Source organism: Nicotiana sylvestris, chromosome 9, assembly GCF_000393655.2.
Source record: "Nicotiana sylvestris chromosome 9, ASM39365v2, whole genome shotgun sequence".
NCBI lineage: Eukaryota > Viridiplantae > Streptophyta > Magnoliopsida > Solanales > Solanaceae > Nicotiana > Nicotiana sylvestris.
In genome coordinates, this window is record NC_091065.1 from 124468057 (window position 1) to 124540145 (window position 72089).

Genomic DNA, 72089 nt, shown 5'->3' on the forward strand with positions numbered 1-72089 from the left:
ATAACGATAGTATCGTTTCTCTTATTGTAGACTAAGGAGTTTTGACAATTGCATAGCTTGAGATTGGGGCAGTATATACAAGGTATGTGAGGCTATCCCTTTCCTTCTTTTGCACGACTCCGATTGTACATAATGTAATGAACGAGCTTCCAAAGATACTCTACTCTTAGAAGCTAGCAGTACTTACATTGTTTTCCCTCTTATGGAACGATTGATGTTAATGTTGCTTCTCTTATTCTTATGTTATCAATGTTATTGGTACTTCCTGATTCTTATAAGGTTCATAGTGAAGAGTTAGTCCTAATAACGTGTACAGAGGATACCGACCTTACGTCACTCCGAAAGGTTTAGAATGTGATTCCATGAGTCGAGCATGCATTATATATATGTATCTATTTTACTCTACCGAGCCACGCTATAGTTGGCCGGGTACGGCACCTATTGTGCAACCACTGATCAGTTGGGTTTTACCGAGCTCCACGTGGCCGGGTACGATTCTACCGAGCCTATTATGGCCGGGTACGATATGATGATGATGATGCCCACAGAGGCGAATGCTTTAAAGGTTTATGTATTTATACATATGTATCATGCATTTCATGTAAGTAGCCCTCAGAGGTACTAAGATGTTACAGGTTGTATATTCTCTATCCTTGCTTACATTACTGATCGTATTTATGGTTCCTTGCCTTACATACTCAGTACTTTATTCGTACTGACGTCCTTTTATTTGTGGACGCTGCATGTCGTGCTGCAGGTCCTGATAGACAGGCAGGTGCAGCTCCCCCACCACAGTAGACTGTCCAGTTCAGCGGTGATTGGCGAGATCCCTTCTCCGGACTTGCCTTGGTCTTGGTATGCAATTTTTGTTATAGACATTATGGGTATGTCGGGGCCCTGTTCCGGCTATGTTGCAACACTTATGTTCTTTTAGAGGCTCATAGACAAGTGTCGGCTCATGTATAGTTTGGTATGCCTTGTCGGCTAGTTTTTGTTGTATAGTCTTTCATAGTAGCGTGGTAGCTCATACCTTATATGTAGTTTCTTGATTGTCTGGTCATCCCCTGCTATGTATGTTCATGCCGTCATATTTTATTGTTGGTTGTCCATGATCTAGGTCTACCATTTATATTGATCTCTTTAGCCTTAAAAGATAATAATGAAGGTTAGATGAAATGTACGTTGGTGCTCGGCAAGTGTGGTCGGGTGCTAGTCATGGCCCTTCAGTTTGGGTCGTGACAAACTTGGTATCAGAGCAAGTCTGTCCTAGGGGTTGTCTATGAGCCGTGTCTAGTAGAGTCTTGATTATGGATGTGTAGCGCGCCACATTTATAATCAGGAGGCTACATGACATCTAGGGTTGTTACCTTCTTCCTGAATCTAGATCGTGCGTAGAGTTGAGTCGTAAGTGTTTGTCTCTAATATTCACCTTGTTTTTTTTCAGTGATGCCTTCGACTAGGAAGCAAACGATTAGTAGACGGCTTGATACAGCAGCGGGAGAGGGTACCAGTCAGGTGCCCCAAGTCAGAGCAGGACAAAGTGAGGCTCAAAGTGAGATGCCCTCTCATACCTCATCTACTCCATCTCCTCCAGAGGATATTAGAAGGCACCCAGCGCCTCCAGTTCCTCCGTCTGGCACTCCAGACCAGGATATGCAGAGTGCTTTGCAGTTATTGACTAGCTTGGTAGCTGCTCAGGCTCAGAGGCAGAATACAGGTGCTGCTGAGAAACCAGTTAGTACAAGAGTTCGTGATTTTATTAATTTAGACCCTCCAGTGTTTACCGGATCAGACCCCAAGGAGGACCCACAAACTTTTATTGACCAGGTTCATCGTACACTTCGGGTTATGCATGTTAGTGATACAGAGGCAGTAGAGTTGGCTTCTTATCGGCTACGGGATTTAGCAGTTCTCTGGTATGATAGTTGGGAGAGATCCAGGGGTCCGAACCCTCCTCCAGCTGTGTGGAAGGAATTTTCTGAGGCCTTTCTTCGTCACTACTTGCCAGTTGAGATATGACGAGCTAGAGCTGATAAGTTCTTGAACCTTAGACAAGGTAATATGAGTGTGCGAGAGTACAGTATGCAGTTTGATTCTTTGGCAAGGTATGCTCCCCATATGGTGGCCGAGATGAGTGATAGGGTGCATATGTTCGTGAATGGGTTGGGACCACATCTAATAAATGAGTGTACGACAGCCTCCTTGGTGGAGGGCATGGATATTTCCCGTATTCAAGCTTATGCCCAGACCCTAGAGGATCGTAAGCGCCAGCAGAGGGCAGTTAGGGAGCAGGATAGAGGCCAGCATAAGAGGGCGAGATTTGCAGGGTATTCTGATGACTTCAGAGGCCGCATCAGGCCACAGTTTTCGAGGAGTTCGGCGCCACCTGTAGCTAGTGCTCCTCCACAGTTTCAGAGGCCTCGATATGATCGATCCTATTCTGGTCCAGGTCAGAGTTCGCGGGCATCTGGCTCGCAACATCCCAGGGATACTAGTCAGATGAGACCCCCAACACCACATTGTGATCAGTGCGGCAAGGCCCACTTTGGACTGTGTCGTCGAGGTTCTGATGCATGCTATTCGTGCGGGCAGCCTGGCCATATGATGCGGGATTGTCCTAATAGAGGAGGTGATGGTATGGCTCAGCCGACTGGATCTGTGTCTGGTTCTTCCTCATCAGTTCGACCTCCAGCACGGGGTTTTCAGCAGTCGACAGGTCGTGGTAGGGGTAGAGGTGCAGTGCCGAGTTCGAGTGGTGCTCAAAATCGAACCTATGCTCTAGTAGGTCGACAGGATCTCGAGTCGTCTCCAGATGTTGTTACAGGTATTATATCTGTATTTTCTTATGATGTATATGCGCTGATTGATCCGGGATCTACATTATCATATGTTACACCCTTTGTGGCTAATAAGTTTGGCATTGAACCTGAATTGATAAGTAAACCCCTCGCGGTATCTACTCCGATAGGAGATTCTGTGATTGCTAGAAGGGTATATAGAGGTTGCACTGTGATGATTTGTAGTCGTCAAACCTCGGCAAATTTATTTGAGTTAGAAATGGTTGATTTTGATGTGATAATGGGAATGGACTGGTTGGCCTCATGCTATGCAAATGTTGACTGTCGTACGAAGATGGTTAGGTTCCAATTTCCGGGTGAACCCGTCATTGAATGGAAAGGGAACATTGCTACACCGAAAGGTAGGTTTATTTCCTATCTTAAGGCAAGGAAAATGATCTCAAAAGGTTACATTTATCATCTCGTTCGCGTTAGGGATGCGGAGGCGAAACCGCCTACTTTACAATCAATCCCTGTGGTTAACGAATTCCCAGATGTTTTCCCAGATGAACTCCCGGGCCTTCCTCCTGAAAGGGAGATTGAGTTTAGCATTGATGTGTTGCCTGACACTCAACCGATCTCTATTCCTCCATACAGAATGGCCCCGGCAGAGTTGCGAGAGTTGAAGGTGCAGTTGAAGGACTTGCTGGATAAGGGCTTTATTAGGCCTAGCACTTCACCTTGGGGTGCACCAGTCCTATTCGTGCGGAAGAAAGACGGGTCGTTACGGATGTGTATCGACTATCGACAGTTGAATAAGTCTACTATAAAGAACAAGTATCCACTTCCAAGAATTGATGACCTGTTTGACCAACTCCAGGGTGCCAAGTATTTCTCTAAGATTGATTTACGTTCAGGGTATCATCAAGTGAGGGTTAGGGAGAAGGATATTCCAAAGACGGCCTTCCGGACAAGATATGGGCACTTTGAGTTCTTGGTGATGTCGTTCGGGCTAACAAATGCCCCAGCAGCTTTTATGGATCTCATGAATACTATATTCAGGCCCTATCTTGATGTGTTCGTGATTGTATTCATTGATGACATTCTAGTGTATTCTCGTTCGGAGGTGGAACATGCGGGCCACTTGCGGATAGTATTACAGACGCTTCAGGATCGTAAGTTATATGCTAAGCTCTCCAAATGTGAATTCTGGCTGAACTCAGTAGCATTCCTTGGCCATGTGATATCTGATGAGGGTATTAGTGTCGACACTCAGAAGATCGATGCAGTAAAGAATTGGCCGAGACCTACAACACCATCAGAAGTCCGCAGCTTCCTAGGGCTAGCAGGATATTATAGGCGGTTTGTAGAAGGATTTTCCTCTATATCATCACCATTGACTAAGTTAACACAAAAAGCTACCAAATTCCAGTGGTCTGACACTTGTGAACGTAGTTTTCAGGAGCTGAAGAATCGATTGACATCTGCACCAGTGCTCACTCTTCCTGAAGGAACAGAAGGTTATGTGGTATATTGTGATGCCTCAGGTATAGGTTTAGGGTGCGTATTGATGCAGCGTGGGAATGTGATTGCTTATGCATCAAGACAATTGAAGAAGCATGAAAAGAATTATCCAACCCATGATTTGGAATTGGCTGCAGTAATATATGCTTTGAAGATATGGCGGCACTACTTATACGGCGTCCATGTTGACATCTACACAGATCACAAGAGTTTACAATACATCTTCAAGCAGAAAGAGTTGAATTTGAGGCAGCGTAGGTGGCTTGAATTATTGAAAGACTACGACGTTGAGATATTGTATCATCCCGGTAAAGCCAATGTTGTGGCAGATGCTCTCAGCCGTAAATCAATGGGAAGCTTAGTACATATTGAGGCAGGTAGATGGGGGTTGATTAAAGAGCTTCATCAGCTAGCCAATATGAGAATCAGATTGTTAGACTCTGATGACGGAGGTGTTACTGTACAGAATACATCAGAATCATCTTTGGTAGCCGAGGTAAAAGCACGACAATATGAAGATCCTATCTTAGTACGATTAAGAGAAAGCATTCAACAGTGTAAAAGTATGGCTTTTAGGATCGGAAAAGATGGGGCACTGAGATACCAGAGCCGATTGTGTGTGCCTAATGTGGCAGGGTTGCGAGAGAAGATTATGAATGAGATTCATCAATCCCGATATTCCATCCATCCCGGCTCGACAAAGATGTATCATGATGTCAAGGAGCAGTATTGGTGGGATAATATGAAGAAGTCTATTGCTGAATTTGTAGCCCAGTGTCCCAATTGTCAACAAGTAAAGATAGAACATCAGAAACCCGGTGGATTGCTTCAAAATATAGAGATTCCGACCTGGAAGTGGGAGGTGATTAATATGGACTTCATTATTGGATTACCTCGCTCTTATCATAAGTTTGACTCCATCTGGGTGATAATTGATCGACTTACAAAATGTGCCCATTTTCTGCCAGTGAAGACAACTTACACGGCTGAAGATTATGCAAAGTTGTATATCAAGGAGATTGTTAGGCTTCATGGTGTGCCCATATCTATTATATCAGATCGAGGAGCTCAATTTACGGCTAACTTTTGGAGGTCTTTCCAGAAGGGTTTAGGCACACAGGTAAATCTCAGCACTGCATTTCATCCGCAGACTGACGGACAGGCTGAACGTACCATTCAGACACTGGAAGATATGCTACGAGCATGTGTTCTAGATTTTAAGGGGAATTGGGATGATCATCTTCCACTCATAGAATTCGCCTATAACAATAGCTACCATTCCAGTATTAAAATGGCCCCATACGAGGCACTATACGGGAGGAGATGTAGATCACCAGTTGGATGGTTCGAAGTCGGTGAAACAGAATTATATGGGCCAGATTTGATTCACCAAGCTATTGAGAAGGTGAAAGTGATACAGGAGCGATTGAGGACGGCACAAAGCAGGCAAAAATCTTATTCTGATGTCCGACGTCGTGATCTAGAGTTTGAGGTTGGTGATTGGGTTTTCCTGAGGATCTCACCAATGAAGGGTATTATGCGTTTTGGGAAGAAAGGTAAGCTGAGTCCAAGGTATATCGGGCCGTATAAAATTCTTCGACGGATTGGACAGGTTGCTTATGAGTTAGAATTGCCATCCGAATTGGAATTTGTCCACCCGGTATTCCATGTATCTATGTTGAGAAAATGTATTGGAGACCCTTCTCGAGTCGTCCCTATCAAAGATGTACAAGTTACAGAGGACCTATCATATGAAGAAGTGCCAGTGGCGATATTAGATCGGCAAGTCCGCAAGCTGAGAACAAAAGATGTAGCTTCCGTCAAAGTATTGTGGAGGAACAAAAATATGGAAGAAATGACATGGGAAGTAGAAGAGGAGATGAAGTCTAAATACCCTTACTTATTCCAGAATGAAGATAACAAGGATGCTGGTGGAAGACAGGATACATTGGAAGAAGAAACGGCTTTATGAGGTAAGCAATAATTTGAGAATACTCCTCCTTAATACAAAATGGTGATATGTAGATAATGTAAATACGCATAATGCTTTGTGTAGCCTTGTGAAGCCATATGTTGGGCTTAATTACATGCAAGTTTTGCTAGTGACCATTTTATAGGGGAAAATTGATCGGAAATTTCCATTGGAATCCACGGTGATTTAAACTCCCCATAAACCCTTACATTCGAGGACGAATGTTCCTAAGGGGGGGGGTGTTACAACCCATATCCACATGTGTTAGTTCATGCCATATATTAGTTAACATAAATCCAAGAAGGAATTATCTTTGAGATGATAAGAAGTCAATCCTATTGGTCTTAAGTGATACAAGAGTGTATAAGGGTGATTAACCAATATTAGAAGTTAAACGAATCAAGGATGTTGTAACTCGTATTTTCAGGTAATCTAGCGGTGCTTAATACACTCAAGAGGTCATTTATTAAGGTATTTTAATTATATAATATCCGTATCATAAGTCTTGAAGTCAAACGAGTTATGAAACAAAAGTCGACAAAAGTTGTCGCAACTTAGGTTCATAATTTTACTTAAACATTAGGTCAAATGTTTCTAATCTTTTCTCATAATTTACAAGGAATTACGGGGTGATCTACCCACCAAATTAAAGATCTATGAGTCTAGTTTCCAACGCATTAAACCGTTCATCGATACGATCTCGGAGTAGAGAGATATTCGCGTTTTTGCGAGACTGCGCCAAGCACCTCTCTATGGGGCCCACTAAGTCGGTTTAAGATATTTGGACCTATATAGGATGACTACAACCCGTTTTAAGTCATTTCTTTTCACTATTTTCAGACCTTAGAACCCTAGGAACATCCTCCATCCTCTCAAGGTTCTCTCAAGATTCAAGACCCAAAAAAGGGCAAACAACACAAATCAAGTGTCGGGAATTCCGTGGCGCTAGTAAGTCTCTTGTTCTTCTTGTTGTTGCTCATTTTTGTGTCGTTCCAGCTCGTGTGGGAGGTTGTTTTAAAGGGTATATGTTCTGTAAATACTCCCTAATGTTCTTAATATCAATCCTAGGTGATTTCAAGCCTTCTAAAGTGATTCTAGTGCCGAAAAACACTAATTGATCGCTAGTTTCATTTTTTTGTTGTTGTGGCAGCATTGGAGGGATATTTCTTGGAAATTTAAGGTCAAATTGGAGTTGTTCTTTCTGTATAAAGGTAAGGAACCTCTTACTCTATATGTATTTAAGATTATCCAAGTTGCGGCTAAGCCATTGAAGCTAGAACTTGTGAGATATATATCGAAAGGTTTGGTAGTAATGTTATTGTTTTGTGGACTGTTTTGCGTTGTTGTTGGGCTGCGTATTTTACTACTATCTTGTGGAGTTTTGGAGGAGGAAGGGTGTGGGGAAACACCATATATATGTAGGGTTATGGGCTGATAGTTATTCGTAACATTTCCAGATTGTTTGACACGACTATGGTGGTCGTCGTATGTATGGAGTGATTAGGCTGTGTGTGGACTATATTGGGAGGCTCAATATGTTTATTATTGATGTTGTTTGGGCTGTTTGGTGACTATTTTGAATGGTGTGAGGTCATATATATAGGGGAGGTGTTGTCCGTTTCATCGTAAAATAGGTTGTGGTCGATACATAATAGTTATGACGCTTAAATGATAACGATAGTATCGTTTCTCTTATTGTAGACTAAGGAGTTTTGACAATTGCATAGCTTGAGATTGGGGCAGTATATACAAGGTATGTGAGGCTATCCCTTTCCTTCTTTTGCACGACTCCGATTGTACATAATGTAATGAACGAGCTTCCAAAGATACTCTACTCTTAGAAGCTAGCAGTACTTACATTGTTTTCCCTCTTATGGAACGATTGATGTTAATGTTGCTTCTCTTATTCTTATGTTATCAATGTTATTGGTACTTCCTGATTCTTATAAGGTTCATAGTGAAGAGTTAGTCCTAATAACGTGTACAGAGGATACCGACCTTACGTCACTCCGAAAGGTTTAGAATGTGATTCCATGAGTCGAGCATGCATTATATATATGTATCTATTTTACTCTACCGAGCCACGCTATAGTTGGCCGGGTACGGCACCTATTGTGCAACCACTGATCAGTTGGGTTTTACCGAGCTCCACGTGGCCGGGTACGATTCTACCGAGCCTATTATGGCCGGGTACGATATGATGATGATGATGCCCACAGAGGCGAATGCTTTAAAGGTTTATGTATTTATACATATGTATCATGCATTTCATGTAAGTAGCCCTCAGAGGTACTAAGATGTTACAGGTTGTATATTCTCTATCCTTGCTTACATTACTGATCGTATTTATGGTTCCTTGCCTTACATACTCAGTACTTTATTCGTACTGACGTCCTTTTATTTGTGGACGCTGCATGTCGTGCTGCAGGTCCTGATAGACAGACAGGTGCAGCTCCCCCACCACAGTAGACTGTCCAGTTCAGCGGTGATTGGCGAGATCCCTTCTCCGGACTTGCCTTGGTCTTGGTATGCAATTTTTGTTATAGACATTATGGGTATGTCGGGGCCCTGTTCCGGCTATGTTGCAACACTTATGTTCTTTTAGAGGCTCATAGACAAGTGTCGGCTCATGTATAGTTTGGTATGCCTTGTCGGCTAGTTTTTGTTGTATAGTCTTTCATAGTAGCGTGGTAGCTCATACCTTATATGTAGTTTCTTGATTGTCTGGTCATCCCCTGCTATGTATGTTCATGCCGTCATATTTTATTGTTGGTTGTCCATGATCTAGGTCTATCATTTATATTGATCTATTTAGCCTTAAAAGATAATAATGAAGGTTAGATGAAATGTACGTTGGTGCTCGGCAAGTGTGGTCGGGTGCTAGTCATGGCCCTTCAGTTTGGGTCGTGACATGTCCTCTCTTCGTTCACCCCACCGAAAAATTGAGGTGCTCATTACCCCTGGTTTTACCCGTATACAGATAGTCCGCTCTGTCACGACCCAAACCGATGGGCTGCGATGGGCACCCGGTACCTTACTCAACCGAGTATCAACATAACGTATCATACTATCGTAGGTAATTGGGTCGGAAGGCTTCCGTGAGATAAGTAGAATACAACGTGAGATACCAACTTATACATAAGACATACAAGCCTATAAGACCAAATATCCACTCGAATACTGAACATAGGCCAACAATGCCCCACAATCTTTTACGTATATGACATCTGTCTACAAGCCTCTTTATAAAGGTCGGGATAGAGTCCGGTCATAAAACAATACACGTCTAAACCATACTAACCAAACGAGAAATTTCGAAGCAAATGGAGCGCACCCACATCTTCCACTGAGCTGATAGCCTACTTGGAGGACTCTCGACCTGTCTATCGGGACCTGCAAGCATGAAACACAGCGTCCCAAGGCAAAAGGGACATCAGTACGAATAATGTACCGAGTATGTAAGGCATATAAATAAGTATATAAAAGACATGGAAGAAACATGGAGTAAATGACTTAACCTGTAAGTTTGGATAATTCTGTAAATCATGAAATATATACAAAATCATGCATATGCGTATAAATGTCATGTAATGCATAGGTATGTACGTACATAACATCATCAAGCCTCTGAGGGCATCCCATCATATCATCTCGGCCACTGTGGGCAAATCATCAACGTATACCAATTGATCAGGTGGTGGTGCATATATAACGTTGTAACCTTTTTCCATATCCCATATACATATAATATACATATATACACATATATAACGCCATCTGGTCATGGGTCAATGTACATGTATAAATGCATGAAATGCATAAGAAATACGTTAATAAGATTTTCTCGGAATGCTATAAAATCAATATGCCTTTCGGATAAACTTTATCAAATACGTATTTTTCTGAGACCCATGAACAGAAGATATAATAAATTCAATTGGGGAATCAAGAATATAGACACCCCTAGTATTTCTATGAATAGAGTCATTTATGAAAGTTGTGTATTTTGCTCGTTTTATTTGTATCGCATAGATCATGCCAAAAGAAAGAAGGGATAGCCTTAACATACCTGAACCGGTTCTCTTGACAATCCCTCTAACATACGACAATCGCAACAAACACGTGATGGCAAGATCGGAGTGGAGAAAACCCGTATGATATTCTTGGGAAAGAATGTACCATGCTTCCTTAAAATTGTAACATCTCACGTTGTGATACAAAGAGATCTTGTTTGAATTTTTGTTTCAAAAAAATCATGTTACTAAGAAAACTTTTGTCTTCAATTTGCTGAAGTAAATTAGATATATTAAAGAGATATCCACATCTCTTTAAGTGAATTAGAGAAGGGGTTTTAAGGTCTTGGTGGTGTGGCCCACTTTAAAAACTTGGCCGCCAAAATTCATCCCATTTTGCCACCTTGCATTGTGATTTAAAAGTCACCAATATGCTTTGATGTGCTGCTACTTGGGAGATGTAATTCTTATCCAAATATTTGGATTAATTATCCACTAATTACTTGATTAATTTGTTAATTTTTTCATAAACCAATAATCCATATAATTAAGAATTATCTCAAATTACTTAAAATACTACTCGATTTTTAACATACCTTGTATACCTTATTATCATTGTCATGTAGTACCTTGTATGACACTAGTCCATAAATATCAGGTATTAACGCTCGGCCCGTATTTTATCCCAATATGCCAAACTTGGACGAAAAATTTATTTTCTTTGACTTGCTTCCCCTCTCACCTTTATGAATTTACTCATCATTTGTTTAAAATAGCATAATCCTTATAATCTTCAAATAATTTTTCTCCTTGGACTAATGTCAATTACCTTACGACAAGTTCAACGTACAATACTATAGGGTGCAACATCGTCGTAATTTAATACTGTGAAGCGTAACATCATCGTAATATAGTATAGCGGGACGTAATACCCTCGTTTCTCGGAGGGTAGGTTTGCCGAAACGATGAGAAATGACATATGTTTTCCGGTTCCTTCTTTCGTATGTTATAATGGAAACGAAAGAAGCCAAAATGTTCCATTAGTCACGTCGTTCTGACTTTGGACATGTGTCAACCATCGGTTGGTTGCCTTCGAATGCGAAGCGGCGCGAATTTTTTCTATAAAAGATCATATCCTTTGTTCTTTTCCTACTTTCCGACCAAGCTTCTACCTTCGATCTTTCAAGTTATTACCAACTTTCTTCAAATTTTCACATCTTCATCCTTCTTCTTCAAGTTTTCATAGCAATTTCTAGGGTTTTACCCAGATTTTCCCAAGTCATTACACTCAACTCTTTATCTATCCCTTTTTATTCAAATCCTTAAACCTTCCAGATAGAAATGGCAAAAACATCTAAATCAGTTCCTCAACATGCTGCTTCTTCTTCCCAACTGATCGTTGATATCGAGGCAGTCATGCCCGACATAGTTACCCTCGAGACCGCTGCTCCTGATATGGCTATCGACGAACTGGCCCCCGAGCCTCCTCTGAAAATGTTTATTCCCGGGGATGCTCAACTGCAGAAGACTTTAAGGTCGAGAAACCCTCATGCAAACAGGACCAGGGTGAAGAAGCATCAAGGTACATATGCTCCGTGACTGAAGATGTCCTTCTCATAGTCTGAAGGGACTGTAATTAGGAAGGTAAGAAATTAGTAGTACGCGAGCCCGACGATGACATTACTACTCACGTGGAGGGGTACTTAAGTGTTTACACTTACGCCTTCACACTGGGCCTGGTGGACCCTGTTATTTTGGATTTTTGCAAGAGGTACGAAGTGTGCCTCGGACAAATCCATCCATCTTTGTGGAGGATCGTGATCCTCTTTTGTTACTTCGTGTATCGATCATCTACTCCATTTATACAGTCCTCGATTTTCCAAGAGGGACTAATAAAGCTTACTCGCAGGGCTAGCAAGGCCCCATTTTCGAGCATTGATGAAGACCGAGACAGGGACTGGTAGGGACGCTTCGTTCGGGTGAAGACCGAAGACTTGATCCCTCCCGAGTTCATGCAATACCCTGAGAAATGGAATTCATCCCGTAAGTACAGTCTCTTCTTAAGCGCTATTCTTTATTCATTTTCTTTCTTTTCATTTGCACTTATGATTGTGCAGCCGTTGCCCGGGTTCCAAATGTTATCCCCCGATTCAAGGAATGGAACGAGGGTATCTGCATACAGATGACATACCTTTAGCGCACATGGCGCAAGCTCTCGAAGGGCCGATGGGAGGCCCGGTCTCATGGTAAGGTCTCTCTCTGAATAGTTAATACCATGCTCCTAACTTTCGTCATACTGATTTTCCTTCCCCTTTGTTTTTATAGGTTAAGACAATCGAACTTAGGTGTCACGACCCTATTTCTCCCTCCGTAAATCGTCGTTATGGAACCTAGTCTCTACGACTAAGTACGCCTAAACTTTGCGGAAAAAGGAACTAAAACATAAAAGCTATCAACTAATGAGTAAATTTAAACAAGGAAATGAGATGTCGCTCGACATATACAGTAATCACTTCCGAACAGTACATAAGCTCTCCCAAAACCCAAAATGTCATAATCACAAGCTACAGAAAGAAACAGTGTTTCTAAACTCCAGAATCTAACAAAGAAGAAAATACAAGAAGTGTTTAACTTGAGGAAGAGTAGATAGGGACTCCGAGGTCCGTGGACGTGGCCGATATACCTTGAAGTCTCTACAGCCACCTCGTCTTACGGGTATTGCGACTGATGATCGGTACCTGGATCTTTACACAAAAAATATGTGCAGGAAAGGGCATGAGTACACCACAACGGTACAAAATAAGTGTCAAGCCTAACCTCGTTCGAGTAGTGATGAGATCAAGTTAGGACCTACTGGTATATATATATATATATATAATAAAATAAGACAGAATGAAATATCACTGGTAAAGATAAATACAAAAATTTAATGAGAATGAAATCACAGAAAAACAGCAGGTCAGTACACAGAGATAACAACAGGGGATCTCCCATGATACCGTCCCTTAGTCCCAAATGTAAATGTGTAGGTGAACTATCGGAATACCGTTCCGTAGTCCTAAATGTAAATATGCAGAGGGATCTGTCGGAATACCGTTTCGTAGTCCCAAACGTAATGTGCAGGGGGATCTACCAAAATACCGTTCCGTAGTCCCAAAGTAAATATGCAGCTCAACCAATAGAAATAACAGTTACAACAAGAAAACCACAATTTAGGCTAAGCCCGAGTCAAGGAAGAACAGAAAATTTCACTAAACATGCTACACAAATTCAGATAGGTAGTTAAGGCAGTTAAGGCACGTAGGCATGCTTTTCTAAACTAAACAGAATAATTACATAGGATAGTGTATCTCAATTTAAGGAAAACAAATATTTTACTTAATGAAAACGGAGTTTTTTAACAAATAGCTCGTGTACGCACTCGTCACCTCACGTACACGGTGCTCATATATCAAATAGTACCAAATCCTAAGGAGAGTTCCCCCACACAAGGTTAGGCAAGCCACTTACCTCAAACCAAGCTCAATCAATCAGTCATAGAGCTCTTTCCATGAATATCTGACTCCGAATGGCCCAAATCTAGCCAAAATCAATCATATCATATTAACTACAAAAAACTAATCTAGCTAATGAAATCAAAGCTAAAGCAAGAAATTGGAAAATTGCCCTAAAAAGTCTCCCCGGACACATGTCCAGAATCAAGTAAAAGTCACAAAATATGAACACTCATTCACTCACGAGTTCACTCGTACAAGAATAATCCAAATCCGATGTCAAAATCCCAAATCAAAAACCAAATTCTTAGTTGAAGAACTTCTACCATTTTCCCCCAAATTTCTCAACCACATTCCTTAATTAGATGATGAAATCAACCATAGATTAGTGGGATATAACCACAAAGGACTTGAGAATCGTTACCCAAAAGCTTTCTCTGAAATTCCTCAAATAATCGTCCAATCCGAGCTTTTAAAGTCCCAAAATTGAAAATGGGATAAAACCTTCGACTTGGCCCTTTTCTGCCACTTAAAACTCGGTGCATGCTTCTACGATCAAAAGGTCGACCTGTGTGTGCGTACCTACGGGCCAATGTCCGCTTCTGCAATCCTTCACCGCTCTTGCGATCACTCTTGCTCATCCGCGGGGATTATAGATGCGGAATTCACCTCGCACCTGTGACCCCTGACCACTCCTTTCAAATCCTCTTATATGCTTAATCTTCTGCACGTGCGGTCCTGCACCTACAGCCTCCCCACCGTAGGTACGAGAACACCAGAAATCTGAAGACTTCAGCAATAACATAAATTCCAATCTTGATCCGTTAAGCACCCAAAACTCACCCGAGTCCCCCAGGATCTCAACCAAACATATCAACAAGTCCTAAATTACCATACGAACTTTGTCGAGCTCTCAAACCTCATCAAACAACGCTAAAATCACGAATCACCCTCCAATTCAAACTTAAAGAACTTGAAACTTCAAATTTCTACAACTGATGCTGAAACCTATCAAACCACGTCCGATTGACCCCAAATTTTGCATATAAGTCATATTTAACATTACATACCTACCAACTTCCGAAATCGAATTTCGACCCGATATCAAAAAGTCCACTACCAGTCGAGATCTCCAAAAATTCGACTTTCGTCATTTCAAGCCTTAATAAGATACAGACCTCCAAAACACAATCCGGATACACCTCTAAGTTCAAAATCACCCAACGGAGCTAACGAAATTGACGAAACTCTATTCCGAAGTCGTCTTCATAAAGTTCCGACTACATTCCAAATCTTAAGACTTAAGCCTCAGTTTAGGGACTAAGTGTCCCAAAACACTCCAAAAACCAAGACGAAACCTCCCAGCAAGTCACAATAGCAGAAATAGATACGGGGGAAATAGTTAATAGAGGATTGGGGCGCTAATTGTCAAAACGACCGGCCAGGTCGTTACATTACGCCTTTGGAAGGGGACGAGGACATGTCCTTGTCCACTGATCCCTCTGTTACGGGACAGCCCGAGGCTGCCATGGAGGAAAAAAGAAGAAGAAAAGAAAGGCTTCAGTCTCCCCAAGCTCTGTGTTGAAGCCAAAAAAGGGTGGTCCATAAGCCCAAGAAGAGCTCTAGTTCTAGGGTGCTGGATTTCGATTCACTTCTTTGGCTCAGGGACAAGCTTGAAGAAGAAGACATTTTCAATTCTCATGGATCGATCCCTCCTGGGGAGAAGGCACCAGCCGAGGGGGAGATTCGTGAGACCAATCTCCCTCATATGTGAGAGGTTGATGTAGAAACGGGGACTAAGACCCCCCAAGGTGCCGACTTTGCTCCGAAGGAAGCGCGTGGTATAATAGAGATTACAGGGATACCCTCCTATATCGAGTCCATGCTCTAAGAGGCTCAATCAGGAAAGGAGATGTCCAATGAAGGGGTCCATGGTGCGGATGATCCCTTTCATTCCTTTTTTGATGGTGAGGACTCGTCCACTTTAGAAGATTTTTCAGGGCTGGGCGACTTGGAAGTTCTGAAGAAGGACACACCCTTGGAAGTTGGTGGGTCAAGTTCGAGTCCGAAATTGATTAATCAGTTCCTTCTCCGAGTATGGACCCCGATTGCAAGAGATCGGTTATTCTTACCATCCTAGAGGATGCCCTGGTCTCTGTTCGGTCTTGGTTTATGATTGACAACTCTCTTAGACCTGTCATTATTTCTGATGGGATAAACAAACCTGGAGGGGGGCCCCAAGCTGATCGTCCTTGACTCTTATTTTTGATTTGTACCTGTCATGGACATCGGCCCAAGTTACCGCCAGGTATTATATCAAGTTCTATTTCAACTGCTGTGAAACCAATGAGCTTCGGGGGTTGAGTCCTTGGATGAATGCCTGAGTGTCCCAATCGTCGGCAACCGAAGGCAGATTCATTCATTTCATTTGAAACCTCGACACGAATTCCCTGAGTATTTTGTTATCTCTTTATTTTACTTTGAAAAGGTATGATTTTCTGGTTCGACCTTGATGGCCCCGCGATGCACTTTTACAAAGGCATCTGCAAGCATAGCAAATGAATCAATAGACTTAGAGGGGTAAGTTGTGATACCATATCATTGCTCCTTTTGACAGGGTTTCACTTAACTTTCTCAGCAAAACTAACTCGATTTAGTCATCTTCTAAGTCATTTCCCTTTATGGCACAAGTGTAGGAGGTCACGTGTTCGTTTGGATCCGTGGTTCCATTATACTTCGGAATTTCATGCATACAAAACTTCTTCGGGAATGGTTTCGGCACTGCACTCAGGGGGAAAGGTTTTTGGACAAACTTCTTGGAATCCAGACCTTTCAATATCGGGGGCGCTCCTAGGATTTGATAGACTCTATAGTTATAGGTCTCCACCTTTTTGTCGTTGGCATCAATTTTCTTTTCTCCCGATTCCACCTACTTTATCAGTTCCTCAAGCATCTTAATGGTTTCAGGGTTGGTCCTGGGCTCAGCTTCACCCGGCCTCTCCGTGACTTGCTCATTCCTTCGAGTGTTCTCCCGGGATTGTTTTGGCTTAACTCTAATGGGGACGTGGCTTTGGTTCTGTAGGTGTGATATCACCACCTGTTGAGCTTGTAACATTTCGAAGATCACCCGCAGATTAATCCTGTCGCCTTCACCTTCGGGTGTGCCTCGAGTTGCTTGCCGGCCTCCTCCGTAAATGTTGTTCTCAAGGTCGGTCGGTAGGTTGGCGTCAATGTCACATGCGAGGTTGGATCGATGGGTTTTGTGATTGGATCTTTGTTGGGATCAGGAAGAGGCACCTCGTTGCTGGGTGCTATATTGTTGTTTTCACCAGGATGGCCAGACTCAATATCAACGTTGAAGTGAGCAGACTTAGAATTTGACATCCTTAGGTAGATCTGAAATTGAAATCTTAAAGAACAAACTTAAAATATAGTGTGTTATGAAAATTTGTATCAAACTACCACTATTATACTTAGCCTCATGGTGGGTGCCAAACTATTTACCCTTAAAATGGATAACAACTGAATTTGTACGCGGTTTTAAGGATACGTGATTTAATTCGATATAAGTGATTAATAACATTAGATAAGCAGATTTAAGATAGAGTAAATAGTCAAACCAATAATGATAATGAACTCAGGCTCGGTTAAAGGCTTAACAAGAGCTCGCCTTCAGTTCTGAATTAATGTTGATGAAGAATTTATGAACCAAAACAAGAACCTTCAACAACTTTTAGAAATAGAGAAAAATAGATGTATATTGTCTTGGTATGTGTGTTACAAAAGTATTTAATAAATAATCAACTTCCCCTTTATATAGTAGGGGAGTTTTACCCCAAGTACAATTCTAAAAAAGTTAAAAAAATATTTCTTTTTACTAATCATTGATCTACCGCTGATACGGGCCGAAATTCACGCCGTGATATCCGATTGGGCACGAATATCACGACCCTTTGTTAATCATGTGCTCTTGTTTAGCAATGCTTTCCAAGGTATCGTTATTCGAATCAGGTCCGGGGGCATGATCTCGATGGCTCCGGGACAGGTGTTTTGTTCGGGCTTTGATACGGGCGACTCCAGGCTTCATTCTCGATTATATGCAGTTTATGTCCTCTCTTCGTTCGTCCTACCGGGAAATCGAGATGCTCATTAGCCCATGTTTTACCTATTGTGGATGCATCATTTGTCATTTTCAGGTATGTTTCCCTTGAAGTAGCGTTAAGGTAGACACTAGACAAAGCAGCATTTCTTTCTTCAATTTCAACATTCACTTGTAGTTGATCCACTTAAATAGAGGTTCAAAAATGTCAGGATCCAAAATTCCAATCACGGGGTCGTGATGTCACCTAACTTTCGCTTGCTAGGCAAACCAATATTAGTTAACAATTAAGCAGTTTGACAATTTAAAAACATAATAATAATAAGAAATTAAGACTCAAGTATCCTGAAATGTATAGTAATCTGAAATCGTCACTGTCTAGACTAATCCTAGAAACTGGTGTCACAAGTGCATGAACTACTAGAATACTACAAATAAAGTCCGAAATAAAATACAAACAGTCTGATACATATTAAACAGTAATATAGATAGGAAGGAGACTTTAGCATCTGCGGACGCCGTGCAGCACTACCTCAAATCTCCTAGAAGGAAGGGTCCGAGCAACCACTGTTGAACGCCAATGGGACCAATACCGGAATATGCACAAGAAGTGCAAAAGTGTAGTATGAGTACAACTGATCTCATGTACTTCGTAAGTGTTCAGCCTAACATCGACGAAGTAGTGACGAGGCTATGACAAGACAGTCACTATAAACATGTACGAGTAATAAGAAGAAAAACAGTAACGAAATAGAGAAACAACTAACTACATGATAACCGAAATAAGAAATATATGACAGAGGGCCTCTAGAATATTATCACTGATCAGTCTTACAACACAACACGGTAACAAAAATTACAACCAAGAATAACCACAATACAACCTCTCCGTTGTGGCGCACAACCCAATCCACACACAACACACACACACACACACACACACACACACACACACACACATATATATATAAATATATATATATATATATATATATTGTTGCGGTATGCAATTCGATCAACATATATATAATTATATTGTTGCGGCATACAACCCGATCCACATATATATAATAATACTGTTGCGGCATGCAATCCGATCCACATATATAGTGTAATAACAACCAACTATGGTGAATCTCATAACGTAACATAAAAAGGGAACTAAACTGCATAAATTCTCTAAGGCAATTCAATATAACATATTAGAGTAAAATAGAGAGCAAGTAATGGTAATTAAGCAAGTAAAGGCATGAGACATGTAAAAGTGTCTATCTAATAGCATGTAAAAACATATAACAAGTGAAGATGGACAATAAATAAAGGCATGGAAAGATGGAAGAATGTAGCAAATAGGGACATGTAACAAGTGAAAACATGTATTTAACAAGTAAGAACATGTAGCAAATAACGCACGTAACAAGTAAAAATATGGAATACATGAAGTCATGGTATAATTAAAGACATGTAATTAATAGTACACCCTGCATGCTTGAACCCATAACAATGCATATGCACTTGTCTCCTTGCATGTACGTCGTCCCCACACATAAATTGCGTAGCAAATAGACCAATCAAGTCCTAATTCCCTCAAATCAAGGTTAACCACAACACTTACTTCTTTTCGGAACTAAGTCAATAATCCAATATGGCTTTTCCCTGGAACAAGTCTCAAAACCACCCGAATCTAGTCAATTATTGTTCAAACAAATCAAAATAAGCTTTAGAAACTAACTCTGTACAATAAAGGTTTCATCTTTAACACAATTGAAAAAGTCAACAAAAAGTCAACTCGGACCCACGTAGTCGAAATTCGAAATTAAGATAAAATTCCAGTTATCCATTTATTCCCAAGCCCAAATATGTGAGTTGTTTTGTAATCTGATCTCAATTTAACCGCATAATTAATATCTGGCATGTGTGTGACAATTATATCAAGCATCCCGCTAGTCTTTGACATCTTCCTTTGTTGGTAGGAACTTGATCAGGAAGTTCTTCCAAGCCATGATTTTGTTCAATCGGTGTATCGATAGGTTGACAACTTAACATACCAGCTTCTTTTAACAAATCAAGAACATATTTGTGTTGAGATAAGAAATATCCTTGTTTGGATCTAATAACTTCAATGCTCAAGAAATATTTTAATCCGCCCAAATCTTTCATATAGAAGTCCGCACATAAGCAATTCTTGAATTTAGCCATCTCATCAATATAATGGCGGACCCAGGATTTTGTTCAAACAGGTTCAATTGGACAATGCAATATTTTTGTGATAACAGTCGGTAGTAGAGTTTCCATGTATAAAAAAGTGAATTTTCTATGTTGCTCTTTTTTACCATCATGCCCCTGAAAAATGTCATTTTCAGGTGCTTTTTTCCAAAATAAAGAAATGGTTAGACAAGAAATATCCTTTTTTCTTAATGTTCCACTAAATTTTAACCAAGTATAAGAAATTTTCCTTTACAGTCTTTTATTTAAAAACTTATGTTTTAATCTCAATTAATCTTAGCCATTTAAGAAAACATAAACAAAATAAAAGTAAAATAAGCAAATAATTTACTAAAACAATAACTAAGTAAAAATATAAAACTAGCTCACCTTCACGTTACCCCAAAAAGAGAAAAAAGCACAGAACTATTTAAGGTATAAAAGAAGTAAAATAAACATAAAGAGCAAAGTGTAGTCGAAGAGAGAAGTCTGTGTTCCTTGCACTTAAATTGTTCTCATGTACTACCGTGACTTGAAAATATAAAAAATATCCAACTGATACTCGCGAAGCACAGAATCAAACTCATGCCCTGTCGGACTACAATGAACAAGATTGACCACTGAACTATCAATTAAATTATTTCAAGTAGGTTCATTTTATATATATTACTGTTATCACATAAAATTCACATATCGAAATACTAAAAATTTATGATGACTTGCTATGAGGTGGGTCCATCCCTGCACATCATCACCAGTAACAATCATGTCATCAACATAGATGATAAAAACAGTTATCTTACCAGTTTGTCTCTTCAAAAATAAGGTGTGATCTACACTGCTCTGAGTGTAGCCATATTTCTTCATTGCTAGTCGGAATCTTCCAAACCATGCTCAAGGCAATTGTTTCAAACCATACAACACTTTCTTTAACTTGCACACTAAATTTGTATGGTCAAAAATGTGATAATCAAGGGTCATGCTTATATATATTTCTTCAGATAGATCTCCATGTAAAAAGATATTCTTCATATCATATTGCTTCAAAGGCCAACCAAGAATAGCAGCTATAGATAACAAAATACGAATAATATTTAACTTTGCCATAGGCGAAAAAGTCTCCTGATAATCAACACCATAAGTTTGTGTATAGTCACGCGCAACTAAACTTGGTTTGAGCCGATCTATTGAACAATAGGATATTGACTTTCTTTGAATTATCGGGGGAGTATCTCTCGGGTGCTTTACCTCGACTGGTCCGAGGAGGTAACTGATACATGTTACCATCACTAGAAATTACTGGTGTAGTATCATCAACTAAATTACTAGTAGTATTTTCTTCATAATTAATACATACACCAGGAACATCGACAGTAGGAGGATCATTGGTGGGTACTATAGGTACTAGAGCAGGGGCGGACCCACGTTAAAACTAGCGGGTTCAACTAAATCCGCTTTGCGAAAAAATATATTGTTTATGTACATAAATTATATTGGAAAAAGATAATGTTCATGTTATATTGTTGCAAATGAATCCGTTTGACAAACACGAAGGTTGTGGAGTAATGTTCAAGCGGGTTTAACAAGTCCAAAAAGTTCCAACATTGAAGCTCCGTTGGCTCGGCTGTACTCTCTTTTTTAACAAAGTTGTTCTGCAAGGCTGCAACTATCTTATTCCTTATCAAAAATTTCCTTACAGGGGTCTTTGTAAACCAAAGGCTTGAAACTCAACCCATATATTTCATTATTAGTTTATCAAATTTCTTTTCTATATTAATAGTGAGTTTTTTTTAATTCAGTAGTAAAATCCAGAAGAACCCTGTGAAATTTGATTTCTTTTTATTTGAGCTAATAAAAGAAATAAGCCCACGTATGTGGATTACTAATTGGATAATATGATATATATTTCCTAAGAATTTGTTGAATTTGTTTAGCGGCTGAATTTGCTGAAACACATTTTTTATTTTTAGGATAGTTTTAGCTTTCGTTTATATTTAATTTTATTTTTGCTATAGTAAAATTATTTAATTTCTACACAACTTTCTTCCTTCTATTACACTTTTAGTTTTGTTTACGTTATACTTCTCATTTCTTTTTAGTTACTTTATTAGTTCATTATTTATATGTATAAAATTTGCTTTTGTTATTTACTTAAGAAATTATTAGATTTTTAAAGTATGTTAGAGTTTAACAAATTTAACGAAAAAAAATTTAAGAGTGTATGTTTGAATGTAAAATTTATCAAAATATAATTATTTTTGATAAAATTTAAATTTGATAATTTATAATTCTCTTTTCTTAAGCGATGACATTAACATTGATATACCTTTGTCGAAGTGCTTAAAAAAGAAGGGGAAAAGGATTAAAAATGATGCACGATGTCGACTTTACTATGGTTGTACCATGACTTTACAATTATTTTTAACTCTGCTTATGAAAAATTCTGGGTCCGCCACTGTATTAGAGAGGGGCTATTCAATTTCTTGTTGTACTGCTTGAGCAAGAGTACCATGATTTGGAATTGTTGAGACCATCTCTGTATTAGCTGAAATTGTATGATTACTATCAGGCAGTAACACCATCCAATTCCGTTTTTCAGCTATATTTTCCCCCTGAAGAAAAGAATTGAATCTCTCCTGAGAGAAATATATCTCAGTTTCAGAAAAAATAATATCCATAGCCACGTACAATCTTCTGATGGGAGGATGATAACATTTGTAGCCTTTCTTATGAGACAAATATCCAAGAAAGACACACCATAATGCACATGGATCAAGCTTGGTACATTTATCTTTAGGGAGATGAACAAAAACAACAAACCCAAAAACACGGGGTTCCAAGTTTAAATTAGATGTGATGTTAACCAAATTGGAGAGATACATTAAGGGAGTCTTAAAATAGAAAACACTACTAGGCACACAATTTATTAAATAAACAACATACAAAATAGCATCCCCAAGATGCAGGTTGCATATTAGCACCAAGCAAACATGCACAAGTGATTTCTAATATATGCCATTTTTTTCTCTCCGCCACGCCATTTTGCTGAGGTGTAAACGAGCATGTTGTTTCATGAATAATGCCATAATTTTGGAGATAATACTACAAAACCTGATTAACAAATTCTCCACCATTGCCTGACCTAAGAACTTTTATTTTGGATAAAAATTGGGTTTGTATCATCTTATGGAATTAGCAAAAACATTCAAAAATTTATTCTTCATTAGATAAATTCATGTCATCCGACTAGAATCATCAACAAAGATTACAAACTAACCATATTCCGAGGAAGTAGAAACTAGAGAAGGACCCCGTACATCAGAGTGAATCAATGCAAAAGGTTCAGTCACCTTACTAGTACTCAAAGAATTTGAATATTTATTAACTAAGAGCAAAGTAATTAAAATGCAGTATAAAACAGAGCAAATGTTATGGACAAGATTTGAAAAAATTTAGAGTTATGATTTTTCCTATTGTCGGAATCCTCCCCGCTACGTTTCCTATAAATTCGCCTAAGTATTCTCTACCGATCGTGAGTACTTTGGGTGCCGTAATTCTCTTCTGAATAACTACCACAATTTATTAGACGTATTCTTTCGAACTACGCTAGCTAGCACTAATTCACCTCACTAAGATCGCACCAAGGTTTCGTTATTCCTAATCCCACCTTTAAACCCCCCGTATTGATTTCTCACATACGTTAGGAGTGATGTTGTGCAACAATTACCTTAATATATACCCTTTTTCAAGCAATATACTGTAAATAGGCAACATCAATTGAGAGCTCTTCAATCAACCACAATGAAAACGTAGTTGAACAAGTAAAAAAAAATCAAAGGCAAATAGGTTCCATCAAACCCTAGATTAGAAAGTTTAGCTACTCATAAATGTAGCAACAATCATCATGATGTTCAAAGACACTAAACTACAAAGTAAGGAGATAAATGGTGGGAAAACTCATTTTATTCTCGCTCCACAACGCTCCGTAGCCTTTTTCTTCTCCAAAATAGTGTCCCTCCTCCAAAATCCTGTAAAAAATATATTTAGAGTGTATTTATATGAACTAGGTAGTGTGAAGGTTCGTCCAATGCAATCCAAAATCAGATAGGAGAACTGGAGGGCGCGTCAGCGATTCGCGCCTTTGCCATACTTCATTGTTTTGCATCGTTGCTGTCTCATCTGGTGCGTCTGCCCTCGCTCGATGCACGGGCATAGATAAGCTCCCAACTTTGCTCCCTTACTTCTGTTTTGTGATAATTCTTCTTCTTTTACTCTATTTTCATCTGAACTCGTTCCTACACATAGAAACACGTAATGAGCATATTTCACTTTAAAAACCATGTAACTTCCCGCACTCACACAAGAAATAGTATGTAAACATACTCAAATACATGCACTTTCTATCGTTTGTCAGTGAACAATAAGTAAGTAGTACTTCAAGAAACTGAAGATGACAGACTTGCTCTGATTTTGATGATCATTTTAGCAAAAGTGGGTTTTGGAAATGGAGAAGGAGATTACTGAAAGGAGTTTGAGGGTTTGATCCATTTAATTTCCTGACTCTACCATGGATTTTGACCATTTCTTGACTCTGCCATGGATTTTGATAAAAATTCAATTTCTTGACACTGCCATGGATCTGGATCGCCACTATGCTGACTCCATTGAAGATTACACATACTGGGATGATATTTTGCTTTGGACGTGGCGTGAGATGATGAATATTATGAAGCGCACGAATAAGCAGACCTTTCTAAACTATGAGGAATTTTATACTTCTATTTCAATTTGACTTATGATTTTAATAGTTTAATGATTTAAAACCCCCCACATTATTGATACAAAAAGTGTAGCCCGGTGCAGTAAGCTCCTGCTATGCGCGGGGTCCGGGGAACGATCGGATCATAATGATCTATTGTACGCAGCCTTATACTATACTTCTACGAGAGACCGTTTCCATAGCTTGAACTCTACGTTATTAATACACATATTTTTATTTCATATTATATCCCACAAAAATAATATATGGATCATATAATTTACTGCATGTATTATACTACTACCTAAACGTTGCACTAGTTATATGAGCTATTTTTTATGCCACTAACCAAATATTGAATTTTCTTATGCGAGATTTTATGTAGGAATTAATTATTCTAAACTATTAAAAAGTTATATTTATCTCATGCTTGATTATGAGTATAACTAATACCGATATTAAAAGATGGTATTAGCGATAGCTAATCTCACATGATATCCTTATCTATCCTACAATTGAACCAATTTTGAAAATCTTTATCGAACAGAACGCATTCTTTTTCAAAATGGCTATATGCAACCCATTACTCAAATTTGGGAAGAAAAAAATTCCAATAACGTTTTCTAAGACAAAAATTAAATACACAAGTTGTTGAAAAAATTAATTTGTAGAAGTAAAACCAAAATATTTAATTCAAATTAGCAATTTAACGTCTGTTTATCATCACGAATTCGCATGGATAAAAACTAAAAAACTAACAATCTCTAATACATGAGTTAGACGCAAGCGAGATTTTAACGGATGAAATTGAGGATCGCCCGGTGCACTAAGCTCCCGGTATGTGCGTTGTCCGGGGAAGGGCCGGACTACAAGGTCTATTGTACACAGCGTTACATAGTAACAAACAAAGTAACAAACCAATAAATGAAATGTGGATTCTGGTAACATCACATCCAAAAGCTGCAGTCAGTTTCATTTCTCTTGTTCTATCTCAATGACTAAAAGGATGAAAGAACCATACATGCAACAACAAACATACAAGAAGAATATGCATTCTAGAGTAGCAAGATGTCAGCAACTACTTCATCAATCAAAGAATTTAGCAACCGTTTCTCGATCTGTATTCCCAGTTCAAATGCTTCAACTTCAAAGTCCAGCCATCTACCAAAGTAACCACTCATGTCCTTGTCTACAAGTTCATCAACCATGCAGTTACCCATCCCACTCCACCCTGAAATTTCCCTATATACTTCTTCTGCTAGTTTCTCCTTATTTCTGACCACCACGACACCTTTTACCCATGTATCATATCCACCATCCACGTATCGCTTACATCTTATGTCCAAGCATTCACTCACACAATCAAATACTACCTTTCGTCTTTGTTTTAGCTCATGTCCACGACCATTTACCTTTTCCAATTGATCAAAAAGTTGTGGATTGATGATCTCGCGAGACCCGCTCATTGCGAAATCCATGAACATCGACTCAATATTGCATACTATTTCCTTCGCATATTCCAGCTCCCAGCAGTTTGGTGATTTCCCAAGATCCATCATACGGAAATTTTTGAGATGCTCCTTTGCGCCACAAGTTGAAGAGGCAGAGTCTAACAAATCTACATCACCTTCAATCGAATGAAACTTTTTCAAAGAGCATATACCAAGCACTTCTTTAGCTTGTACTGATGAACTTTGCTTGCTAGCTGAAATTCATTAAACAATATTCAGATATTTCTAAAGTACCAGGGAGTTTTTTCTTGCATGAAAAAACTCGGTGTGTTGGTCTTACCTCCTGTATTGTTACTTTCTGCAGTATCTGAAGAGTTGCAACTTTCAGTAAGAAAAGAATGCTCAAGAACAGATATAGGACTTGGGAACCGACTGCCAAACACCTTCCTGCCTTCAAATTCACTGCTGCAACACTCACTCAGTTCCTCTTCCATTCCCTGATATCGTACCAGATTAGATGATCAAATTAATTTAAAGGTTTCCCATCTATTCTTTAAAGAGCTTTCTACAGATTATATAAAGAGAAATTCTTAAACAAATAAAGCAATACAATTAGCAAGAGCACATTGAATCAGGAAAGTTGGAGGGAATTACTTTCTGAAATTTTTAGTCAAAGATGTCTAAACCATACGATGTCAAATCCAACTCAGTTAAAAGCAGAGGAGGGAAAACAAAGATGTCAAAGACCACAGAACTTCAAATCATTAGAAGGCATAAAAGGACTAACAAGAAATGCAGGTTAAGATACAGTCATCTGAATGGTCTAACTAAATTTTCATACAAAAGGCACAACTGTAGAAAATATATTAATAGAGGTATCTGCAACCTACAAAGAAAGTGGCAAACTTAATGCAATAAAGATTCGAGTGTAAAACAGAATTCTGCAATACATACCTGATGCTTGTGCTGCCCAGTGATTCCCAGAGGACGAATAGAAGAAAATCCAGGGTTGCAGCGGCTGACTAAATCATCCACTTCCATGTCATCATGTTTCCCCTTACCATGCAACATGGTGGTCTTCGATAAGCCATTCAGATCCTGGAATATCGATGAGGAAAAACTGGATGATCCCTTTTTCTGGCGTGACGACTCAACTACATAAGATAATTCTCTTAACTTTTGATCCAAAAGAGTGCTCAAATCATCAGCAGCACTCAAGTTATGTCCAAAAGAAGACTTAAAACTATTCATACTATCTGAGCTGAGCTGCATCTTTTTACTTCGAAAATCCGTGCTATACTCATGACTTGTCCCCTGTGCTTCTCTTGATGGCTCGGGGCTGGGTACTGATCGTGTCAGGGGTGCATTGAATGTAAAGGAAATAACGTCTGTTCCTTCCCCTTTTCTCTTATCACCCCAGCTCATTTCCCTATCCGTGAATATGCCAGACTGGATCAGTTTTCCACTTTTATGAGTAGACGTGCTCCCAGCAGCCTGATTTTTCTCATATTGGATATCACCGTCACTAGGCCGCTTCTTACGTGTGACACTTTTTGTACAAGAATATGTTTCTTCCTTTCTATCACCTGCCTGTCTGTTCAACCTCCTGGAACTGACTTTGGAGTTTTCAGTCATTTTACTTGAACTCTTGTGTTGCGCAAAGGAAGAATCCTCGCTAAGTGTACGTTTTCCTTGGGAGTTGGAAAGAAATGTCTTTGAAGGTGCCTTCCCCCTATCAGCTATGCTATTTTGTTTTTGATTATTCTGCCGCAAAACACTTGAACTATTATGTACAGATGGTTTCTTGTGTGTGTTCTTTTCTGTGCTAGGTTGGCTTGTAAACAATTGGTTTGAAATGACTTTACTTGGTTCTTTCTGGCCAAGTACGCTTCTGCTGCTGCCTGTATTTAGGCCCTCTCTTTTCTGGACATTAGCTTTTGCTTGCAGGGCTAGGGAAATAGACTTTCCTTTAGTTTTGCCTCCAACAAAAGATTCATCAGGATCTGAGAGATCTTTCTGCTTGGTTGTATCTGCCAATCCGTTCCAGCTCTTATTCATGGATTGCCCTTTAAGGTACTTAGAAGCATTTGACTCAGCTGGCCTTCGAGAAGCTTCAGCAATCTTGGTTACTTTTTGAGAAGCTTCGACCCTTTCTTTTAAATCTTTTACCTTCAAGGGAAGTGAAGAAGATCCAATTAGGGACAATTTTGCTTTCGATGTAGCTTGAGGTCCTGGCTCAAGAATTCTGGCAGCTGCTTCCATTATGTGAGCTGCATTCTGAGGTGGGATTGAATTGGCACTTTTGATAGGGGATAGAAGCTTATAATGAGTGATTGGGATTGATTTAGCTGACTTAGGAGGCAAAATCTCCGTTTGAAACTTCTCAATTGGCCTGCTGATTATCTTCTGTTGCTTTGGCTCCAATGAGCTCCTGTCTAGGGTCTCCATCTTCTCATGAAAGTTGCTGGAATATACTGATTGAAAATTTTGATGGTATTCGAGGTTTCTCGAAAGGCAAGGAGCACTTCGTAGGGATTCACAATCTAAAAATGGAGTTGAGTAAGGCTCTGAAACGTTAGAGGTTGGCATGCAATCCAATCCCATAAGTCTTGCAACGACACCTGCAGGCTTGATACCATAATATTCCTCATCAGTCACCGACGAGGCACAACTATAATCACTGCTTCCTTTGATACTGGATGCTGCTGTAGTATCATCCTCATTCTTCTGCATACGAAAAATAGTTTCAATTGAAAAGTACAGCAACAAGAAAATATGTCTCCACCAATCCAAGTCGGTGGAAAAAGAAAAGATGAGAAAGATTGAGTAGACAACTGACCAGATGAACCCGAGTCATAGGTAAGGTCCCATCACATCTCTTCTTCTGTTTGGATTGCTCTGAAAAAAGCATAGAAATTATGCTCGTTCAGCAATTATAACATTTAACAGCATGGTTTTCTTGAAGTTCTACCACTACAGACATGCACATGGAAGAATCAGTAGTTCAAACCATTGCTCATAGACAATTTAGTGTTTACCTGGTATATCAGACTTGCTAGAGAACAACTTCTTCCGTGATTTTGCGTTCCAATCAAATAACTGCAGGAAGCCACCAACATAACTTCCTCCACTCTTGGAACCGTGTTTCTCAGCGCCCATATTCAACCGCAGATCTCAAGCTCTCTTCAAATTTTGCAAACTGAAAAAACAGATATTACAGCAAGCATTGTTTCCCAAGCTCACCTGCAAATAATTTTAGATTCAAGAGATGCTCTTTAAAACAAACATCAAGGGTGAGGAAGACGTAGAGTAGAAATTTTCTTTAGAGATTTATAACTTGTGAAAGTCAGTACATGGAAATGGAGGGGATATGGTCAACCAATTTTGTCCACTAAATTTGCTCAATCCCCTCTTTCCCTTAAAATTGAAAACTATCCTCCTTCAAGAATTCAAATGAGCATTAAAACTACTTTGTATCAACCAAATCTTGGTATATATATTTCCAGCAAATTTCTCCATTTTTAAAAATTCCAATCTTTTGATCATTTTTTTCTTGATAACCATTTCAAATTTCCTTTTCTTGAAATCAGCTCTAATAACATAATACCAGAAATCCATAGTCTTAATTAGCTCATTAAATCGTTGCAAAATCAATTTACATTGCAGCTCAAGCAGACACATACCTGATTTTGGATTTCCTAAATCATTCCAATGCCATCCCTTTGCCTTAAAGACTAAAGTTACCCTCAAACAAAGCCTTAAAATCTAGTGCTTTCAAACAGAAAATGTGAACTCAGAGTATCAATACTACCTCCCCCCCCCCCCCGGTTATCTAGAAAACTCCAAACCGAATCATATATTAAAAAATATTCTCAACTGGTGAAATTGGTTTTGCCCCTTTCCTTTTGAATTCGACAACATGATCAAAAGCTCTTAACTATAATTGAGCTAACAAAATCTGCAAAGATAACAAATTAAAGACATTCAAGTTCAACCCCGTGAATGATCAAACAAAATCATAGCAAAGAATTAAGCATTCCCATACTAAAAAAAAGGTTAAAAAAAAAACCTACTATCATACCAATGAGAAGCTAAACAAAATAAACCCAAATACTAAAAATACTGACCCAGAGTAAATCAAGACTCATTAAATCTCATGCTTATAAATAAAAGGTGAATGATCAAACATAGCATAGTACGAAATGAAGCACTCTCCAATGCAACAGTCATACGAACTGAACAATAAAATCACCTTTAAGAAACTAAACAAAACAAACCCAAAATTTAAATTTTTTTTTTTTGAAAAAACCTATGTGGCTCCGAAGAAATTCGAACTGATTAAAGCTCCTGCTTTTTTAATTTCCCAAGAATTATCAAGCATAAACATACTAAAAAGATCAATTTTTCACATATACTAATCATACAAAGTGAAGAAAACAAACCCAAATATGGATTAATAAAAACTTACACGACAGAGAAAAATCAAGACTTGCTAAAGCACCAGCTTTTCAATTCTTGTGGATATATTTGGTATAGAAAAAACTATAGCACTGAAGAGACGAGTGAGGTTGTGGTTTGGGGGGGGGGGGGAGGGGAGAATGAAAGCTGTAATGTTGATTGGTCTGAAACAGAGCATTAAATGAGGAAGACTGAGAAAAAAATTAAATTTTTGAAAAAAGTGAAAATGGGATTGTTTAAATATTCGAAAGAAGAAAATAATTAATGGTTTCTCCACAAAAGGTTAAAAAGGTTCTAACGTCTCTTTTGTGAAGAGGGAGGGATTTCAAATTCTCTCAACGGGAGGGCGCTCCGATTCCCTGCTTCGAGGTCCACCTTTTGCACTTTGAGGAACCATTTGATTCGCTGATAGATTGGCGATTAACGGAGTACTAAAATTAAGTCAACGACAAAAACTTGCAAACCCGAGAGATGCTTTAAAACATTTACATCTCTTTCGATTAGGGTGATGGACTAAAAACTTTCCGTAATTAATTCCTTTACATTTTTGCTCACGATACGGAAGATGTTAATTTAAACTGTAATACTAGATCTTAAATTTCAGTAGCCAAAACTGTTTCCGTTAGTTTCTCATACCTTAATAAAGGGATTGTTTGGTACAAGAGATAAGAATAATAATTTCGAAATAAGATTTGAAATTGTGTTTATCACAGGTTTAGTTATAAGTCTTAGCAAATCCTGTAACACCCCGTAAAAATTTGGCTTAGGTATGAATGAGTTAAAGGAGTAGTAAGGATATATTTTGAACATGTGAAGTCCCATCGGGATGATTATGCGTGAAAATAGTTGTTTCAAAATCAAGATGGAAAGTGAGGTGCATAAGATTTGGCAAAATCGACTAAGTTTGCAGAAGGTATATCTTCCAGCAGGTTTTAGTAAAAATGTGTAAGGAATCTGGAAAAACTCAAAGCATGAAAGTTGTAGGCCTTTGAAATAGCTTTCTAACGATATATTATGGAGCCCAAACGGAGCTCTGTGCAAACAGTTACACCCATTTTACAGAATGGTATGCAACTACCGCGGTCCTGCCGCATTTTACCGCGACCGCGGTGGCGAGGCAGTGTTCCAGCGATTTACCGCAGTGGGGACCACGGCTGCGCCAACCGTGACGCGGTGGACGACTTGGGAAGTCATTTTTTTAGCCCTATTTCGTCCCCCACAGCCCCAAAACATAAAAACTTGCTCTACAAAGGAAAACTCTCAAAAACCTAACTCCTCAAGGGTCCCTCCACCATCCAAGGTAAGTTCTAATGGTGATTCTAAGTTAATTTTAATTTTCCAACATCTTATTAACATGGGTAAACCCTCCATATCATTAGATATTCGATTTGGGACACCATTGTTGAGAGAAGAAACTCTAGAACTCGAATTCAAGAAGATTGAACGTCAAAAAGGTAATATCTTCACCCTCAAGTTGATTCTATCATTGAATTAATGATTATAAACTCTATTTCGTGAGATATGAGTTGATGGGTTTGATAGAAAAGCATGAACGGTGATAGGTTTGGGTTGTTAATAGGTTATTATTGGTTATGGGAGTTGATTACCTTATACGTGATAAAGAATAATGTTGAGATATGAGTTGATGTGTTTGATAGAAAAGCATGAACGGTGATAGATTTGGGTTGTTGATAGGTTATTATTGGTTATGGGTGTTGATTACCTTATAGGTGATAAAGAATAATATTGTTTATAACCATTTGAGACTTTAGAATTTATCTAATAGCAATAGAATGGGTTATTGGGTGAAGAAACACCATTAATAAGGGCTATGAAGCTTTATGCCACCGACTGTTTGATAAAATGCCTAAGTGACCAAAACATGACTATTGTTGCTAATTTGGAATCCCTTTGACTTGTACTGATATAGATTAAAGTTGAAAGGGTTGGTGAATGTTGTATTATGCTCAAGGGCAGGAAGTTAAGGTATGTGAGGCTAACTCTCTATGTTTGGGAATGTTAATGATTCTCCCTATATTACGTTTCTTTTACGACGTATCAATTGCCTCAGAAATATAGATAAGCCTAGTTCCTTGAATAGTTGTAGAACTTCTATTCTCTAGCTTCGTAACTCGTTCATGACTTTCATTCTGAATGTTGTGAGCTCAGTTCGTATTCAATATAGACTTGGGCTTGATGTCCCTAAGTCTCGGTATAGCTTACTCAGTATGTCATAAACAGTTGAAGTTTCAGTGTTCATAACCAATTCAAGAATACATGTCTCATTCTAGTCCTATTCAGTATTCTAGTATTATGTAACTTAGTATGATTCAGTATTCCAGTATAATGTAACCCAGTATGATCCAGTATTCCAGTATCATGTAACTAAGCGTGATTCAGTATTTCACTATTATGTATTGCAGTATGATTTTCAATTCCTAATTTTAAATCCCTGAATGTCCAATACCTATATTTAGGCCTGGGGCCACAATTAATGTTTTATACATCTTTGGGCCTGAGGCCGCAGTTTATGCTTTATGCATTTTGGATCCGAGGTCGCAGTTATGTATACGTATACTTGGGCCCGAGGCCACAGTTTAATATTCAGATAAACGGGTTATTCATCATTCAGAAGAGGGAGTATTCATATCCTTACTTCCTTTGTTCAGTTCAGTTATTAAGTATCATTTCATTTATTAGTTATCATTTCAGTGATCAATTATCAATTCTCAGTTATCAGCTTACTTTCAGTTTCAGCACTTATAATTCTTTCTTTCAGTTGCTTTACATACCAGTACAATTCAAATGTACTGACGTCCCTTTTGCCCGAGGCCTGCATCTCACGATGCAAGTAATGATTTAGAGCGCTAGGATTCTCGTACCAGCTATTTGGTGATCCCCAGTTCTTTCGAGGCATTATCATTACTACAGTCTTCAGTATTCACATATAGTCAGTGTTTTCAGTACTCAAATAGAGGCTTCATAGACTAGAGTAACAGTTAGACAAAGTCACGGGCTTTTCATATTAAGCTATGTTGGCTACAAATATGTTTCAGAATTGTATTAGTATTTTCGCACTTTGATTTATATCATCCAGACTTTCAGTATATTAGCATGTGTTAGTTTATCTTCCGCATTCAATATGTTATAATACCACATGTTGATTCAGCCAGCGAGTTGGTTCGCTCGGTCACATGTAGTTAGGCACCGAGTGTCGTGTTACGTCCAGGCCCAGGTTCGGGGCGTGACAAAGCTTGGTATCAGAGCACCAGGTTCAAGAGTCCTAGGGAGTCTATGAAGCCGTGTTCAGTGGAGTTTCCTTTATATGTGTGTGCCGGCCACTCATATAAACAGTTAACTACCAAGACATCCAGGATCGTCTCATTTCTTTCTACTAGATCGTGCCATGAATCTTAGAGCAATAGGTAACCTTTTCTTCCTATTGAATTCCAAACGTATTGGATGCCCAAGCGACGCGCAGGAGAAACCTAAAGTCTTAGAGAGGATAATTGCCCATTGAGGTTTAATTATGGAGTACAGGTTGGTAAATACGAGACTTTAGAGGATGTAAAAAGTGGGATGCAATGGATAGTGTTACATATTAGAGCATAACCTTATCAGAAAGTACAAAAACAGTTATCATGTCTTATGGTTATCAGTTTACCTCAGTTACCAGTTATACAGTCTTTCAGTTAGCAAGTTTATGGTTATTCAGTACGCCAGTATTCAGTTATATGTTTACCAGATATCCAATTTTCAATGTATCAAAATTCTGGTGACGAGTGAGTAATACAGTGATGCATATGGGTTCTCAAAGAAAATGTAAGTAAAAGTGGTTATAGATAAATCTTCGCATATTTTAGGTTCGGATTAAGACCTAAGAATCGCCGGATGGTGCAGTAAGTGATTTATCAGATGATGGTATACTCTGAAGGATAAGTTTGTGTATGGTAATCGTATATGTTTTACCTCAGAGAACTATTTCTTTTAATTTGGGAAATGGAGCCACAAGTTGGATGATGATAGTTGCGATGTCAGACCCTAGCATTGGTCATTATAGTTTTGGACAGAAAAGAGCCTAAGGGCAAAATACCTAGGAGTCAGAAACGTTTGTTATTACCAAAGATGTGATTTTGTACAATTCATGCAAATGACTAGAAGATATGATGTATGAAATGAGAACCAAGAGCAGCCAGTAGTGAATTTCAGGGAATGATTTTAAGTTGTTCATATTTATTCAAATCAGAACTAGAAAGTACCATGTTAGTAAATTTATATATGAAGTGGCTATTATTGTGAGATAAAAGATATGACAGTTCCCCTTGATGTGACTATGTGTTTAGGTTGGAGGTTTATAATCTGATATGATTTTGAAGTGTATAGAAAGTTTGGGGTTAGATATTCCAATTTTGTTTAAGACAGATGAACTTTCCCTAAGTGCGATCCATGTGCATAGTTCAAAAAGAATGATAGTGCATGACAAAAGAATATGGTCAGATGATGAGGGAAGTTAGGAGTAACCTTATTCTTCATTTTAGTTATTCAAAGCAGGGGAAGAAAATATGATGCTAGCAGGTGGTTAGAAAAAGAATATTAAGTAAGTGTTGAGTAGATACAACAAATTAGCAATTTTGCTAGAGCTAGTAGAGGTACAATTTGATTCACTTAGCCAGGTTATCTCTAGTGATGGATGACAGTTTGAAATACCGAACGAATGTATTAGAACCCAAAGAGTATAAGTTAAACTCGAAGTACAATGGCAGTGGAAAAAAAATCAGCTAGACAGTGAGAGAGAAAACTATAGAAGAATAGCCTTTAGGAATTTTCGTAATATGGTTTCTCCAGGATTGACAGTGTGAGTAGAGTTAAATCATTAAGATTGTGTATGATAGTTGTGAATACATTAACTTTCCGTTAAGTGAATAATTTTGTTTTTCCTAGTAAGAAAGATTTCTCAAAAGTATGTTAGAAGATGAGTCGTCATTGACGTAGAGTGCAAAGAATTGCAGAAAATAAGGAAAGTTATTTGGATCCCAACAAAAAGGAAAAGGATCCACAAGTATAAGACCTTTGGTCTAAGGGGTGATGTGAAAACCATTAGTAAGTCCAGATGGAGATTTGAAACTCGAATAGTTAGCATGGGATATGAAAAGAAAATCAGTTCGGTAATGATGGAAAATTGTATAATTACCACATGGATTATCGCTAGCATGTGTAAGAAAAACAAAGTGAGTAGAATGATCACCGAGCTTATTTATTGATGATAAAGTGATCACAGAAAAGCTATAAAATCATGCCCAGTTATGTATCACAAGGGTAGTGCCATCACATGAGACTTCGGAGTATAGACTTAGCTCACAACAATTCTATAAGTGTTTTCAGGAAGTGCTTAAGAAGATAATCAAGTGTGGAAGTATAACTCATGATCGAGGTAGATAAGACAACTCTAGTGAAAGAAGTTCACCGCTTAGCCTAGCTAGGAGTTCAATTTGCGTACTCCAAAGATAGTAGAGTTGTTGTCTAGAATATGACTTGTCCTCCCCCCTAGTAGGCGAAGTGAAGAAGAAATAGTTGATGATCCCTACTTGTTGTAGCTGAAAGAGGGGATTCACAGTCATAAAATGATACCTTTGGAATAAGGGGAAGATGATAGTACTTTGAGGTACCACGACAGATTGTGTGTTCCAAACATAGATGGACTTAAAGAGGGAAGATCATGCTAGAAGCCTAGAATTTTAGGTAATCTATTTACTCAGGTACCACAAATATGTATCATGCTCTTAAGGAGATTTATTGGTGGAATGACATGAAAAGGACATTGCAGACTTTATGGACAAGTATCCGAATTATCAGTAAGTGAAAGCCGAGCAGCAGAAAACCCAGTGTTTTATCACAGAATACATATATTTTGAGTGGAGATGGTAAATATGAAATTTATAAACGGGATTATCTTTCTCATTTTAAAAGCATGATTTGATTGGATGATTGTAAATCGACTTACCAGGTCAACACATTTCTTGCCAGTAAAGACTACAGATTCAATAGAAGATTATACCAAGTTATACATTCAGGAAATCGTCTAATTACATGGGACTCCGTGGTCCATCATTTGGGACTGTGGTGCTCAGTTTAAAATGAACATTTAGAAGTTCTTTCAGAAATGATTAGGCACACGTTTTTCATCCTCAAAAAGATGGCCAGGCAGAGCGCATTGTTCAAACAATTGAGGATATTTCCTTGATGTTAAAAGTAATTGGGATGATCACATACCTCTTATTGTCCTTGCTAATAATAACCTACCATTCTAGTATCAAGATGGCACTGTACGAAGCTATGTGTGGGGGAAGGTGTAGATCACCAATTGGCTGGTTCAAAGTTGGAGAAGTGGAGTTGTTAGGACCTTATTTGGTCTATCAGACTATAGAGAAAGTTAATTTGATTCAAGAGCGTTTGAAGAAAACTCAGAGCTGCCAAAATGTCTTATTCGAGCGTGCGACATAGAGACCTAGAGTTTCAAGTTGATGATTGGGTGTTTTTGAAAGTTTCACCTATGAAAGGCATTATGAGATTTGAGAAGAAGGGAAAGAATATTCCCTACTATATTAGGCCATATAGAATCTTGCGAAGGATTGGTCAATTAGCTTATGAGTTGGAGTTGCCACCAGAATTAGTGGTGGTACAACCAGTATTTCGCGTGTAATGTTATAACATTCAAGTTTCCAGCACTCAAATACTCATGTCAGTTCAGTACTCAAATATTCATGTCAATTCAGTACTCAGATACTCATGCCAGTTCAGTATTCAGATACGCATATTAGTTCAATACTCAGATATTCAAGTCTGTTCAATACTCAGCTACTCATGTCAGTCCAATACTTAGATATTCATGCCGGCTTAGTACTTTGATATTGATGTTAGTTCAATTCTCAAATATTCGTGCCAGTTCAATATTTAGATATCCATGTTAGTTCAGTATTCACGTATTCATGGCAGATCAATATTCAATCAATACAGTTCAGTAATAATGTATTCATTATGTTTAGTATGCAAGTGTTGATGAAAGTTCATGGTTGCACCAGACCCGTTTAAGATCCGGAGTTAGCAGAAGTTACAGTCAAGACAATCATTCGAGGACGAATGATCCCAAGAGGGAGATAATGTCACACCCCGTAAAAATTCAGCTTAGGTATGAATGAGTTAAAGGAGTAGTAAGGATATATTTTGAACATGTGAAGTCCCATCGGGATGATTATAGGTGAAAATAGTTGTTTCAAAATCAATATGGAAAGTGAGGTGCATAAGATTTGGCAAAATCGACTAAGTTTGCAGAAGGTCTATTTTCCAGTAGGTTTTAGTGAAACTGTGTAAAGAATCTGGAAAAACGCAAAGTATTAAAGTTGTAGGCCTTTGAAATATCTTTACAACGATATATTATGGAGCCCAAACGGAGCTCTGTGCAAAATGTTATGCCCATTTTACAGAATGGTATGCAACCACCACGGGCCTGTCGCGTTTTACCGTGACCGCGGTGGCGAGGCAGTGTTCCAATGATTTACCGCAGTCGAGACCACGGTTGCGCCAACTGGGTCACGGTGGACGACTTGGGAAGTCGTTGTTTAGCCCTATTTCGTCTCCCACAGCCCCAAAACATAAAAACTTGCTCTACAAAGGAAAACTCTCAAAAACCTAACTCCTTAAGGGTCCCTCCACCATCCAAGGTAAGTTCTAATGGTGATTCTAAGTTAATTTTAATTTTCCAACATCTTATTAACATGGGTAAACCCTCCATATCATTAGATATTCGATTTGGGACACCATTATTGAGAGAAAAAACCCTAGAACTCGAATTCAAGAAGATTGAATGTCAAAAATAATATTTTCACCCTCAAGTTGATTCTATCATTGAATTAATGTTTATAGATTCTATTTCATGAGATATGAGTTGATGGGTTTGATAGAAAAGCATGAACGGTGATAGGTTTGGGTTGTTGATAGGTTATTATTGGTTATGGGTATTGATTACCTTATAAGTGATAAAGAATAATGTTGTTTATAACCATTTGAGACTTTAGAATTTATCTAAGAGCAAGAGAATGGGTTATTAGTGTAGAAACACCATTAATAAGGGCTATGAACCTTTATGCCACCGAGTGTTTGATAAAATGCCTAAGTGACCAAAACATGACTATTGTTGCTAATTTGGAATCCCTTTGACTTGTACTGATATAGATTAAAGTTGAAATGGTTGACGAATGTTGTATTATGATCAAGAGCAGAAAGTTAAGGTATGTGAGGCTAACTCTCTATGTTTGGGAATGTTAATGATTCTCCCTACATTACGTTTCTTTTTCGACGTATCAATTGCCTCAGAAATATAGTTAAGCCTAGTTCTTTGAATAGTTGTAGAACTTCTATTCTCTAGCTTTGCAACTCTGTCATGACTTTCATTCTGAACGTTGTGAGCTCAATTCGTATTCAATATAGACTTGGGCTTGGTGTCCCTAAGTCTTAGTATAGCTTACTCAGTATGTCACAAAACAGTTGAAGTTTCAGTGTTCATAACCAGTTCAAGAATACATGTCTTATTCTAGTCCTATTCAGTATTCCAGTATTATGTAACTCAGTATGATTCAGTATTCCAGTATAATGTAACTCAGTGTGATCCAGTATTCCAGTATCATGTAACTCAGCATGATTCAGTATTTCACTATTATGTATTGCAGTATGATTCTCAATTCTTAATTTTAAATCCCTCAATGTCGAACACCTGTATTTGGGCCTGAGGCCGCAATTAATGCTTTATACATCTTTGGGCCTGAGGCCGCAGTTTATGCTTTATGCATTTTGGACCTGAGGTCGCAGTTACGTATACATATACTTGGGCCCGAGGCCGCAGTTTGTGCACATATATATATTGGGCCTGAGGCCCCAGTTTAATATTCAGATAAACAGGTTGTTCATCATTCAGAAGAGGGAGTATTCATATCCTTACTTCCTTTGTTCAGTTCAGTTATTAGGTATCATTTCATTTATTAGTTATCATTTCAGTGATCAATTATCAATTCTCAGTTATCAGCTTAGTTTTAGTTTCAGCATTTATAATTCTATCTTTCAGTTTCTTTACATACCAGTACAATTCAAATGTACTGACGTCCCTTTTGCCTGGGGCCTGCATCTCACGATGCAGGTAATGATTTACAGTTGATGATTTAGAGCGCTAGGATTCTCGTACCAGCTATTTGGTGATCCCAGTTCTTTCGGGGCATTATCATTACTACAGTCTTCAGTATTCACATATAGTCAGTGTTTTCAGTACTCAAATAGAGGCTTCATAGACTAGAGTAACAGTTAGACAAAGTCACGAGCTTTTCATATTAAGCTATGTTGGCTACAAATATGTTTCAGAATTGTGTTAGCTTTTCTGCACTTTGATTTATATCATCCAGACTTTCAGTATATCAGCATGTGTTAATTTATCTTCCGCATTCAGTATATTATGATACCACATATTGATTCATCCAGCCAGTTGGTTCACTCGGTCTCATGTAGTCAGGCACCGAGTGTCGTGTTACGTCCAGGCCCAGGTTCGGGGAGTGGCAAATCCGTGATAAATTTTACACTAAAATAATCGGAGTAACTAATCTCATAGGATATCCAACTCCTGGGATGTTCTTGTTTGTCCCACCATTGTACCAAATGATCTCTAACTAAGTAAAATTAAGTGGGCGTTTGGACATAAGAATTGTAAAATTTCAAAAAGAAAGTGGAAAAAAAATTCAAGTGAAAGTGATATTTGAAAATTAGAGTTGTGTTTGGACATGAATATAATTTTGGGTTGTTTTTGAAGTTTTGTGAGTAGTCTGAGTGAAAATTTTGAATAACAACTTTTTGGAGTTTTTAAAAATTTTGAAAAATTTCAAAATGCATCTTCAAGTGAAAATTGAAAATTTTATGAACAAACATTGATTTCGAAAAAAGTAAAAAAAATTCGAAAAAAGGGGAAAATTTCTTATGTCCAAACGGGGTCAATTCATTTCCAATTCCTCTCCACAAGTCAAAAAGGGGTTCTTTCCGCAAGTAATATCATTCTCTTTCACTTTTTTTATTTTATTTATCTCAATTAACTAATTCTGGTGCAGGAAAGAAAGGAAAATACTAAAACAAGATTTTTAAGATATGTGTGCGCCTCCCCCGATTCGTGAATATTTGAAAGAATTAGAAAAAAGCTTTTGGATTTACATTTGGTTTTAATTTGGTTATCTGAAAATTAGTTTTGGAAAACAAATTTGAAAAACAAAAATGCGTGTGGATTAACTTTGAGAATGTTTAATGTATTTTCATAAAGACATGAGTTTGATTTTTTTTATTGTATACAATTAAAACCGGGCCTACCCGATTTTACTATTTGATCGAGATCAGGGAGTTGCATCGAGGGTTAGCCTCGTAAGTGGAGCAGATCGAAGTGACGAAGGCAAGATATCGAGTTCGAGAATCGAAGTGTCTGTCGAGATCGAGGTTGGCAGCAATCGAGACCAATATATGCGGTAATCCCCGTCCTTAGGTCGCCTCGCGGACATGCTTCTCGAGGTTCGAAGTCGAGGTCGAGACCCACTCTCGGGAGCCGTCGGGTTCCGGCCCTCGGGGGCAGTGCATACTAACGACTATGATAGGGAAGAGGGGAGTTCCCAAGGCACGCAACTGATATTGACAGAGACTAATGTTATCTAGTTGTCTCATCCCTCTACCTTTATGGTTAATGCATTTTGTACTATGTTGGGATTTCCCCTCCTATATAAGGGGGATCCTTGACACTTTTTAAACTCTGTTGCTCAAACTATTCTACACGAAATATACAAGAACTCTTTCTTTTCTCTCTAACATATTCTCCTGACACTATTGCTATTGCTTACTAACTTCATTTTTGTTCTTTATTTGTTGCTTGTTATTGGCCATAAAGAGCCTCCTTTAATTATATCCTAACTGTTAGCCCCTTCCTGATTATCTTCGATAGCTCGAGCTGGAGTCCAGGCATCGACCTCGAGGCCCCTCATCGGTTAGTCCGAGGACCGGACAACTAACCCCTTAGTTTGATTATAACTCTATTTTAGCTCGCATTTCATCTTTTACCTTCACATATCTAGCATCAACTGCTTTAACAACTAGCATAAAAATAGATCACGTATTTTTAGAGTCCCATCAACAAATTTAATTGTTATTACCATTTCCACGGTAAACAGTTTGGCGCCCACAGTGGGGCTAAAAATAATAGTGATTATTTTCTTGCTGGTTTCATTACACAACGCAAGTTGCCTTTCACACTTTTTCTTGTCCAAGATCTTCGATTTCAGGACAAAATGTCTGGCTCGGTGAATAGAGTGGAGAACAACAACCTCGAAAACCGCAAAGAAAAGGACATGACTACTCCAGATGTCTGTACACCACCGAACTCAACCCGGGCGGAAGGGAGACTCTCCGACATGATGTCCATATGATTATTGGAGGAACCAACTTTCCCCAAGGACCCATGTTCAAACGGACGAGAACGTCCACTACGGAAGAGGGACTGACCCGAAACGGCATGCCTGAAGACACCCTCGCATTCAGGGAAGAGGACCTCGAGGCCATGATAGAACCACACAACGATGCACTGGTGATCTTGTTTCTTTTAAACAATACCAGGATAAAGCGCATGCTCGTGGATCCATCCAGCTTGACCAACATAATTAGATTAGAGATAGTAGGACAACTGGGGCTGCTCGATCGAGTTGCCCCCATCCCTCGAGTCCTCCACGGCGACATGAGGTACAATGCATTGCTCGGCAGGCCTTGCATACACAACATGAGTGCAGTACCGTCAACCTTACACCATGTGATAAAGTTTCCTACGAAGGACGGCATAACGACCATACATGGAGAACAGTGGGCAGAAAAAGAAATGTTCGCAGTCCACCATAAGGTGTCGATCCCCACATACTCGATCTAGGACGAGGTTGGGAACACACAGACCCCCAAGGACGATGAAAAAGATTTCTTCGCTCCTCGAATCTTCGTCGCCCCCGAAGAATCGGACGTGACTAAATCAATAGTCGAAGAGCTGGAGCAGACCATTTTAATCGAACACCTCCCGGATCGTAAGGTATACCTGGGAACGGGGTTAACCCCCGAACTCAAGAAAGGGTTCATTCAATTTCTTAGTAACAATATCGACTATTTTGCTTGGTCCCACTTAGATATGATCAGAATTCCACCAGAAATAACCTCCCACAGGCTGAGCGTCGATCCCAAATTTAAACCTGTAAAGCAGAAGAGAAGACCACTGTCCGAGGTAAAACATTCCTTCATCAAAAAAGAGGTAACGAAACTTCTTAAAATAGGATCCATTAGAGAGATAAAGTACCCCGAATGGCTGGCCAACGTAGTAGTAGTGCCTAAAAAGAGAAACAAGCTAAGAATGTGCGTAGATTACAAAGACTTGAATAAGGCGTGCCCCAAGGATTCCTTCCCATTGCATAATATTGATCGTCTGATCGATGCTACGGCCAGCCACGAGACCCTCACCTTTCTCAACGCCTACTCGGGGTATAATCAAATCCATATGAACCCCGAGGACAAGGAAAAAACCTCGTTCATCACAAAGTATGGTACCTACTCCTACAACGTAATGCCCTTCGGGCTAAAAAAAACACAGGGGCAACGTACCAGCGCCTAGTTAATAAAATGTTCGAGCATCAAGTAGGTAAATCAATTGAGGTATATATTGATGATATGCTAGTTAAGTCCCTGCGTGCAGAGGACCATTTGACTCATTTGTAGGACACTTTTGACATCCTTAGAAGTTACAACATGAAGCTCAACCTCGAGAAGTGCGCCTTCGGAGTGGTTTCGAGAAAATTCCTGGGCTTCATGGTATCAAACAGGGGATCGAGATCAATCCCGACAAAATAAAGGACATCGAAGAAATCACGGTGGTGAACAATGTAAAGGTCGTACAATGTCTAACAGGGCGGATAGCGGCCCTAGGCAGATTCATATCAAGGTCATCAGACAAGAGCCATCATTTCTTCTCTTTACTCAAACTAAAGAGCAACTTCAAATGGACTCCAGAATGCCAACACGCCTTAGAGGAACTAAAACGATACCTGACTAGTCCACCTTTGCTGGATATGCCAAAGGAGGATGAAACACTATACCTGTACCTGCCCATGTCTGAAATAGCGGTAAGCAAAGTATTGGTTTGAGAGGAGCAAGGTACACAATTTCCTGTTTATTATGTAAGCCGGACCCTGAGGGACGCCGAAACCCGGTATCCCTATCTAGAGAAATTGGCTCTCGCGTTAATAAGCGCCTCACGAAAGCTGAAGCCCTATTTTCAATGTCACCTTATCTGCGTTCTATCGATGTACCCCCTCTAGAGCATACTGCATAAACCCAAGCTATCGGGCCGATTGGCCAAATGGGCCATCGGACTCGGAAGGTATGATATCGAGTATCAACCTCGAGCAACCATCAAGTCCCAAATTCTGGCAGACTTCGTGGCCGATTTCTCGCCCTCCCTCATACCCGAGGTAGAGAGGGAACTTTTATTAAAATTAGGCACGTATTCCGGGGTATGGACCCTGTTCGCAGACGGCGCCACAAACATAAGAGGATCCGGGTTCGGTATAGTCCTAAAGCCACCCATTGGTGGCGTAATCACACAATACATAAAAACCACAAAATTGACTAATAATGAAGCCGAGTATGAGGCTATGATTGTAGGTTTGGAACTAGCCAAAATCTTGGGAGCCGAGACCGTCGAGGTGAAATGCGATTCGCTCATCGTAGTAAGTCAGGTGAATGGGAGCTACGAAGCTCGAGAAGACAGGATGCAGAGGTACTTGGAGAAAATCCAAATCGCACTGTGTCGCTTCAAAGAATGGACCTTAGTCCATGTACCTCGAGAACAGAACAGCGAGGCTGATGCCCTCGCGAATCTGGGATTTTCTGTTGAGGAAGAGGACCTACTCCCCGAGGCTGTTGTCCAATTGTTTAAATCAGCGGTCGAGGAAGGTCACGCAGAGATTAATTCCACCAGTCTAACATAAGATTGGAGAAATAAGTATATTGATTATTTAAAAAATGGGAAGTTGCCCGCAGATCCAAAAGAATCGAGGGCCCTGCGAACCAAAGCAGCCCGGTTCTCGCTCGATGAAAATGAGACTCTGTACAGGAGAACTTTTGATGGCCCCCTAGTGGTATGCTTAGGGCCAGGTGACACAGATTATGTACTCCGAGAAATTCATAAGGGTACTTGTGGAAATCATTCTAGCACTGACTCCTTAGTCCGGAAGGTGATCAGAGCAGGCTACTATTAGGACAGTATGGAAAAATACACCAAAGAATTCGTCTAAAAGTGCGACAAATGCCAGAGATTCTCTCCCATGATTCACCAACCCGGCGAGCAACTACATTTCGTTTTATCACCATAGCCATTCATAAAATGGGGAATGGACTTCGTCGGCCCTTTGCCGACGACACCATGTAAAGCTAGATTCATTTTATTTATGACTGACTACTTTTCAAAATGGGTGGAAGCGCAGGACTTCGAAAAAATAAGATAAAAGGAAGTCATCAATTTCATATAGGATCACATCATATGATGATTCAGAATCCCATTCGAAATAACGTGCGATAACGGGAGGCAGTTCATCGGGAGCAAAGTAACACAATTCCTTGAAGATCACAAAATCATGAGAATCCTATCGACGCCTTACCATCCATGAGCAAACGACCAGGCTGAATCTACAAATAAAACCATCATTAAGAACTTAAAAAAGAATCTGGAGAGCGCCAAGGGAAAATGGAGAGAAACGCTGCCCGAGGTGCTATGGGCATATTGCACAACTTCAAAATCAAGCACCAGGGAAACACCTTTCTCTCTAGTATACGGTGCTGAGGCTTTGATACTAGTGGAAGTCGGGGAGTCAAGCGCCAGATTCCAGTACACTAATGAGGGCTCGAACAACGAGGCCATGACAACGGCCCTCAAACTACTGGATGAAAAATGAGAAGCCTCGCTAATTCGGATGGTCACCCAGAAGAAGAGAATCGAAAGATATTATAACAGGAGAACAAATCTCCGATATTTCGGGATCGGGGGCCTAGTCCTAAGGAAGGTCACTCTCAACACGCGAAACCCTAATGAAGGGAAGCTGCGCCAGAATTGGGAAGGACCGTACCGTGTCCTCGAAATAGTCGGCAAGAGATCTTATAAGCTTGGCACCATGGAGGGCGAACAACTTTCGAGCAACTGGAATATATCGATGCTAAAACGGTATTACTGCTAGGGCATCTGATCGAAATATTCCGTAAATACCCTCGAGCAAGCGTTGCACTCTTTTCCTTCGACCCTATTATATCCCAAAGAGTGTTTTAACGACAAGGTTTTTATCAAGGCAACACCCACATGCTATCTAAGGGGAATACAACAAGAGTTTGAGGCTTCCTTTGCAATCAACCCCGAACACTGGAGGGCACCCCTCGAAAGGTCACCCACTCGGAAAAACCGGGGAGCGCCAAATAAGATTCAAATAAGAAAATTATGTATCGGTCCAAACAGTCGAATGAACCTTACCCGTATTAGCCGGACCCATGGAAACAAAACAACATGTACTACTACCAAGCAATCAGAGAATGTCTTTTGCCAAAGCACCTCATACTCCAAAGAAAACTCAACGTTTTCTCAACAAAGATTCCTCCACCGAAAGTGCCCCGAGTACTCGGAGACTGGCGTTAATAACTTGGCACCTGCATGACCTCAGGGTCGGAATGTCCGAAATCGTAAGCCTTTGATGAGGCAATTCCAAGCTCACGAGTAATGGCTCCCGAGCCAAAGCAAACTCGATGACTCGGAGACTGTCGTCAATCACCATTCGTTAAAAAACCCGAGGCCATAAGACCCCAAGCGGGCAGACTCGGTCTCAAAAAACTCGCACCGAGTATCAACAACTACACCTGTAGGACCTCAACAGCATGGAAAAACCTGTAAGACCTCAATGGCATGAAAAACTGTAAGACCTCTACGGCATGAAAAAACTGTAAGACCTCTACGGCATGAAAACACTATAAGACCTATACAGCATGAAAATATTGTAAGATCTCAAGCAAGTCGTGAATCATACTTGTATCAAGTACCAACAAAACTGTAAGACCTCAAAAGGCATGAAAATTTTGTAAGACCTTGCTATAGGCATAAACTCAATCCCGAAGTTTAGGCTATGTGTCGCATCTGTAAGACTCCTAAAAGGGAATACCCTCGATATAGACGCCTAAACTACTACATTCGGGATCAAACATGGCTCTGGCCAAACACAAATGACTACGATCATACGGCTGTACCAGCCGAATTAACGCAACTCGGGGATGCCTGACCGTCGCTACAAAATCATAGGCCATTACTTTTAATCTACTTCGAAAAGAACCAGTTAAACAGGCTACCCTCGACAAGAAAAAGAGCTTCGATCATGTCAGCTCCAAATCACAAGGCTTCGAGCTACTCAGCCTACGAGCCAAACCTTTCGAGGTGCTCGAACATCACCGCAAACGACTTGAAATCGAGGTTCTTCCCGAACTGACGACGGGTCAGGAAAAATCATTGCAAAAAGTCCTTAACGAGAGGAAAACAAAGCTACATATGCCTAAGGGCAAAGCGTAAGAGTCATTGTCGCTAGCCCACACAAATGCAGAACTTGAGCGTCGATTGAGCTCGAGTTGAAACCCGACTCGTAGACTGAACCCAAAATAGTTAAAACACAAATGCCTCAGGGCAAAGCGTATAAGGGATCGCTTCGATCAGAGGCATAAGGACCATTGTCGACCGGCCCATGCAGAAGCGAAAGCTCGAGGGTCAAATGAGCTCGAGTCAAAGCTCGACTTGGAGACTAAACCCAAAACAATTGGGCAAAAGCATAAAGAGCCCTAACGCTGGTTTACATTAGAGGTCACATTGACCAGGCACGTAAGAGCCCCCGAGCCTGCCTAATGAGCCCTGGGGCCGTATCACGAATCTAAGGATTCTTGCCAACTTTAAAGTGAGATCACCCGACTGAATTCTGAACAAAAAGGCGAGTGGAAGAAGCAAAGCCACAAGGTTTACTTTATACATATGCCAGTATAAAAAGTACTATATACAAATAGGAAAATCGACATGATCCTAATCCATTGACGAGCGTACATCATCAATGGCTCCCTGAGGGTTACACCCCGATAGCTACGAGTCCCCCAGCGGCCTCTTCTAAATGGCATCTTCCCTTCCCGGGGATCCACCCTCGTTTTTAGCATCTCCCGAGTTGTCATCTAGCATACCTCCAACAGCCTTCTTTCGAGAAACCGGCCAAGCATGATCTGCAGCTCGAGGTAAATTCGGGCTAGCCTCCTCAGATACCCTCTCAACGTGAGCACTTATGACAATAACTTCCTCCCTATGCGAGGATACAAGTGCCTCGGCTTCGGTTTTGATCCTAGATAGTGCATCTATCAGCTCAGAATGGAGACCTCTGTACTTGTCATTGTCCTCCTTCACATCCTGGAGCTGACGCTCGACTGAGGTTACCCTCCCTTGGAGGGTGTCCCTCTCAGAAGTTGTTTCCCTTATATACTGACTGAGCTCGGAAATTTCAGCATCTCTGGTCCAGAGCTCCTCTCTCAATAGGGCGTTTTCCTTCTCAAACTACACAGATCAGGTCCGAGGTATTAAAAGCACTGAAATCTAACAAAGATTCAGATAATATTAAATGGGGGATGAATAACCTGCTTGGTAAGATAGGTTTTCTCACGCTTGCGACGGTTCACCTCATCCTGGTATTGGGTAAAAGCCTGGTTGTACTGCGTTTTGGCCTGAAGCCACGAAAAAGGACAAGTTAGAAAAACAAAGATTGGAGCAGCCCAGAGAGGCAGATAGGGTTAGCAAAAATTACCCGCTCGCAAAGTCTTCCCATTTCACCAAAAACGAATGAAACGTCAACCTCAGGAATTCCCTTGAGAGCGATTGATGGTCTCTTGAGTGCATCTCCGTCTTTGACTAGTGCTCCTACATCGGAGGGCTCTTCGCGTGGAGCATCTTGCACTCCATGAGGCGGTAGGACCACTCCTTGAGGAGCATTAATAACGACCACAAAGTTGGCAGGATAAATCAAAGTCTCCATCCCTTGTTCACCCTGGACCCCAGAGCTGGGCCCCTCTGAACTGCCTTCCAAGGGCACCTCAACTCGGGCAGAATTCTGGCTGCCAACCAACTCGGGGGTAGTACTCGATACTCCGTATGCTGCCTCCCCACCACAAAGATGGGTCGCAGCGACATTAGGCTCCGGCTTGGAAGCCTCCATCCCCACGGTCCGAGGATCTGCCGAGTCTATACACTCCTCGGGGGCTGTTGGGAAGCTGCTTTCCCCTTCGCCTTCAACTCGAGGGTTTCCCGCCGTCTCCGGAGTCAGAGCTGTCGGGTCAACTTTGGATCCTTCCACCTTAACCCTCTTAAACTCCGGCGTCTTGACCAGTAGACCCCCTGCCTTCTCTTCTTCTCGCCAGGCACTAGGGTGTCCCCATCAACGGGTGGTGCCTCCTTCATCAAAGGGACTTCCCCCAGACCTACACAAATGCAGAAGTTAAACACAAAGAATGAAGAACACTACTAATAGCAATTTGCATCAAAGTGTGCGGACGCTGCAAGGTTTGGAGCTTACCGTGATCTTTGGCTTCCCACCGGGCTTGGGATAAATCTCGCCACACTCATTCGGCATATGGGAAAATTGAGTATAAGCAACCGACCTAATCCTAGAGGTCTGAAACCACACCAAGGTAGGTTTCCACGGCTAAAAAGGTAAGAGAAATAGAGTTAGACGCTTGGAGAAATATTTTCAAAAAGAAGCAAAGAAAGACCTGACAACACGATTACTTACGCCCAGCATTCCACCTCTCAAGGAACGACATCTTTTCCGCTGGGATCAGGTCAGAAGTCCTCACTAGGATGAATCGGCTTGCCCAGCCCTCGTTCCTGAGCTCTTAGATACAGGCAAAAAGGGACCTCGGGGCTCGACAGTGGAGTTTGATTTGGCCCCCGCGGAGGAGACGAGGACTATACATCCTGATCAGGTGGTTAAGGGTGAAGGGCATCTCCTCTATCATGTTTGTGTAATGTCTGATCATATAAACGATGCACCAGAATGAAGGATGAATTTGACCAAGGGTTACCTAATAACGTCGATAGAAGTCGAGAATCACGGTGTCGATCGGAGGCAAGGATGGTCCCACCGGCCCCAAGGTGAATGGATAGGTGTATATACTCAGAAAGCTGGCTTTATGAGCCATAATATCTTCTTCCCGAGCAGGAATCTCCACAAGCACGGTATCCCCCCAGCGGCATTCAGCCCTCACTCTCCCGATGTCTGTTACCAAGCTGATATATCGAGTCACGGGCTCACGAGGCTCTGGCTTCGAGGAAGGTCTCTCGACCTTGAAACGGAGGTCATCGCAAAAGATCCTGGGACGCATTCCTCAGCACGAGGAGGTGTGGCCACTTCACCTTGAGAAAGAAGCAAAGAGAATGAGCTTGCAACCTCTTGGGAAGAAGAGGTGGAAGTTTTCGCCATCCCTAAAAGATTCTAGAGGAAGAAAAAGAGTTACGTTCCTGAGAGAGAACAAGAGCAAAGGAAGAGCGAATCTTTTCAGGGATTTGGGCACGCAATAGGTTATAGAAAAGAAGAAGGGGAGTATTTAAAAAAGCACTGTGTGTGCATTGAAGGAAGCCAAGAGGCAGCCAACTGCCAAAGTCAATGCGGGAACCTGCAGGAGCAACGTACGTGTTGTATCTTGGCATCTTGTGGCCGTTGCCGATTGCAATAATATCGGAGGAAGAAATTCAAAGTCGTTTCTTATCACTTCTTATCACTTTCACTCTAAGAAACGCGAAGACTATCTGTATGCGGTAAAACCGGGGGCCCGATTTTCCCGTCCTTAGGTCGCCTGGCAGACATGCTTCTCAAGGTTCGAAGTCGAGGTCGAGACCCACTCTCAAGAGCCGTTGGGTTCCGGCCCCCGGGGGCAGTGCGTACTAACGGCTATGATAAGGGAGAGGGGAGTTCCCAAGGCACACAACTGATATTAACAGAGCCTAATGCTTTCTAGTTGTCCCATCCCTCTACCTTTATGGTTAATGCATTTTGTACTATTGTTATTGCTTACTACTTTCATAATTGTTCTTCATTTATTACTTATTATTGGGCATAAAAAGCCTCCTTTAATTATATCCTAATTGTTAGCCCCTTCCCGATTATCCCCGATAGCTCGAGCTCGATCCTAGGCATCGACCTCGAAGCCCCTCATCGGTTAGTCTGAGGACCGGACAACCAACCCCTTGGTTTGATTATAACTCTATTTTAGCTGGCATTTCATCTTTTACCTTCACATATCTAGTATCAACTGCTTTAACAACTAGCATAAAAATAGATTACGTATTTTTAGAGTCCCATCAACAAATTTAATTGTTATTACCATTTCCACGGTAAACAACCAAACAGGGCAGACACCAAGCAAAGCACAATAATAGGAAAGTGAGATATCCGTGACTGGTCGAAGATCATGCCGAGAATCTCGGAATGGATCAAATCAAAGGTAGTTGTTTAGGCTAATCATAGGATTTACTTCCGTAATTAGAATTATACCATAGATAGGATTCCCTCTACTAGATAAATAGGGTCCTAATCATTTTGTAAGGACTTGACATTCACGCATATCAAAGCAATACAGTACTTTCTGGCTTATATTCTTGTTTATTATATTGCTACTTTTTTAAGTATTCCTGCATCGATCAATTCGAGGGTATTCAACTCGAGGGCTAAGCTCTATTCAAACACTGGTTTGCTTAATTTTATTATTAATTTCTTCTACTAATTTTTGTATTCATCAATTGATATTAGGTGAAAACATGTGTATTTAAAACCACATTATAAGTTAATTGTTATCCAATTTTTAGGGTAAATAGTTTGGCGCCCACCGTGGGGCTAAGGATAATAGTGATTTCCTGGTATTAATTCCCATAACACACACTGATTTACACTTGTTCTCGTAAGTGTCTTTGATTTCAGGAACCAACATGTCAAACTCTCAAGTAGCATCCTCTCACACAGACAACGGCCTTGGCCTCCATGGCGAAAATGAAAACATAATTGCCCTGGGAAATGGAGTACCTCCAGTCAACCCGATGGACCACCGGCCGTAGACCTAGTTGTTATCAACTTTCATATTGCCATTAATGGAAATTTGGGTGTCAACCACGAAAACAGCGTCCGTAGAGGTGCTTGAGCAGCCGACCAGAATGCACATAGTGGAAAAGAAGGCCGAATTAGCCTTTGAATGATATTCGAAATGTTGCAAACTAAACAAGCTGTGATAGCGCAACTCCAAAATCAGAATTGAGCACCAAGCAGAATAGAGATTGAAACATCACAAGAATTTGTTCATAGAATCGAACATGTACCAGAGAAATCGAATGCCAATGAATCGGGGAATAACCCCGGCATTATAAAGATGCTCGAGGAGCTCACTAAGCGGATCGAATCAGGAGAAAAGAAAATCAAGGCTAATGACAAAAAGGTAGAGACGTACAACTCACGGGTTTACCAAATACCGAGGGTACCCCCTATTCTAAAGGGTTTGGATTCGAAGAAGTTCGTGCTTAAGCCTTTCCCTCCAAGTGCGGCTCCAAAGACAATTTCTAATAAATTCCAAAAATCCCCAAATACAATGGGACCATAGATCCTAATGAGCACGTCACTTCTTACACATGCACAATAAAGGGAAATGACTTAGAAGATGATGAGATTGCATTCGTTCTATTGAAGAAATTTGGAGAAACTTTATCAAAGGGTGCCATGATATGGTATCATAAATTACCACCCAAATTACCACCCAACTCTATTGATTCATTTGCTATGCTCGCAGATTCTTTTGCGAAAGCCCATGCCGGAGCCATTAAAGTTGCAACGAGGAAATTGGACCTCTTCAAGGTAAGACAGAAGGATAATGAGATGCTCAAGGAATTCTTATATCGGTTCCAAAAGGAGAGAATGGATTTGCCTCCAGTCACCGACGACTGGGCTGTCCAAGCTTTTACACAAGGTTTAGCACCTGGAGCTCCATAGCTTCACAACAGTTGAAGCAGAATTTGATCGAATATCCAGCTGTTACTTGTGCCGATGTACAAAATCGGTACCAATTAAAGATTAGGGTCGAAGATGATCAACTGGGAACTCCAATTGGTTCGATTTATCCCAGCATGCCCGTGGACAGATTTAAAAGGGATGTCGATCGGGAATCACGATCTAACTAAGACAGATACCAACCATACAAAGGAGATCGAAGAAATAACGGGTCTGCACGCAACCCCATACGGAATGATAGGGGACAAAGTTCCCGGGAGCTTATGAGCAAAATTGGTTTCTATAGGGATGCCGGGTCCAAAGAAGCACCTCGACTGTCAGAATACAACTTCAGCATTGATGCATCAGGTATTGTATTAGTCATTGGTCGGATTAAGGATACTAGATGGCCCAGACCCTTATAGACCGATCCAACTCAAAGGAACCCTATTTATATGTGCAAATACCATGGTACTCATGGTCATAGAACCGAAGACTGCAGACAGTTGAGGGAGGAGGTAGCCCGTCTATCCAACGAGGGTCATCTTCGAGAATTTCTAAGTGATCGGGCCAAGAATCACTTCAAAAATAGAGATTCGAATAGGTAGAATGAGCAGGAATAGCCACATCACGTAATTCACATGATCGTTGGTGGGGTCAATATCCCTCAAGGACCGTTATTCAAACTCACTAAAGTGACAATCAAGAAAGCGAACTCGGGAATACTTACCAGAAGAAACAATATCTTTCAACGATGAGGATGCAGAAGGAATCGAACAACCTCACAACGACGCACTGGTAATATCTATCCTTATGAATAAAATTCAAGCTAGACATGTGTTGATTGATCCATAGAGCTCGGCAAATATCATTCGATCAAGGGTTGTAGAGCAACTCGGCCTCCAAGATCAGATTGTGCCCGTAGCTCGGGTACTTAACGGTTTCAACATGGCGAGTGAAACCACCAAAAGGTAAATCATTCTACCAGTGAATGTGCCCGGGACTATCCAGGAAACAAAGTTCCATGTGATCGAAAGCGGCATAAGGTATAACGCACTGCTCGGAAGGCCTTGGATTCATAATCTGAGGGCAGTGCCCTCAATGCTTCACCATGTCTTGAAATTCCCAACATCAGAAAGAATCAAAACGGTGTACGGAGAACAACCCACCTCCAAGTAAATATTTGCAATCGATGAGGTAATACTAGTATCAACGTTGTCATCAACAAAGAGATCAGAATCAAAGGGAAAACAAGAAGTCAAATGGCAACCACAAACGCCGGCCTCGGCCCGATCGAAGGAGTAGGAAACTTTCGAGGACAATGATTATATGATACCTCGAAACTTCGTAATCTCCGATGATTCTGATGCAACAAATCCAATGGTCGAAGAGCTTAAACAAGTCATACTGACGCTCAAAAGGTATACCTGGGCAAGGGTTAACTCCTGAGCTCCAACAAAAACTTGTTCAATTCCTTTTAAATAACATGGATTGTTTTGCTTGGTCCCACTTAGATATGATAGGGATCCCACCGGAGATCACTACACATCGACTGAGCTTGGACCCGAAGTTCCGCCCCGTGAAACAAAAGAGAAGACCTCAGTCCGAGGTAAAACATGCATTAATTAAGGACGAGGTAACAAAACTTCTCAATATAGGATCCATTCGGAAGGTAAAATATCCCGAGTGGTTAGAAAACGTAGTTGTAGTCCCTAAAAAAGGAAACAAACTTAGAATGTGCATAGACTATAAGGATTTAAACAAGACATGCCCTAAAGGTTCCTTTCCTTTACCGAATATTGATCGCATGATCGATGTAGACATGTAATTTTTGACCCGACAGATCTTCAAGCTATATTAGCAGTTTCGTATATTTTATATATTTATTTGAGTTGTTTGAATTTTTCTAGGATTCTATTATACTATTTTTATTGTTATTTTAGTTAGTATTTAAAAAAACAAAATCGAAAACGCTAAAATAGCTTCAAGTCTATTTAATTTAAGGTTAATTCGTACATAATGTAGTAATACTATTTTCACCTATTTTTATCTATTTCTATTTTTATATAATCTTGAAAAATGCCTAAAAATAATTTTACAATATAATATTATTTATTTTAATTAATTAGAGTTTAATTATGTATTTTATAGTATAGATTTTATATTATTTGTAATAAAAAAGATTAAGATTTTGGGTTGGAAAGGCCCAATTTCGGATAGCCAAAATATTTAGTCCATAACCCTTTTAACCTAATAGCACCACACTTCCCTTTTAAAAGGGGGAGATCAACAAAAAAGAGGAGGGCAGACTATCATCTCTTTGAAGGGGTCTTCAGCCGCAGACCTTCTCTAGACGAAGAATACGAAACAAAAAAAATTCCTACAACCCTGGAGACCTAAAATCATAGCAGCCGCCCACCGTCTTCTACACACACGAAGAGACAGCCACCACCTTCTTCACTCGCACCCCTCAACAGACTCCTTGTTTCACACCACCAAACGTCAACCACCATTAGCCGCCACTACCCAAACCCAGCAACCTCGCTGCCGCCAACCATCCTCCATAGCTGCCGAGCTTCGTCACAGCCACAAGCGAGAAACACATACACGTACAAGAACAACAAAAAATGAACACAAACTAGTCGCGCACCCCTCGTCTCTGCGAAAAACGGCCAAAACTACCAGAATCCGACGAGTCCAACTAGCCGGCCATACAGAAGATCCCACCAAAACCCTTTTGTTAACTCCTATTTTTCATCAGTAGCAAAGCAGAGAAGAGCTTCGAGTCAGCTCTAATAATCTCAAAGACTCGAGCAGCAAAGCAAGTCAGTGACGCTTCATACAAACCTAGGCGACATCAAGTGCGAAATCTTCTGTGACGAAGTACCTAGAGCCACTGAGCTGAGGTTACTGAAATTGTCGTCGTCCGTCGTGGTCTCCGGGTAGATTCGCGATTCCGTCAAGTTGTCGTTGTCTAAGTTTTCCGGTGTTGCATTTTCAGATTTCATTTGGCAAAAATATATCTAAGGTCCGTTCCTTAACTTATTCTGGATTTATATATATTTTGATGTTTTGTGCATGTATATGTGAATGAATTAAGTTCTGTTTCTATCACAATTATCTTGAACTTTCATGCTAAAATTGTTGTTTAACGTAGGTTGTTGCATTAGTTAATTAAGAAAGAATTTGGGCTTAAGTTGATTATAGATGTAAATGAGTTGTTTTGACGATTTTGTCTGTAATTAGAAGTGAACAATGAATTGGTGTCGGGTTGATAAAACTGGAAAAGGTTTTGGTCGAGGAAGTTGATTTGAAGGTTTATTTTAAAAAAACGAAATTGGGCTAGAGAATTTTCTATTATTTTACTTATGTTGTTGTCTAGTTGTGCCGATTAAATATATGTTTAGGCCCTCCACACCCGGGTAGGTAATTTTTAGGATTTTCGATGTTTGCGCAGCATAATTACGGGTTCTAAAATTAAGACCAACATATGCGTTCGCGCAACGTTGGGCGAAACAATCTTAATATTAATTTAATTGTGTACAGTTCGCATGACACGAGTACATTTTTTTTTTAAAATGAATATTCGTAGGAAATGCTTTAGGCGTGGTTTAATATATCATCGTGATTGTGTACACATTCGCGTGACATAATTACGATCTTTTTCGAAAATAAATTAAGGTATACGTTCGCGCAACTTTGGCCAAGTTTTTCTTAAATAACTAAGTGTTAGTAATTGTGGACATGTACGCGTGACATGATTCTTGACGCGCCAAATGAAATGAGTACGTGTATGCGTGACTCATTTTAAAATAATTCCTTAATTACGAATAATCAAGCAATTAAGAGCGGTAAAAGGTAAATATACATAGGTTCTAAAACACATAATTAAAATTTTTGATTAAGCCAGATATGATTAAAGCAACCGTGCTAAAACCACGGAACCTGAGAATGCCTAACACCTTCTCCCGGGTTAACAGAATTCCTTACCCGGTCTTCTGTGTTCGCAGACCATAAATAAGAGTCAATTTCCTTGATTTGGGATTTAAAATAAACTGGTGTCTTGGGACACCATAAACTATCCCAAGTGACGACTCTGAAATTAAATAAATAATCCCATGTCGATTATTGTCACTTTAATTGAAAAAACTCCCTTATATCCTTTTTCGAGTAAAAAGGAGGTGTGACAGCTCTGGCGACTCTGCTGGGGATAAGAACCCAGAACCTCTACTTCAGGGTTCAGAATTCGAGCTTGTAATGTAATCTGTACTTGGCTTTATTATTTGTTGATATTACTGTGTTTGTGGGCCTAATGTGCTAATTACTGCTCATTTACTCCTTTGATATTATTTGAACTGTATTAAACTGTCTTCTTATGCCTCCCTTCTGAGTCTTCTAAAAAATATGGTGCACACGTTCGTGTCGCCCGCTTTTCTGTTAGAGGTCGGTACCAAATAGAACGAGGATGGATCAGTCACTAGGCCGGGTAGACTTTCGTGCTCCCGATACGTCCTTCCCACCTCGGCTCAAGTTGTCCACTTAGGTAAGCAATGTCTAGACCGCATCCCCATGTTTAAACCTAGAATAACAAAACCTCATGCCGGATCCCTAGTAGGAACATTTGTTTGCATCACATGCATTTGACTTTGGGGACTCAACACAGGGGTTGGGTTCGTCTAGGACAGGTGTACCCAAAATGAAAGACCATCCTGATGCATCTTACGTGCTATATGTACATTTATTTGCTTCGGCTTGTATGTTGACCGGCTAAGGAAAGAAAAACAACAGAAAAATCAAAAGTGAGGTAGGATAGAGAATTCACTCGGTTTTGAAAACCCCGATATTTGAAAATCGCCTCAGAACTCTGCCAAAATTTATAAAAAAAAAGGAAAAAGAAAATGTATTTCAAAATGAAAGTGAGTCAATATCATATTTTTCCAATTATGTCAAAACTGGTCGAACTATGCGGGTCTGATTCTCACCGGATGTGAGATACGTAGGCAAACTTCATCGGTTCCGGCCCACAATTTTCAAAAAATCCAAAAATATTTTTCTTTACTTCCTTATTTAGAAAGTCTTTCTTTTAGACCCCAATTTTTTTAAAATCCCAAAATATATTTTTTAATTTCTTCTCAAAATCCAAAAAAATTTTCATTCACCTTTCGAAAATTAAAAAGAAAATTCAAGATTCAAAAATAATTTCTTTTTTTCTTTAGAAGTCTTTCTTTCATCAATTCAAAATAAAAGTCCAAAAATCAAAAATATTTCTTTTCTTCTTTAGTAGTTTTTCTTTCGAAATTCAAAAAAAATCGAAATCGAAAAATATTTTCTTTCTTCTTTATAAGTCTTTCTTTCGAAAATGTCCAAATCCAAAAAATGAGTTAGTTTATTTAATTTATTCCTAATCTTCCCGAACTACGCAAAGATCTAATTCATGCAGTGTCATGATACGTAGACAACTCGTATCAGGTTCGATCGAATGGTATAAAAGGAAAAGAAAACAAAAAAAAAGGAGAAAAAAAGAAACGAAAAAAAAAACAAAGAAGAGTGACCATTCTAACATGTTGTTTGTTTTGAATTGTGAAGAAAGTTTGAGGTGGTTGGTTTGTGGTAAGCTGGCAACACATCCATAATTTACAAGATACAAAATGAAAATGCCAATGACAACTGACATCAAAGCTGTTACGAGTGGTGAAGAGACTCGAGGTCAGAGGGTTCAACAAGAATCTACTGTGGTTGAGGAAAATAGAGTACTGAAATAGAAAATGATTGAAACGTGTCAAGCATGGGACAATAGCCAAGGACTGCCTTTTTCTAATCATGGTTTCCGAGAGTTCACACTCATATCGACTACTACCACTCCGGTCTCATTGCCTGATCAATCCTATCCACCTGGGTTCAGTCTTTATCCCAACTGTACGACTACAGCTGGAACTTCTGTTGCGTGCTCCCAAAGTGTGCCATTGACAACCAATTAGATAACCATAACTATTATGCATGTCTTCACCGTCCCACAACCGACGGTGGTGCAGAGGAAACTTATGAGTCACAGTTTGCTACCCAGCAAAAACAGTCCCACTCTCCTGAATACCACTCATATGATCTTCCTGCAAATATTAAGAAACCTGCCTGAAGGATGGCACAGGAAGAAATGACCCAAAGAGTGAAAAACTTAGAACAACACTTGAAAAATATGCAAGGGTTAGCAGGTCAGAAGAGTATTGCCTTCAAGGATCTATGTATGTTCCCTGATGTCCATTTTCCACCTGGTTTCAAGACTCCCAAATTTGAAAAGTATGATGGACATGGAGACCCCACAGCCCACCTAAAAAGATATTGCAATCAACTAAGAGGTGCGAGAGGAAAGGAAGAATTACTAATGGCTTTTTTTTTGGGAAAGCCTTACGGGAATAGCCTCCGAATGGTTTATGGATCAAGACACATCTCGCTAGTATGTCTGGGATGACATGGCACAGGCCTTTTTCAAACAGTTCCAATACAACATCGACATCGCCCCAGACCGTAATTCCCTTTCAAACCTGAAGAAGAAACCAACTGAAAGTTTCAGGGAATATGTCATTAAATGGAGAGAGCAAGCAGCTAGAGTTAAGTCACCCATGGATGACCACGAGCTAATCACTGTCTTTCTTCAGGTTCAAGAGCCAGATTATTTTCAAAACATGATGTCCATAGTGGGTAAATCCTTCTCAGAAGAAATCAAAATGGGGGAAATGGTTGAGAATGGTCTTAAGACAGGCAGAATTATAAGTCAAGCAGTTCTCAAAGCCGTAACTCAGGCTGTCCAGATTGAATCTGATAATTTTAGTGACACGAATGAGAAGGATGAAGAAATCATGATGACATCAGGGTCGAGAAGAGGTCCTAGGAGAGCATCTTGAAGTATGTTGTCCAGCTACCAAATCACCCAAGAAGGCGAGCACGAGCATCACAAAATCTCCACCAGCCTCCACAAAATTTTCAAGTGCCCTATAACCCACATCCAAGCCAGAGGTATAAAGGGGAACAAAGGTTGAAAGATAACTTTACTCCAATTGCAAGCTTGTTTGAGAAATTAAAGCATTATGACATGATTGCACTTATTCCTCCAAATCATGTAGATCCACGTGCAAAAATCTTTGACCCTTCTAAAAGGTGTGAATACCATTCCAATGCTCAGGGGCACAATGTTGAAAGCTGTCGGGAATTGAAAAGAGAAATAGAAAGGATGATCCAAGAAAAACTAATTGTGATCCAAGACAGTGACACCCAGAATATCATGCAGAATCCTTTACCTGCACATGATGATGCACACTTTGTGGGGATGATGCCCGGTGTCATGGAGTATGTGAATCCTTTCGGGAACTTGTCGACTGAAATTGGAGAAGGCCATGATGATTCTGATGAGCAAATTTGTGGCTAAATGTCAAGCTTAGCAATTGAAAAGTCATTCTCCCCTTATTTGGAAGGAATCTTCGTAGCTTGTTTTGATGTTTTTTCTATTATCTGGGTTATTCAGGGTTGTGATCTAGATTTTATTTGTTTTATTGAGTCAAACCCTTCTATCCCTCTATTCTGTTTATGTGAGTCTTGTCTGTCTGTTTTGCTGCTATTTTCATTAGCCGAGTTGTTTTAGGACTGTAACTCGGATTTTAGATTGTTTGTCTTGTTATATACTCAATGAAATATAGTTTGTCCTTTTGTATCATTCCATACTTAGTTCTTTTCCCACTAGTTTTAATGATATGACATGCATGCGGAATTTTTATCCAGATCTTAGAAAATTGATTTAAACTTGAATTGGATAACTGAGAAAAAGACATTTTTGAGGATGAAAAAGAATGAAATACCTTGGAATTAAGCCCGAGTAAAATTCAAGTGGAACTAGAATAGTCATACTCGTGGAGTTTAAGGATCTTTACCTTCAAAATCATTGTGAAGATCGGGTTGAGTTAGAATCAATTGAAGTTTGTTGGAAAGTTTGACATTAAGGAATGGAAAGTGTCTTGTGACCACGACACACCAAGAGACATGTTCGCCAATGCTGTGATCACGAAAAGGTACTATGTTTGGTGTTCTCGAGGCTGGGAGGCCCTTTTTCTACTACCGAAACACTTTATACCCATTGTTACCCCTTTTGAGCCTGTGTTATTTTTCTTTGACCACCCTCTTTTGGAATCAAGTTTAGAGTCAAAAGTCCAGAAAAAAATGAAAATAACACTAAAAGTCCATGCCCCAAAAATATAAACTGGGGCATTTTTTAGAAAGTTCGAATGAAAAAAAAAAAGAGGAAAAGAACTGTCAAAGATCCATGCCCCCAGAAAATAGAAGTTGGGGCAACTTGTTTTGAAAATAAAAAGAAAAAAAAGATAGAAGAAAAACAAAAAAAAAGGAAAAAGAAAAATATAGAAAGAAAGATGAAAAAAATTATTAGTTAGGTCAGATGTTTTGAACTACGTTAGACCTGATTCTTTAAAAAAAAAAGGATACGTAGGCAGCCTTACACGGTTCGGTCCAACCAAATAAAAGTCGCAAAAAAAATTCCAAACAATCTCCAGTATCTGAAACTGGGGTAAAGGTTTTATTTTACTTTTGAAAGAGTCATGTTCCAAAAGTTGTAAGTCTACAATCCCTCATTTTGAGTCAACTTTGAGCAGTTATGCCGACCCTTCTTTCCAACCCTATCCAAAAATCTTCCAAATAAAGACCTCTTGATATGCTTTCAAGAATGCCAAGAGAAGCATGCAATGAGCAACGGTTGTCCCGTGACATAAAACACTATCAAGTTGCTCACATAAGAAAGCAAAAGAAAAAAAAATGAGAGAGTCTTACTAGTGAAAATCCTCACGGGCACTGTAAGGCGATGGTAAAAAGAGATAAATAAATGAGAGAGACTTGTTAGTGAAAACCCCCTCGAGGCACTGCTAGTCGCATGTGAGTCGTGAAACTGATTCAAAGGATTGACACGAACAAGCCCGACTTCAAAGGTCATAAGAATGGTAAAAGGAATATTGGATCGGTATGATAGATTAATCCGTTAAGTCCAAAATGCATGTTATGATAATTAAGGCTAGTTACCATAAAAAAAAAGAAAAAAAAAAGAAAAAGAAAAAAAATTCTTCCTTTTTGTCCTTCCCAACAGAGGCATTCCTCTGTATATTGTTTCTTTGCATCATTGTGTCCTTCACTCTGAATCTGTCCTTGTAAAAACAAGCAAGAAAAGATTTCAAATTCTGCTACCAGCTTTTCAGTTGCACCAAAGTAAATTTGGCCAGCACACTCAGTTGTTACCTTCAACATGCCTTGAGGATTCATGCAAAGGCTCCCCCAAAAGACCCTTGTCAGCCTACTTGGCGCAAGCAAAGATAACTGGTAATTCTCTCTGACAGACAAATTGCTCAAAAGCCGGAAGTCATTCAATTTGGCAGAAAAGGTCACCTAAGCAAAGATCTCCAGTTGAAATAAGGCTGATTGAGCCCCAAATACAAATGGTACTGGGTGTGAACCAATCAGTGTTGATGCAGAGCAAAAGTCTCTTAAAACCGACTCAAACTGATTGAGCAAAAGCCAAGCTGCCCAGGACTCAAGGCCACAAACCGACTACCACTTTCAAAACTGACAAAATTTTCTTTGTTGGAATAGGAACAAAGAAGCGCAAAGAAAGTGGTTCAAAAAAAAAGAAAAAAGGAGAGCCGACGAAGGGAAGTTTCTCAAATTTTTGCTTTTATTTGTCTTGTTAATATGCATAAAATGATACCATTGCTCTTTACATTTTCCTCCTAGGGTAATACATCCTAGTCTGATGGATATTTCTCCTAATAAGAAATCTTAGTCTGATGAATTTTTCTTCTAAGATAAAAAAAAAAAAAGAGCTAGTCTGATGAATTTTCTCCTAGGATAAATGTCTTAGCCTGATGAATTTTCTCCTAAGATAAAATCTAGTCTGATGAATTTTCTCGTAGGATAATAATTTAAAAAAAGGGACTTAGTCTGATGAATTTTCTCCTAGGATCGAAATCTTAGTCTGATGAATTTTTCTCCTAAGATAAGAAAACCTAGTCTGATGAATTTTCCCCTAGGATAGAAATGTTAGTCTGATGAATTTTTCTCCTAAGATAAAATAACCTAGCCTGATAAATTTTCTCCTATGATAGAAGTCTTAGTCTGATGAATTTTCTCCTAAGATAAGGAGCCCTAGTCTGATGAATCTTTCTCCTAGGATAATCGTCTTAGTCTGATGAATCTTTCTCCTAAGATATAAAAAAACCTAGTCTGATGAATTTTCTCCTAGGATAGAAATTTTAGTCTGATGAATCTTTCTCCTAAGATAAAAAAACCTAGTCAGCTGAAATTTTCTCCTAGGATATTTTTTTTTTTTAAAAAAAAAAGGAAGTCTGGATTTGAAAAAAAAAGGATCAATTTTAGTTTTCTTAAGTTATCAATCTTTAGTTTTCTTGAAATCAGGGGCCCCGCCTGGAGAATAAGGTCAGTTTTTACTTTAGTCGAGCTTAGTTTATAATTTTTTTCAAGCTCAACCTCAAATCTAGGAGACGCACTTCCTAGTTTGTTTTTTTCAGATTTTATTTCTTTAGGAGACACACTTCCTAATTTTAGGTTAAAGGTTTTACTCCTAGTAGGCGCATTTCCTGGTCTGGGTATTTCAGGTTATACTTTTTAGGAGACACATTTCCTATTTTTGTTCATTCAAGTTTTACCCTAGGAGACACACTTCCTAATCCGGGTCATTCAGGGTTTTTTTAGCAGACACATTTTCTAGTCGAAATTTTCTTGGTTTTACTCACAGGAGACGCACATCCTAGTCGAGTCTTCAATTGCATCCTTCATCAATATCATAGGTGATTCATAGGTCTGCTAACAACTCACAAATCTTCCTAGTGCAAACTGGGGTAGAAATGTTTCTTTTGTTTTGTCTGTTTTGCTATAGTAGCAAGCGCCCACCTGGAGAACGAGGGAATTCATTTAGGAGTTACTTCAAATTTCAAGCCAGTAGCAGGCGCCCACCTGAAGAACAAGGGAAGTCATTTTAGAAATCAATTCAAGTTAGAAGTAGCAAAAGGTCGTGGCAAGAATACGAGTCAACAATCCGAGATGACCAATAGAAGTACTCTCAATCCAAAAAAAAATAAAAGAAAAAAAAAGTTAATCCAAAATGTAGAAGCAGATGAAAGATGTGAACTGCTCAAGACATGGCTGAAGTCACGAGCACTACATGTCCGGTCTTGGTCCGAAGAAGCCATGGAAGAATGAACCAGCACCTACAGCTAGCAAGCATCAAGGTTCAAATCAAAAGTTTGCATGAAGAACCATTCAAGACTCAAGATAAAGCTTCAGAAGACTTATAGATAGGAATCTTGTAACTCATAGCTGATGGGATTGTTTAATTCTTTTTCATTTTGATTTTGATGTAACAACAGGACCACGGACCGGAACCTCGACGGAATCTCACTGGACTTTCTCATCCTCTCCACACACTCCATCACCTCATTCACTTCTAAACTGCACGTGACCTGATTCCTTTATAGCCAAGGATATGTAGGCAGCTCAGATACCAGGACTCGGTCACATTCTCTTTTCTTTTAGTTTTTGGTCTTTCTAAATAAGGGTCGGGTCAAAAACCTGTCTCGTCGATCTTTGTCTGAAAACTCTTCGTGTTTCCAGTCAAATAGGGGCAGTTGTAGATATGTAATTTTTGACCCGCCACATTTTCAAGCTATATTAGCAGTTTCGCATATTTTGTATATTTATTTGAGTTATTTGAATTTTTCTAGGATTCTAATATACTATTTTTATTGCTATTTTATTTAGTATTTAAAAAAACAAAATCAAAAACGCTAAAATAGTTTCAAGTCTATTTAATTTAAGGTTAATTAGTACTTAATGTAGTAATACTATTTTCACCTATTTTTATCTATTTCTATTTTTATATAATCTTGAAAAATGCCAAAAATTAATTTCACACTATAATATTATTTATTTTAATTAATTAGAGTTAATTATGTATTTTATAGTATAGATTTTACATTATTTGTAATAAAAAAAGATTAAGATTTTGGATTGGAAAGGCCCAATTTCGGATAGCCCAAAATATTTAGTCCATAATCCTTTTAACCCAATAGCACCCACTTCCCTTTTAAAAGGGGGAGATCAACAAAAAAGAGGAGGGCAGACTATACTCTCTTTGAAGGAGTCTTCAGCCACAGACCCTCTCTAGACGAAGAAAACGAAACAAAAAAAAATCCTAAAACCCGGGACACCTAAAATCACAGAAGCCGCACACCTTCTTCTACACATGCGAAGAGACAGCCACCACCTTCTTCACTGACTACCCTCACCAGACTCCTTGCTTCACACCACCAACGTCAACCACCATCAATCGTCACTACCCAAACCCAGCGACCTCGCTGCCGCCAACCATCCTCCATAGCTACCGAGCTTCGTCACAGCCACAAGCGAGAAACACATACACGTGTACAAGAACAAAAAACGAACACAAACCAGTTTCCCACCCCTCGTCTCCACCAAAAAATACCAAAACTACCGGAATCCGGCGAGTCCAGCTAACCGGCCATACAGAACATCCCGCCAAAACCCTTTTGTTAAACTCCTATTTTTCATTAGTAGCAAAGCAGATAAGAGCATCGAGTCAGCTCTAATAATCTCAAAGACTCGAGCAGCAAAGCATGTCAGTGACGCTTCATACAAACTTAGGCGACATCAAGTGCGAAATCTTCTGTAACGAAATCCCTAGAGCCGCTGAGCTGAGGTTACTGAATTCGCTGCCGTCCGCCGAGGTCTCCGGGTAGATTTGCGGTTCCGTCGAGTTGTCGTTGTCTAAGTTTTTCGGTGTTGCATTTTTAGTTTTCATTTGGTAAAAATATATCTAAGGTTCGTTCCTTAACTTATTCTAGATTAATATATATTTTGATGTTTTGTGCATGTATATGTGAATGAATTAAGTTCTGTTTATCTCACAAATTATCTTGAACTTGCATGCTAAAATTGTTGTTTGACGTAGGTTGTTGCACTGGTTAATTAAGAAAGAATTTGGGTTTAAGTTAATTATAAGCGTAAATGGGTTGTTTTGACAATTTCGTCCGTAATTAGAAGTGAACAATGAATTGGGGTCGGGTTGATAAAACTGGAAAAGGTTTTGGTCGAGGAAGTTTATTTGCAGTTTTTTTTAAAAAAAAAAGAAATTGGGCTCGAGAGCATTTTCTATTATTTTACTTATGTTGTTGTCTAGTTGTGTCGATAGAATGTATGTTTAGGACCTCCACACACGGGTAGGCAATGTTTAGGATTTTCGATGTTCGCGCGGCATAATTATGGGTTCCAAAATTAAGACCAATGTATGCGTTCGCGCAACGTTGGGCGAAACAATCTTAATATTAATAAAATGCTATTAATTGTGTACACGATCACGTGACATGAGTATGTTTTTTTTATAAAAAAATGAAATGAATATTCGTAGGAAATGCTTTAGGCGTAGTTTAATCTATCATCGTGATTGTGTACACAAACGCGTGACATAACTACGATCTTTTTCCAAAATAAATTAAGGTATGCGTTCGCAACTTTGGCCAAACTTTTTCTTAAATAACTAAGTGTTAAGAATTATGGACACGTACGCATGACATGATTCTTGATGTGCCAAACGAAATGAGTATACATACGCATGACTCATTTTAAGATAATTCCTTAATTACGAATAATCAAGCAATTAAAAACGGTAAAAGGTAAAAATGCACATAGGTTCTAAAACACGTAATTAAACAATTTAATTAAGCCAGGTATGATTAAAGCGGCCGTGCTACAACCACGAAACCCGGGAATGCCTAACACCTTCTCTCGAGTTACCAAAATTCCTTACCCGGTCTTCTGTGTCCGCAGGCCATAAATAAGAGTCAATTTCCTCGATTTGGGATTTAAAATAAACTGGTGACTTGGACACCATAAAATATCTCAAGTGGCGACTCTAAAATTAAATAAATAATCCCATGTCGATTATTGTCACTTTAATTGGAAAAACTCCCTATCCCTTTCGGGAAAAAGGAGGTGTGACAATCGATGCTACAGCCGGACACGAGATCTTTAGTTTTCTCGATGCCTACTCCGGGTACAATTAATTACAGATGAACCTAGAGGATCAGGAAAAGACTTTGTTCATCACTAAGTACGACACCTATTGCTATAATGTAATGCTGTTTGGACTATAAAATGCTGGTCCTACTTATCAACGCCTAGTAAATCGAATGTTCGTAGAAGAAATAGGTAAATCAATAGAGGTTTATATTGTTGATATGCTAGTTAAGTCTCTGCGAGCAGAGGACCATTTGAAATATTTGTAGGAGTACTGAGAAAGTATAACATGAAGCTTAACCCGGAGAAATATGTATTCGGGCTCGGCTCTGGCAAGTTCCTCGACTTTATGGTATCAAATAGGGGGATAGAAATCAACCCCGATAAAATCAAGGAAATCAAAGAAATCATAAGGCTAACAGGACGAATAGCCGCCCTGGGTCGATTTATTTCGAGGTCCTCAGATAGGAGCCACCAGTTCTTCTCATTGCTTAAGAAAAAGGCCAATTTTGCATGGATACCAGAGTGTCAACAGGCTTTGGAGTAACTCAAATGATACCTATCGAGCTCGCCATTGCTTCACATCCTAAAGGCGGATGAGCAACTTTACTTGTACTTAGCGGTCTCGGAGATAGCGGTAAGTAGGGTCTTAGTTTGAGAAGAGCAAGGTACGAAATTTCCTCTCTATTATATTAGTCAGACCTTAGGTGAAGCCGAGACCCGGTACCCACACTTAGAAAAATTAGTACTTGCTTTAATAAGCGTCTCTAGGAAATTAAAATTATATTTTCAATGTCACCCAATTTGTGTTGTAACCACCTACCCCCTTCGCAACATTTTTCACCAGCCCGAACTCTTGGGTCGAATGGCCAAATGGACCGTCGAAGAAGGGCATGCCGAGATAAACTCCACAAGTCTAACCTGGGATTGGAGGAATAAGTACATTGAATACCTAAAGAATGGAAGGCTTCCATCGAATCCTAAAGAATCAAGGAGTCTATGCACTAAGGCCACACAGTTCACTTTGGCCGAAGATGGAACACTGTAGGAGAATGTTCGATGGGCCGTTAGTAAAATGCTTGGGGCCAGGAGATATCGATATGTTCTATGAGAAATTCACGAGGGCACTTGTGAAAACCATTCAGGTGCCGAGTCATTGGTTCACAAAATCATCAGAGCAAGATACTATTGGGCCAATATGGAAAAGACACTAAAGAATTTGTTCAAAAATGCAAAAAATGTCAAAGGTATGCGCCGATGATCCACCATCCCGGAGAGCAATTCCACTCAGTCCTATCCCCGTGGTCGTTCATGAAATGGGGAATGGATATCATCGGCCCCAGGTAAAGCTAAATTCATTTTGTTTATGACTAATTATTTTTCTAAGTGGGTTGAAGCACAGGCCTTCGAGAAAGTCAGAAAAAAAAGAAGTCATAGACTTCTTCTTGGACCACATTATATGTCGTTCTAGAATGCCTGCCGAGATCGTATGTGACAATGGAAAGCAATTCGTCGGCAGCAAAGTGACAAAAATTTTCGAAGACCATAAAATAAAAAGGATCTTATCAATGTCGTATCATCCCAGTGGGAACGGACAGGCCAAATCGACAAACATGACTGCCATCCAAAATCTAAAGAAAAGACTGAACAAAGCCAAAGCATATCGAACAACGTCAAAATCCAGTACGGGGGCAACACCATTCTCTTTAATCTACCGTGTCAAAGCTCTGATCCCGGTTGAGGTCGGAGAACCTAGCTTCAGGTTTCGATATGCAACGGAAGAGTCAAATCACGAGGCTATGAATACGAGCCTAGAATTGCTAGATGAAAGAAGGGAGGCCGCCCTTGTTCGAATGTCCGCACAGAAATAATGGATCGAAACGTACTACAATCTAAGAGCCAATCTCTGACACTTTAAAATTGGGGATTTAGTTCTAAGAAAGGTCACCCTCAATACTCGAGACCCAAATGAAGGAAAACTTGGCCCGAACTGGAGGGACCATATCAGGTTCTCGAAATCGTCGAAAAGGGGATCTTACAAACTTGGCACGATGGACGGCGAGCGATTACCAAACAATTGGAATATATCACTCCTCAAATGATATTATTGCTAAGGTACGACCTTCTCCATTTTTATTTGTATTTTATACTGACCTATTGCATGTATCCGATCGAAGACATCGAGGAACTATCCAACACAAAGTCCTTAGGTTTTAAAGGATGTTTTGCACTCTTTTTTTCTTGGACCGATTTTTGTCCCAAGGGTTTTTTTTTAGCAAGGTTTTTAACGAGGCAACCATTATTTGTGCTACCTTGAGGCAATTCAACAGTATCCGAGGCTTATTTACAATCAACCTCGAATACTGGGGGGCATCACCCTCGGATGTTAATTTTGTTACAAGGAAGGTACTTGGTGTCAATAGGGTATCGATAGGTAAAACTTTGTAAGGGCCAAACGGTCAAACGAACCGTGCCATGTAGATTACTCGAGCCCTAAAGACAAACATGTACACATGTATAATCTATTGAGAAAAGTATTTTCCTTGCCAAATATTTCATGCCTTTGAGAAAATTTTACTTTGCAATTTCTTACTTTTGGTCTGTTGTGGAAATAGGCTTAAGAGCCGATCACAACTAAAGTCAAACAACTTAGCCCGTACTCGGGAACTGCCATCTAAAAAATCGATGTAATCAAACTACTAAAATTTTGAGGTCATAAGACCTTAAAAAGGCAACCCTCTTTTTTATAGGCAATGACTACCCCACTTAGGGACTGACATTTCAAACAAGTTCGGGATGTAACTGAGAAACAAGCCCAAGAGGCAAATCTCAAATTAAAGGCTATGGCCAAACTAACGCGGTTCGGAGATGTCCAAATTCCGTAATAAAATAGGCCTTCAAATATTTTCATAAAACCGGTTTAAAAGGCTACCCTCGGCGAATTTATAAAGGGTTTAGATCACATCAACCCTTGAAAACCCTAAGGGGTATTGAATTGTTCGAACTACCGAACGAGCTTATTTCACGCTAAGGCGTAATGAAACAAAGGGTTTCGATAACATTAACCCTCGAAAACCCTAATGGGTACCAATTTATCTCGTGCTAAGGCATAAATGTTTTTTACATGATTAACTTTCTAAGCCGAAAAGGGTAAAAAGCCATTCTTCTAAGGCCATATCTGCCTAATTCAAGAGCCTAAGAGTCATTTTTTTTTTTGAGTTCGAGAAGTCAACATCACTCAACCAAAATCTAAGGGTCATCCTATTTCAAGCTCGAACAAGTACTCACTCAATTATAAAGACTACATTAGTCCAACTTCGACCAAATTGCCGAAGCCTTGTACTCATGAACAAGGCATGAACGAAATAGAAAAAATTGAAATAAAGACAAATCAAAGGGAAAAGAGATCTTTTATACATATGAAAGTATTTACAAGGACCGATCAAGGTCATACACAAAAATTCAAAAAATAAAAATCATAAGTGCCTAATTTTCCTCGGGAGATACATCCTCGCCATCGGGATCTCCTCCACTCTCAGATCCACTCACACTCCCGGAATCATCATCATCATAAGAGAGTAACTCTTTGGCTTCAGCCTCAAGTTCTTTCGCATTCTCGATCTCGACAACAAGGTTAAAGCCACGAGCATGAATCTCCTCAAGAGTCTCTCTTCGAGATTGGGCTTTGGCATGCTCGGCAACCCAGTATGCTCGAGCCTGAGTAGCATCAGAAACTTCTTTCACTCGAGATTGAGCAGCCTCATCATCAGATCAGTAGACAGCCGTGATCTCCTCAGCATCGGCCTTAACCGTCTCAGCCTCAGATTTCGCTACTGCAATCTCCGTGTCCAACCGAGCCTGTAGCTTCTCAATCTTCTTGGCTTGTTCAAAACTCTTCTCTTTCATGCCACGGAGTTGGCTTCGGTTGAGGATAACTAAGCTTGAGCTTCCTTTTTCTCCGAGGTAAGGCGATCCATCTTTTGCTTCCACATTGAAGTCTTTGCCTTCACCTTATCTACCTCTCCTCGGAGTTGCATGATCGTTTCATGCAGCCGTTTGACCTGTGAGATTGAATCATTAGACATCACTCTCAAACCGAGGCCATAAGCATCTGAGACTTTATTTAACTACTCGATCAGTTCACTCTGTTCTTTCTGGGCCTCAGCCAACTCAGATCGGAAACCTCTAGTTTCCTTTTCTTTTTGCTCACCAAGAAGCTTGAGAGCATTTTGCTCCTCAGTAAGCCCTCAATGTTCAACTCTCTTCGAGACTTGAAGAAAGCCTCATGATGAAGTACTGATACCTACACCGATAAAAGAGAAAGAATTAGGCAAAGAGAGAAAAACACAAGTATGAAGACCACCGTCAACATAAAAGGTTAGGGCTTACCCGATTCAAAGCTTGATGAGCCTCATTGAAAAGGCATGGTGCTCCTACCTCATCCATCAGAGCTTGATCCTCCTTGGTCACCAGACCTTGAAGGTAACTGTCCACCCCTACGGGGGCGGCAAAAACTCGTGCGTCCTCCGAGACTGTAATAATAATGGTTCATTTGCACTCAGGATCGACACTAGGGGCTGGGAACCGACTGGTCAATCTGAAACTCGAGGAGGTTTCGCCCAAGCTCCTCCTTGATATGCCCAAGTCATTCAAGTCGGCGACATCATCGAGGGGCCTTCCCTCCAAGGACACCTTCTACCTGAGGGGCCTTCATAGTCTGAGCCTCCTGAACTTCCGCTTCCGAGAATGAAGGAAGTGACAGGGAGTCCCCAATTTCTATTGCCCCAATTGAATCACTTGGGGATTTCTCTTTATTTCTAAGGGCCTCGGAGTCGGGCCCTTCAGACATACCTATCGATTGCTCCTCTTGGTAGGAGCTATCTTCAGTCTCCAACAGCTCAAGGACTTTGCCCGGATCCTCTTCAGAGAACCCCTCGGTTCGAGGCTAAATTTCTTCAACCCTCACCGACTTAGAGGCCTTTGGGGCCTCGGTGCTCCTCTTCATTTGGGCCACCAGCTCGAAGTTGTCACCCTTATTTTCTTCTTTTTCGTCTCTTAGACACTAAAC

General features: G+C 39.8%; 1 protein-coding gene across 3 annotated transcripts; it reads right to left on the bottom strand.

Moving 5' to 3' along the window:
- Window positions 1-25753: 25753 nt before the first annotated feature.
- On the bottom strand, window positions 25754-31232 carry LOC104212655 (uncharacterized). 3 transcript variants are annotated; one of them, XM_009761990.2, is made up of 7 exons: window positions 30763-30900; window positions 30172-30252; window positions 29333-29537; window positions 29134-29192; window positions 27249-29021; window positions 26635-26791; window positions 25754-26548 (listed from the first exon to the last, which is right to left on the bottom strand). In XM_009761990.2, the coding sequence occupies exons 3-7, from the start codon at window positions 29451-29453 to the stop codon at window positions 25899-25901; spliced, it is 2760 nt and encodes a 919-aa protein (XP_009760292.1). In that variant the 5' UTR covers window positions 29454-29537; window positions 30172-30252; window positions 30763-30900; the 3' UTR covers window positions 25754-25898. The 3 variants fall into 3 exon arrangements, with proteins under 3 accessions (XP_009760292.1, XP_009760290.1, XP_009760291.1); XM_009761988.2 differs by lacking the exon at window positions 30172-30252 and having other exon boundaries at window positions 30763-31232; XM_009761989.2 differs by lacking the exons at window positions 30172-30252; window positions 30763-30900 and adding an exon at window positions 29978-30114.
- Between the last annotated feature and the right edge of the window lie 40857 nt (window positions 31233-72089).

Excerpts from the sequence above, each read along its gene's own strand:
- LOC104212655 (XM_009761988.2), bottom strand. The coding sequence starts at position 29,453 with ATGGGCGCTGAGAAACACGGTTCCAAGAGTGGAGGAAGTTATGTTGGT. Across the intron at positions 29,193-29,332 it reads TAGCAAGTCTGATATACCAG|AGCAATCCAAACAGAAGAAG; the intron begins GTAAACACTAAA and ends TGCTTTTTTCAG. Across the intron at positions 26,792-27,248 it reads CTGGGCAGCACAAGCATCAG|GGAATGGAAGAGGAACTGAG; the intron begins GTATGTATTGCA and ends GTACGATATCAG.